General features: G+C 28.0%; 3 protein-coding genes and 5 long non-coding RNA genes across 14 annotated transcripts; 3 read left to right on the forward strand and 5 right to left on the reverse strand.

The window, feature by feature from the left end:
- Window positions 1-5,112: 5,112 nt before the first annotated feature.
- On the reverse strand, window positions 5,113-13,568 carry LOC135121783 (uncharacterized). Of its 2 annotated transcripts, none has more exons than XR_010279119.1 (5): window positions 13,513-13,568; window positions 8,005-8,102; window positions 7,740-7,868; window positions 6,045-6,130; window positions 5,113-5,244 (listed from the first exon to the last, which is right to left on the reverse strand). It is a non-coding gene; the product is annotated as an uncharacterized LOC135121783 (long non-coding RNA). The 2 variants fall into 2 exon arrangements; XR_010279120.1 differs by having other exon boundaries at window positions 6,029-6,130.
- Window positions 13,569-19,330: 5,762 nt separating this feature from the next.
- Window positions 19,331-20,995, reverse strand: LOC135121785 (uncharacterized). Its single transcript, XM_064046065.1, has 10 exons — window positions 20,922-20,995; window positions 20,627-20,752; window positions 20,483-20,563; window positions 20,278-20,430; window positions 20,098-20,208; window positions 19,958-20,029; window positions 19,814-19,893; window positions 19,643-19,751; window positions 19,487-19,588; window positions 19,331-19,425 (listed from the first exon to the last, which is right to left on the reverse strand). The coding sequence occupies exons 1-10, from the start codon at window positions 20,953-20,955 to the stop codon at window positions 19,331-19,333; spliced, it is 963 nt and encodes a 320-aa protein (XP_063902135.1). The 5' UTR covers window positions 20,956-20,995.
- A 121-nt stretch (window positions 20,996-21,116) lies between these two features.
- On the reverse strand, window positions 21,117-21,494 carry LOC135121776 (uncharacterized). The gene is made up of 3 exons (XR_010279114.1): window positions 21,424-21,494; window positions 21,347-21,366; window positions 21,117-21,179 (listed from the first exon to the last, which is right to left on the reverse strand). It is a non-coding gene; the product is annotated as an uncharacterized LOC135121776 (long non-coding RNA).
- Window positions 21,495-29,406: 7,912 nt separating this feature from the next.
- Window positions 29,407-29,964, forward strand: LOC135121768 (uncharacterized). Its single transcript, XR_010279108.1, has 3 exons — window positions 29,407-29,541; window positions 29,692-29,798; window positions 29,908-29,964. It is a non-coding gene; the product is annotated as an uncharacterized LOC135121768 (long non-coding RNA).
- A 141-nt stretch (window positions 29,965-30,105) lies between these two features.
- Window positions 30,106-30,984, forward strand: LOC135121767 (uncharacterized). Its single transcript, XR_010279106.1, has 4 exons — window positions 30,106-30,198; window positions 30,292-30,371; window positions 30,547-30,626; window positions 30,932-30,984. It is a non-coding gene; the product is annotated as an uncharacterized LOC135121767 (long non-coding RNA).
- A 2,620-nt stretch (window positions 30,985-33,604) lies between these two features.
- On the reverse strand, window positions 33,605-38,977 carry LOC135121774 (leucine-rich repeat-containing protein 15-like). Of its 4 annotated transcripts, XM_064046052.1 has the most exons (20): window positions 38,858-38,977; window positions 38,542-38,610; window positions 38,206-38,271; window positions 38,022-38,090; window positions 37,818-37,904; window positions 37,660-37,731; window positions 37,282-37,380; window positions 37,133-37,204; window positions 36,948-37,019; window positions 36,665-36,733; window positions 36,235-36,306; window positions 35,740-35,811; window positions 35,418-35,489; window positions 35,244-35,315; window positions 34,921-34,992; window positions 34,747-34,818; window positions 34,424-34,495; window positions 34,246-34,317; window positions 33,970-34,050; window positions 33,605-33,918 (listed from the first exon to the last, which is right to left on the reverse strand). In XM_064046052.1, the coding sequence occupies exons 1-20, from the start codon at window positions 38,956-38,958 to the stop codon at window positions 33,639-33,641; spliced, it is 1,713 nt and encodes a 570-aa protein (XP_063902122.1). In that variant the 5' UTR covers window positions 38,959-38,977; the 3' UTR covers window positions 33,605-33,638. The 4 variants fall into 4 exon arrangements, with proteins under 4 accessions (XP_063902122.1, XP_063902123.1, XP_063902124.1 ...); XM_064046053.1 differs by lacking the exons at window positions 35,418-35,489; window positions 35,740-35,811; XM_064046054.1 differs by lacking the exons at window positions 34,246-34,317; window positions 34,424-34,495.
- Window positions 38,978-40,147: 1,170 nt separating this feature from the next.
- Window positions 40,148-44,410, forward strand: LOC135121769 (uncharacterized). 3 transcript variants are annotated; one of them, XR_010279111.1, is made up of 5 exons: window positions 40,148-40,707; window positions 42,247-42,508; window positions 43,807-43,922; window positions 44,027-44,155; window positions 44,238-44,410. It is a non-coding gene; the product is annotated as an uncharacterized LOC135121769 (long non-coding RNA). The 3 variants fall into 3 exon arrangements; XR_010279109.1 differs by lacking the exon at window positions 40,148-40,707 and having other exon boundaries at window positions 42,126-42,508; XR_010279110.1 differs by lacking the exon at window positions 40,148-40,707 and having other exon boundaries at window positions 42,126-42,508; window positions 44,030-44,155.
- Window positions 44,411-61,935: 17,525 nt separating this feature from the next.
- On the reverse strand, window positions 61,936-71,075 carry LOC135121786 (uncharacterized; the record flags this gene model as incomplete). The annotated part of the gene is made up of 14 exons (XM_064046066.1): window positions 61,936-62,468; window positions 62,634-62,682; window positions 62,731-62,848; window positions 62,898-63,149; window positions 63,208-63,275; window positions 63,328-63,429; window positions 63,493-63,595; window positions 69,277-69,434; window positions 69,767-69,860; window positions 69,935-70,010; window positions 70,064-70,148; window positions 70,524-70,694; window positions 70,797-70,870; window positions 70,934-71,075. Coding segments are annotated over 14 exons (2,009 nt in total), but the record flags the coding sequence as incomplete, so codon positions are not given.
- Between the last annotated feature and the right edge of the window lie 552 nt (window positions 71,076-71,627).

Here is a 71,627-nt window from a genome sequence, read left to right on the forward strand (position 1 = left end):
TGCTATATTAAAAGTTAAAAATGATTTAGAAAAGAAATTATTGGTAATTGAAGATTTTAAGTCTGATACAAAAAGCTGTATGTTAATAATTATAGTTGGGCTATTAAACATTATAAATTACTTAGAATGTAAACTTAAAAAAGAAAATAAAAGAAATATACGAGTGGAAGCTATTGCACCCAAAGCCGCCCGTGCAATAATAGAAGATAGAATGAAGTTTCGTTTGTAGACCATATAACTTTGCATAAAAGGAAAGAAGACAATTTTAGTTATACTTAAAAAGTATCTGATTTACAAAACACGGGTAAAAGAATTCATTTATAATTAAAATAATATTGCAGGTTTTGTGAAGTAAACGCGACCAATTTTTGAAAATTCTTGCAAAGTTGTTAGAGAAGTAAAGTTTAGTGTTTGCGTTCAGCACCAATAAAGAAAGTTGCTGAAGTTTGCATAATTAAATCTCTTTCTGTTAAAACACTTACAATTTTATTAATTTCTCTTAATTAAATTTTAAAAATACTTGGCGACGGTATGTTGACTTTATGGTTCTCTTGGTTGACATTCAGATTTAATACTGCTTTACCCTTTTAAATAAAGCAACAATGTTTATTAAGAAGTCAAAAGCTAACAAAGGCCAGCACACATTATTTTTTATTAGTAACGCCTTTTGCAATGCCGGCAACTTCAAGCTCAGAATACATAGTTGGTTGTCTTGAATAAAAATAAAAAAAAGTACAAAGTTAGACCAAATAACGTGTTTTTTAGCGTTCAACAAGTTTTAGTTTGGCTTAACTTTATAGTTAATAATTATATTAATAACAATAATATATCGTTTAACAAATGCAAACTTAAAACAAGTAATTTTTTGAAAAAACGAATGTGATTTATAAATCATTTTTGCAATGTTTTCTCGAGCAAGAATATGTATCCCTTATTGCAGGTAGACTTTACAATTTTATTGTAAAGCGTTCGCCTTCGAAGAAGGAAAGTTAAGTCACTTCTTCAAATTACTTATACTATGCGACGCGCTACTATGTTTTACTTCTCAATGACTAGAGAATAGTATTTAATCCCTTAAGAATATGCAATCCTATATTTATGACCTTGTTTAAAGCAGTTTTCTTTTTGACTGGCACGCAGGTGCAAGAAGTATATTTGCTTGATAATAGAATAAACAAATTTATTCTATCAGTCGGGATGGAGGAGCTTTGAAGGACTATGTAGGGAAGTGGCGTTTTTTCTCTGCGATTTCTAAGGTAGCCAAATAATGTAATAATTATATTATATATATAAAAAATCTGCTTGCTACGCCTATTAAAATCCTGAAAACTTTTAAAAATCAACTAAGACATACTGCAAACCTGCTAAAAATGCGAAATGTGAAGAGCTTTGACTACAATTCTAAATTTATCGTGACTGCGTATAATACCAGCAAAGACCTGCCACATCCTATCTATTCGTAAACGCGGCACACTTTTTCATTCCACAATGACGTTATGTTTCCCATGTAAGGAGAACCCCCCTAAGAAAATTCTACTAAATTATGTTTACATTTACCAATTTTACGGCAGCTGTTTTTAAAGTTGACGGCGAATTTTTGGAAAAAGCCTTTAACGACAAAAGCCATACATCCTGTTTGCAAAGGTTAGATATAAATAATAGCCAAAATCGATGTAATTTGATCCTTGCCATCTTATCGACTCGTGAGCGTACGCCTACTCCGCTTAAAGAGGTTGTTAATGCACGCAATTTCTTGCTCTGTGTTTTAGTTTGATTCCAGCAAGAACATTAAATGGCTCAACAACTCTTCCGTCTCGCGGGTTAAATGACCGCCACCCTATTAATATTAAAAACTTCTACCGGTATCTTTTTGCTTTGTTGAATAAGCCTTCGACCGAGTCTGGCAAGAAGGCTTGCTTTACTACTAGAAACTACAAAGTTACTAGTCGCACTGGTGCGCACTGAACGCAAAGATTTTTTGGTTCCCAGGAGAAATAACTAGAGGTCATTTTAAATTGGATCGAAAGCAGGTCGAGAATCGCAATACTTTTTACTGTGTAATGTGGCAAGAGCCACTCTCGTTTTACAAGTAGTCAAATACGTATTGCGAATTCAACCATTTAAGATATAAGCCTCTTTTGAGTAGGCTACGAGTAGTTGTCCAAGCGTGCAACAAAAAAAGCAAATTGCTGTGTGCATTGCTATATACGAACAGCTACTAGACACATTAATCGGCTGCTATTTTCATTTTAAGCATAGGAATTTATAGATTTTAAAATATGCCTAGGTTGGTTGGCTCAATTAAGCACCAAGAAAAGTTATAAAAAAATATATTCTAGCTTAAACATCTGGTCTTAAGAGTGAACCATTTCAATTAATCGTTCTGCTTTTTATTAAGGCCCTCCTTCATCCCAGGTGCTGCATTTTAGTCTTCAGGCTTACAAGGAGGATGTAGGATTAACTTAATAAGAAATAAAAATTATATTAAGTGCATTGTGATAAAAAGAATACAAAAGGAGATAAAAAATGGAAAAGGAAGAGAGCAACCAAGCACCTGCATTACCTTTAGTAAACATAATTGTTCCCGACTTCTTACTTGCTCACGTGGATTTCTTAATATCGTTATTAGTACGATAATATAGTGCGCCTTTGCAGGGCTTGTAGTAAAATCCATTGCTTAGCGGAGATATGGATACGCTTTTCCTTTTTCGTAGGCATTCAAGACTGCGTTTTAAAAAATTAAGTCGCAAACAATTCAACTCATTCCTAAAGAGAGCCCTTGCCCACTAGCCCGCGTTCCAGATTTTTTCTTTTGCTTTATTTCCCAGTGCTGTCATAATTTACGGCGCGTCGACTGCCTAAGTAGGTGAAGCGTGTGCCATATTAAGTTATGCACGTATCACATGGAAGCACATATCATGCTCTTAGTGGCGGGTAAAGCGCTTGCATTGCTGCCCTGCTTTTCGCTCATTTTTAAGCCAGGGTTTATGTGTACTTTCGTCTTCGCTACTAAGACCAACATATTCTTAACTTAGAAACTTAGCGTGTTTCACCAAATTTATCATTTAAGGCTAAGTATGCTCTTTCTAAGAATATTAGATTTAAAACTGCTTCGGAAGGCGATGGAAGTACTCATCGCGAAGCATTAGAATTCGAGTTAATTAGCTCAATCCTAGCACAATAAAGTCATCAGGGATCCGCCGCTTATATATAGTACTAGTAGCCAGCACTATTCAGCCAAACCACAAAAATCCAACCGATCAAGGCGGATCGAATGTGTACTTTACTAATACAATATATCAGTTGATTAGTTGATTTCATGGCAGATATGGAAAATCATAGTGCTAACTAAACATTACTCTTTATGCAGTTCTTACCACGATGGTTTTTCAGTCGAACTTACTCACTCGGGGCGAAGCAGGTTTCCAGTATAACTTAGCTGATATCGATAACGGATTTGATAGTGACTGGATTAACTACGTTAGCTCTATAGACAAACCACGAAGCTTTCTATAGGCAATGCTAGTACTCAGTGTACAATGTACGCCTCGTGAAGCCAATCACGTATTATTATAAGAGAGAAGCTAAAGTAGCGCAGTGCGCCTCTTTAAGACAAAGAGCGCTTGCTTAGTATCGTGTTTAATATACTACCCCATTGCCGGCTCACCAACTAGCAATTATTTAAAAGTATCGCAAAAGGGACTGACGTATTAATTCCGGAGTTTTTATAGACACACAGGCTGCTATTGTCCGCGTTAAGTTAAAGCCACAAATTGCTTATTCGACAAGAAGCAACAATCTTTGTGGGGTGAAGTAGTTGCGGAACTTCCGCAAAACGACAGACTCTCACTGAAAGCCTTAAGCCGGTGCAGTACAAGAAGATTAATAATTGTCCGATTACTATGAGCAATCTAATCGCAGAATTTGCTGGGGGTCGATCGAGCGGTGTCTTTTAATAGCTTATTCCCAAGATCTGAGGTCTAGATTTTAGCTCTTAATAAGAGTGGAGCAACATCGCAGAGTTTGCAAGGAAGGTTCATGGGTTAATGCACTTTCGGCAGTATATTTAGCATCTTGTTACAACATTGAAACTAGATGCCTTTCACCATTAAATTATGTCCTTAAAAGCGACTACATCGAGGTTTTTTATAATTGAATTGTTAAGATGCCAGCACGGGAAAGAGGCGTGGAGTATTCTCCAATTCAGGTTCTTCACTCGACCGCTTCAAGCAGCTTAGCAAATAAAATCGTCACAGAGAATAATGAGAGAATTGCGTTGTAGCTGCGCTTATAAATCAGTAGAGGTCGCCGGGTTGTTGAAAAGTTGTGGTGCAACACTCCGCAATTTTCTCCCTTTAATAAGTTTTAAATAGTTGCACTGTAATTGCAGAACAACAGTCGCGCTTCGCTTAACAACGCAACATTCACGTTATTGCTGTAGCAATTCCAACATTCTTACCGTTGACAATTACAACATAAGTCGCAAATTGCGTAATGAGGTCGACCTAACAACCACCTATAAATATCCTTTACTTATCATTCAAGCAATTGATACGTGGGAAACGGTGGGCTGCGCCACTGGCTCACCTTTAATAGCATTTCGCCGCTAGCGTTGTAGATATTACTGAGCGGTCTGTAATATTGTTAATACTATTTTTGGCACCAGCATTTATTAATTGAGCGTGTCAGTTTCGTATTAATAGAAATAGCAATTTCCTTCTCTCTTTTTTACATGAGGTTACGTGTTGCGGTAAAGAAGGTTAATTATGTATACATATATATTTTCTAATATGTTTATGTAGTATTCCTACCTTAAGTGTATATATAAATTTACGCTTTTTATAAGATGAATCCATATTAGAAAAAAATTACTATTGAACTCGAGACTAATTTTTGTGAATTTCTTTAATTATAAAAGGTAGCACTTGGTTGAACCAATCAGGATTGAAAAGATTAGGAATGACCAATAATTATTTTCTAAATTTGCCATCACTCGAGATAAATTAAATTTAACAATAAAGAAAAATTTGTAGATAAATAAATAAAATATTAAAATTTTTATTAAAGAAAATTAAAATGACAAAAAATAGTTATGCTTTACTATTAACCCTAATGGTTAAAAAGGAACCAATGAAACTAAATATTAAAATTTCTCAATTGTTTTAATGAAATAAATCGCTTTTGCTGAAACGCTCGATTCAATAACGAGTTTGTGCACAATTCTTACAACTCCACCTTCGAGCTCTAAAGTAATAATAGTAATAATAATAATAAATAATAATAGTAATTAATAATAGTTATAATAATTATAAGTGGCACTCTTCGTTTATCAGGTTTACTTTTATATGATACAAAAGCTTTTGTAAATGTTTTTTATACTTTTCGGAAGGTGTTCTTCCTGCAAACTTTTTTAAGAAAAATAATAAACTAAATAAGTTTATATATCAAAATATTAATAACAAATAAAGAAATTAAAAAGTAAATAGTAAAATAGTTTTATTGTATGTTTAACTTTTTTATAGCTTTTATGCTTATTTTTCTAATACTTTTTTATTATTAATAAATCATACTATCTTAATATTTTCTTTCTATAAAACTTTTCTAAAAATAATTAATGTTATTATTTTTAGTTATAAAAAATTTAATTTTTTCTTTTTACTATAAAACTTTTTCGTTTTCTGTTATGTTTATACTTTCCTACTTTTTTAATATTTTTTTTCTATAAAATTTTTCTCATAATATTTATTATTATAATTTTAGTTATAAAAAGTTTAACTTTTTCTTTTTATTATAAAACTTTCTCAATATTTTACTTATATATTTAAACTTTTCTCATTAAACTTATTATAATTATTTTTGGTTTATATATTTCTTGAGTTGTTTGACTTAACTTTTTTTTTTTAAACTTTAACTAATTTTTTAAATAATAATAATAATAGTAATAATAATAATAACAGTAACAATAATAATAATAATAGTAATAATAATAATAACAGTAACAATAACAATAATAATAATAATAATGTACAGGTAATCGAGTCTACCGTTAAACGAAAGGGAATCAATTGAGGAGCAAAGCGGTAAACTTCGTTAAGAAAAAAAAAGAATCACGCCAGGAAGTTTTGGAAAGCTGAAAAAAAGACAAATATAATAATAGTAGTACGTAAAATATTTTTAATAGCATTATATAATATTTACAAAAATAAATAGCAAAAATATAAAAGCGATAAAATTTATACCTATTTATAAAAAATATTCATAAAAATATTAAATAAATATGTAGACATAAAGATAATAGTACTGAATTATATAATGATAATAATAATAATAAAATGAATACAAAAATAGTAGAAACTTTTTTATATAATAAGCACTAGTAAATAAATAGTATTATACTAATATTAACTTTTATTTACTGTAATAATTAAAATGTCCAAAAATTATAACCAAAGATAAATAAATATGAAAATATATAGAAAATAAAAATATATAAAGCAACTTTCTCTGGATTTTAAAAAATATACTTTTTATTAGTATTAAAAAAATATGCAAAATAATAATAAAACGTCAATAGAAAAAATTTAGCGAATTTTTTAAATCAAAAATTTCTACTCATATATAATAATAATTATAATAATAATGATACAATAATAATAATTAATAAAAATTTATTATAGATGTACAAAATAAAAAGTTACTAGAAACTTTTTAATTATAAATAAAATCTTTTCTATAACGATTTTAACATAAACATGAAAAAGAGAAAACAATATAATTATTAATTTATTATATTTCTTATTGGTTACTTTTATTGAGATATAAAATATTAATTATAAATAATAAACATTTATTATTTTTAAACATTAATCTTAATATCTTTTTTGGTCTGTTTTCCAATCAACGCGTCAATAAATTATTTTTCACTTTATTGGTTGCATTAGAAATTTATTCATTTAATAAAGTTTCCGTATATTTTTTATTTTAGAATTTGTTTTTTCAATTATTCTAAATCGGTTGTTTATACTAAAAACTTTTCTTCTGTTTAAACTTTTAATTTAATTTAATTTTCTTTAATACGTATAATATATATATATATATATATAATATTACATAGCTATTTTAGCTTTCATTATGTACTATTGAACGTGAAATTATAAATAATACCTTTATTGCTACTTTCTTAATAAACTTTTGATAGTAATAGTTAACTGACAATACTATTATTAATTTTCGATTGTTAACAATTTATTGATTATATGTAAATTTTCATTCATTATTACTTCTCCGATTGGCCAACTGCTCCGTATTATATTAATCTTATTGGTTGCTTTGATTACTTAAACTGGTTTTTCCAGCATAATTATATTAATAATAAACTTAATAACTACGAAAAGTCCTCCATTGGCTAACGCCGTTAAACAAAGATGGTGAGTAGCTTAGTTCATTTTATATTACTAATACAAAATATATATATTACATATGAAATTTTAATAAAATACTATAGCAATAATAACTTTTTATAAAAAAGTTTAATGCGTTCATTTATATTATATTATTAATTAATAATATAAATAGAATTTTATGTTTAACAAAATTTAAAAAAAATTTCATATTATAAAAATTATCTGTATATTTTTTCAAGGGCAAATAATAAAAAATTAAAAAAAAACAATAAATTTTAGAATTCATTAAAAAATAAGAAAAAAAAGTCATAAATAATTTTGATTGGTTACACGAACCAAGAAATAAGCGATATTGGCAGCCTTTTCCTTTACCGCGTCGTTGGAGGTGCGCTCGACGGAGAAACGGGTGGTCCATTGCAGTCGAACGTCTTTAGCATAACAAAATGCGTAGAGCTCGACAATTTCCTGTAGTTTGTTAAGAAAAAATTATTTTTAAAAAGTTTTTTACTATAAAAAGTAGAAAAAAAAAGTTCAATATTATATAAAACTTTGATCTTTAAAGAAGTATTGAAAATTTATAATAAATAATAACAATAATAACTTGAATATTATTATTTTCATTCTTCTTGTTTAATACTTTTCTTAAACTTCTTTTTAGAGCATTCAACGTGCTCAGGAAAAAAATTGCTCTTCACTTTCCTTTTTTATAATTTTTTTTTTATAAAAATAAATCAAAAATAATACAATAAAAGTGAAAGAAAAATTATTAATAAAGTAAAATTCTAATAGAAAAGTTAAGAAGAAAAAGAAACAGTTATTTTGTAATAAGTTTTTTCATAATTATAAATTTTGTTTTATATTTTATTATTAAAAAATTATATAAATAATAATTTTATAGAAAAAAAAAATCATTTTCTTTTGTAAAAAAATATTTAATAAAATATAAATAAAATTATTCGAGAAAAATAAATTATAAAAAAAGAAATAGAAAATAGTTTTTAAGTTATAAATTTCTTTTATATTTTTATATAAAAAATATGAAATTTATATGTAATAATATAAAAGAAAATTAAATAATAAGGAATTTGTTTTATTTTTTTTCTAATTAAGCAAAATATTAATAAAATTAAATATAATAAAATTTATATGAAAAATAATTTAAAGTAATATAAAATATTACAAAAACTTAATATTAACTTTTTATAAAAAAATATTATAAAAGGAAAAAAAGGTATTATATATTTCTTTATTAAAGAAAATTATTTAAAATATATAAAAATAAAATTTACTTAAAAAAAATACTAAAGAAAAAAAATTTATACAAATAATATTACTCGTAAAAAAAACTTTTAATATGTGTTATTTTAAAAAAAAAAATAGAATATAATATATAATAAAGTTTAATATTTCAAATTAATATTTTAAAAGAAAATAAAAAAATGAAAAAGTTATACTTTTTCATAAGAAAATAGTATAAAACTTATATACATAAAAGAAAAATAAAATATAAAAAATATTTCAAAACTTTTCTAATATAATAAATATAAATAAAAATATTATCTACTGCTAAATAATACGACTATTATAAAAAAAAGTCGCCCGTTTTTATTAAAAGTTTAATAATTATTAAAAAAATATTAAAGAGTTACTAATAAGAATAATAAATATTGAAAATTATAGTAATAAACATAAAGAAGTATAAGTTTTATGTATCAACAATAAGTAAAAAAAGTTTAATATAAAAGTTTAAAAATTATTATAAATAAAAATATTAAGTAAAAAAAAATTATTAAAAATGTTTTAAAAAAGTACTCAACATAGCAATAAGTAAAAAACAATAATAATTATAATAATCTTAATAAAGAAATAAAGTGATTACAAAAAAATTATTAAAAAAAAGTTTTTTACAATTTTCTAAATAAAATAAAAAAATAATGAATAGGAAATAATTATAGAGTTTATTAAAATATTCCTAAAAAAATAAAACAATAATAAAAAATAATTAAAAATATATTTGCTTTTAAGACTTCTATTAAATATTATAAAAACCAAAAACTTCGCACGCCATAAACAATAAAATTATTTTCTAAACTTTCAGTAAAATTTAAAAGGATAATTTCGGATTGGCGTTGAAGATTTTCATTAGTTTTTATAATTAAATTTTCAAAATGTCTGATTTTTTTAAGTTAAGTTAATTAGGAAGTGAATTTAATGAAAAGTTTAAACATTTTTAACGTAAATTTGATGTGAAAAATTTAGAATTTTCAAGTAAATTTTAAGTTTCTTCAAAATTTTCATTAAAAAATAAAAAACCTTCTGATTCGTTTAAATTAATTTTAAAGTAAATTTAATAAAAAGTTTGTGAATTTTTAATGTAAAATAAATTTTTCAATTAATTTTTAAGTAAATTTTATAACTTTTTAATTATTTTTTCTATTTGTTATAATAAATTTATAATAAACTTAATAATAAATATTTATTAATTTTTAAGTACTAAATAAAAAAGTTTTTTTAATTTTTTGTTACAATTAATTTTGCAATAAATTTTAATAACAAATTTTATTAATTTTAAATTCGTTTTTTGATAATTATAAACTTACAAAAAAGTTTAAATTTTTTTTTGGTATTATAAATTTTATAAAAGCTTCAAATATTCTTTAATTATTTCAACTGATAGTTTATAAAATTTTATAAAAACTTCTTGGTTGTAAAAAATTATATTTATATAAAATTTAAAGAGAACATAATATAGTTATCAATACGTCAAGTTATAATAAATTTAATAATAAAGTTTGGTAAGTTTTATTCGTTCTATTAATTTCAAAGTAAATTGTATAAAAGTTTTTAAATTTTTAATTGGTTATAATAAATGTAAAACAAATTTTATACAAATTTTAAAAAAAAATTATATTCGAATAATTATTTTAAATTTAATATTTCGTTTTAACAATTCCAAATAAAATTTTATAAAATTTTTATTTCTTTAAGTTAAAATTTATTTTATAACAAAAAATTTCGTTTTAATAAAATTTTAAGTAAAATCTAATAAACTTGAAAATTTTTCATTCGTTTTTTGTATTATTATTATTTTTATATAAATTAAATATAAATATTATAAAAATTTATAATCCTTTTTTTAATTAAAGTAAATATAAGAATTTCATTTTACATTTTCTATTAAATTTTATAATAAATTTAATATAAAGTTGTTATATATTATAATTCGTTTCAAATAATCACAGAGTAAATAACAATAATAATAATTTCAGTTCTAAATAATTTTAAAGTAGAATTTATACAAGTTTTGAAATGTGAATAATATTAATAATAATTAATATAGTTTTAAGTAATTTTTAAGTAAAATCCAGATGAATTTTTCAAAAAAAAATTGATTATTAAGTAAATACTAATAACAATAATTATAGTTTCAAAACCTTCTTAAGCGTAAATAATAATAACTATATACAAAAAGTTTATTAAAAAGCGTTTTGGAGGAAACAAGCAGTTGAGTTTTTCATTTTTTATAGATTGAAAAAGTGATCCAAAATTTTTAAATTTTTTTTTAAGGAAAAACACAATTTTACAATCTAAAAATATATTAATAAATTAAGATTTTTAAATTTTTTTTTAAAAAGTTTATAAATAATTTCGAGTTTACTTTTCTCAATTACAATTTAAAAAAATTTTTAATTAACTAAATTATTAATTATTTTTTTATAACTTTAACATAATAATAACTTTTATAATTTTTATTATTAAAACTTTTCCCATATTTACTTTTCTTTATTATTCTTATTGCTACAAAATTTTTAAAAAAATATTTTTTATGCATAAAAAAAATTTTTAATAACAAATTATCTATGATATAATTTTATATATAAAAAGTGTATATAAACTTTATTTAAAGTTAATTTTCGTTATTAGTAATTAATAAAATTATAATACAGATTTTTTAATTTGCAAATTTCTATCAATTTCATTATATGAATTTATTTTATTTTCTTATATATTAAAGAAGTTCTAAATATTTAATTTCTAATTGTTATACCAAAAAAAAAGTTTATAAAATTTTCTTTCGTTATGAATTATTATTATAAATTTTATTACAATTTTTTTTAAGCAAATTTTTATTCAGCTTTATAGATTTCTATATTTTAGATACAAAAAAATTTATATAACCTTTAAAAATGTTTCTCGTAATGCTTATTATCATAAATTTATAACAATTATTTTTAATGCAAATTTTAATTTCAACCTTACAAATATTTTCTTAAAAAAAAGTTAAAAAGTTCATAAAAATTTTTTTTCGTAATAATTATTGCATATTCATAATACAAATTTTCATTTAATCAACTTTTATTATAAAAATTATTTATAAAAAAGTTTTAATAATTGTAAATTATTTATATTATATAAAAGAAGTTTATAAATTTTCTAAATTTTCTAATTATAATTAGAAAAATTTATTACAACGTATAAATTTATTTTTTTGAATAAATTTTATTTCTAAATAATTTTTTAATAAAATAAATTAATAAAAGTTTAAAAATATTTTACTTCATTTTTTTTAAAGTTAAAATTTACTTTAATCAACTTTAATTATATAAATTTATTTTATTAATTTTTGTAATATAAAAAGTTTCAAATAAATAATTTCTTATAGTTCAATTTAAATTTTAAAAAGTTTATAGAAACTTTTTTTTAATTTACTTTCCGTTAAGTATTACTAAAAAAATTATCACATTTTACTTAATGCAAATTTTTAACCCTTAAAATTTTTTTAATAATATTAACTGAATAAATTTGTTAATAAAAGTTTTATAGATTTATTTTTATTTCATGATAATTTTTTTTAAATGAAATTTTTATAGTTTATTTTTTAATAAAAACTTTATTTTTTTTATTGATTGATGGTTTTTTAATAGTTGATTATTTGTTAATAAAAATTACGATTTATTAATATTACAAACTACTTAAAGTTTTCAAACAAAATATAAAATTGTTAGTGCTTTATTTTTTTATTAATTGGTGTTTTATTTATTTATTAATTGGCTTTATGCTTATTTTTTTCATAACAACTGAGAAATGATTTATTTCCTCTTAAATTTTTTTGAAATGAAAAACATTTTTTCATTTTTTTAAGCAAAATTTAAATTACGACATTCCCTAACGGCAACTTTTCAGTACTCTCAAAATCAGAAAAAGAAATTCAAATTTATTTCCAGTTGGATGTTGACTGTTTCAATATTGACGCTAAACGCTTAAAAGACTTGAAAAATATTATAAAAAAAAACAAATACAATTGCATTAATTTCTTTTTATTAGAATTTATAAAAAAAACAAAACAACAGAATATAAAAATTATAAGATTTATTTTCTTCAAATTTGTTTAGTAAAATCTTAAAGGCGTTGTCCTATTCAGTTTTATTACTATAATTATTTTATTCCATTGAAATTTATATTTTTATAATTAAGATAAAAACAAAATTGATTACGATTTTGAAAAGTTTCCTTTTTATTATTTAAATGACTAACAAAGATATTATTAAATTAAAAAAAAAAATTTCTAATAAATAATAAATATAACAAAAATCTAATTACGAGAATGATATGATTACTTTAAAGTTTACTAATTCTTTAAAAAAAATTTTCTCCGTAAAAACTAATTTTTTTAATTTAAAAAATAGTTAATCGCGAATATTTAAGACTTTCTCAATTATACTACCAAAATTTTTCTATTCAGTAATTTTTTTTTTAGTAAATAATAAATTTACTAACGAGATTAAATAATTTTTTTTATGGATTTAACAAAAATATTTTCTACTTAAAAAAAATTAATTTTTAAGTATAAAAATCAAATTATTTAAAAGATTAGAAATTTTTTTTACGGAACTTAAAAAAATATATTATATAAATAATTAAAATTAGGTTTATAGAGAATATTTAATTTACTTACGAGTTCATAATATTCTTATATAAGGTGTTTTAAAAAAATATATTCTACTTAATTATAAATAACTTTTTATGAAATACATTTTCTAATAAATTTACTAATTTGAAAAATTTAAAAAATAAAATTTATAGATAATCAATTTTATAAATAATATACTTAAGTGATTAAAATTCTTTTTTGATTGTACTTCACTAACAAAGTTTTCCCTGAACTAATTTTCTCAGCCAAACTTTTCTATAAGTGTATTATTAAAAAAACAAAAATTCAAATGAAATTTAATAACTTGACCACTTCTAGTCCCAAAGAACGCAAGAAACTATTAAACAAAATCACCTTCTATTGGAGAACTTAAAGGTCTTTTTTTCCTAATCGTATAAATTTAAAAATTGTTATATAAGATTTTCTTAATTAAAGTTATTAATATCAGTTGTGAATGTTTTACTTGATAAAGATTTGCAAACCTCTACGTGTATATATATGTGTGTCTATAATATCACTTATAAATAAAAATATAAAAAATTACTGTCACCTTCTGAGTCGCCTTCGCTGAAGGCCTGCTGTTTTTTTAATACATTTAAAAAAAAAAAAAAATTAAAAGTTTTAAGAAGTTAGTTACTCAAGAACGTTTAAAAACACTTTTAGGTGTAAAACGAAATAAGATGTTTGATATTAGGTTTTCCTGGAGAAGTGGAGTAGAAATATAATAATCTTTGAAGTAAAATAAAAAAATATTCAAAGATTGTTTGCAAAAAAAAAACACACACCAACTTTGAATCAGGAGCATTAACCATGACGTACGGAACTTTATTGATTTTTTTTTTTTTATAAATTAATTATTAGTTCAGCACCAAATAATATATAAAAAAATAAAATATCATGTAATAAGAAAATATATATTGGATTTATTTGTTTTAGAAAGTTAAAAAAATATAAAGATGATAAACTCTTTGTAATAAAATATAAAAGTAAAACTAGATAATAATAATAAATGAAATATTTTATTTTTTATATGAAGTAATTTTAATTGTTTACTTATAAAAGCTATGAAAACAACACTAAATAATAATAACAACAAAAATAATAAATCTTTATAAATTTGGTAGTATTGATATAAAATAAAATAAAAAATTAGATTATATTAATAGAAAAGAGAAACTTTATTACTCTTTTCTAATAAAAATTAGAAATGGTAAACTCTTGAATAATAACGGAACTTTTTAATAATATAATAAACTTTATATACATAAATAATAAAGTTAACAATAACAATTTTTTAAAAAAATAAATTTTAGAATATATTAAACAACAAAGATAATTTATTACTCTTTTCTTTAAAAAAATTTATAAATTGTATACTCTCGAGTGAATTATAGAAAGTGCCCAACAATATTTTTAGTAAACTTTATAAAACAATGTGAAGGTTAATAATAATATTTTTTATTTCTAATAAAGTTAAAAAAAATTATATAAATCCTAGAAACTTTTGTCAACGGGAGGCAAGCTCCGCTACTCTGGGAAAGTTTAGCTAAACGGAATTTCTCGAGACGAAAAGTTTTTTAAGGGTTTTATAAAAAGTTTTTTTCAGTTATGGTTTTCTTATAACTTGCGCTAAACTGAAAAAAAGTAATCTTATTTATTAAAAAGGATTTATAAATAAAAAAAAAATTGTAAAACGCTGTTAGAGATGTTAATTCCAAAGTATGCACGATTAGTAAAGAGGTTTTGGTTTTTTGTTTATAGCTTTTTTAACAGTTTTTAAAATATTTATCTACTAAATAAGTTTTTTTGCTATAATTTTTTTGGGTTGTAAGTTAATTATATGCACACTTTTTTAATTTGTAGGGACAAAATATTATGCAGTAAAATTTTTTGGCCGTTTAAAATTTTTTTATTTATTTATAATTAATTTTTTTTACCTATAATACCACAAAAGGATGATTCTGAAATTTTGGTAATATTTTTGTTTAGTAAAAAGGCCACTAATTGCCAATTAGAAAAAAAAATTGAAAATCTAATATTTTTGGTCGACTCTAAAAATCCAATTTTTTTTAACTGTAAACACCACAAAAAGATGGATTGTTTTCTTATAAAAACCTTATATTTACCTAAACTTAATCTAGATTTTGGTCGACTTTAAAAATGATGCAAAAAACGAAAGTTTTTTTTAAAAAAATTTTCATTTGGAACACTTCAAAGTGATAGAAAGTTTTAGTAAAGAAGCGTTTTAAAAATCTTTAATGTCGACTTTAAAAATTCCATTTTTTTTTTTTTTTTTATTAAAAAAAAATTTTTTTTTCTAAGAATTCTATATATTGAAAAACTTTAAAAAGATAAAAACCCAATTAAAAATAAAGCTTTCTTTAGTAAAGCATCACTAAAAGCAGTTAAACATTTATTTTGCCGACTTTTTTTAAAATGTATTTATCATATTATTAAAGAAGTTTCCTTTTAAAAAAAAATTTTTTTATTTGTAACACCCCAAAAATGGTACTTATATATAGATAAAGGTCTTGCAAATTTTGAATTTTGTCAGCTTCGAAATATTATTTCTTCCTTTTATATTATAAGTATCCATAAAATCTTGTTTAATTGTAACACTACTAAAGGATAATATAAAGATAGGAACTTTTTTTTAATAGAAAGATCACTAAGTACAGTTGAATTTGTCGACTTTTCATTTTCGATTTTATTACTAAATAAAAATAAAAGTTTTCTTCAAGAAAACCTTTTTATTTGTAACACTACAAAAATGATACAATACTATAGTAAAGATGAGTACTGTAAATCTTAAATTCTGTCGGCTCTAGAAAATCCTTTTTTTTTTCAATTGAAATTTTGTGCTGTACTCATTAAAAAAAAAGTAACAAATGTGTAAAAAAAAGAAATAGAAACAAAAACTTTTTAGCGAAAGTAGGCTTAAATATTTTCTTTTTTTTTTTTTTTACTTTTTAAAAAAATATTTAAGGACTTTTTTTAGTAGTAAACTACCGAAAAGTGAATTTAAGTTCATAAGATAAATCTTGAAAAGGAAAGACCACTAAAAACAACTAAATATTAAGATCTAAACTATTTTTTTGGCTTTAAAAAAAATATTTAACCTTTTCTAATTTTTAAGAATATTTTTTTAAAAAAACAATCAAATGCAACATTTTCATAAATCTATATATTTAGGCGACCATATTTTTTGTTTTCAATAACTTAAAAAAAAATTAAAAAAATAATGTTTTTAATTTACTGTAAATTAAACGACATTTTTTGTTTACAATAATATTTTCTAAATTATTGATTTCTTTAAAAAAAAATTTGATTGTTTAATTTTTTTTTAAAATAATCTTAAAGGAAAACTAATTTATTTCAAGACAATATCTTGAATAACAATATTTTTTTGTACTGTTAAAAAAATTCAAATATTACTTGTTTTATTTTTTTTAAGATAAAAATTATAAAAGATAATTATTTTACCTTCGGTGTAAAATATTTTGAAAATAAAATATTTGTGTGAGTGCTTTTAAAAAAACCTTTAAAGATAATTTTTAAATTACTTTAAAACAAAATCTTAAGATTATGTTTTTAATTTACTTTATACAATAAATTTTTGGTACCTTAAAAAAAAACTTAACTGTTAATTAACTTAATTTATTTATAAAAAAAAACTTTAAAGATCGTAAATTTACTTGATAATTAAAATCTTGAAAGACAATTTATTTACTTTTACAATAAAAACTTGATTGATAATTTTTTTTATTCAAAATCTTTATTGATAATAATTAATTTACTTTATAAAAAAAAATTTAAATATATTTCTTTGATTTCTTTAACAAATTTTTAAAAAAGAGTTTCTTTATATACTTTAAGGCGGTATATAAATACTCGTTTAAGGTAGTTCTCTTTTTTTAAAAATTTAATTTCTTTATTTAAAACAAATTACAAAAAAATTTAAATTAAAATTTAATCGACTTGAGAGAAAATCTCATTTACTAACATTTACTAATTTCTATAAAAAATTAAAAAAAATATTTCTTTTGATTCAAATTATTTATATTATAATTTTCTACAAAAAATTTAAAAATTTAAATGTTAGCTTTAATAAAGTACTTTTTACAAAATTCTATAAAAAATTTATAAAACAAACTGTATACTGAAAGGTACGTAAAGAACGGTAAGCGTATAATAGGAGAATCTACTAGGAGTTAAGTATACAATAAGAACAGAATATGGCTCTTTGTTATTCAAAGCCAGTATTAAGGTTGAAGATTTCCAGCACTGTTATTATAACTTATAATAAAGATTTATTAAAATACTAAAAAGCTTTATCTACCTTAAAAGAAGCAAACAAAATAAAAAAAATAAAAGAAACAAAAATTAAAATGCTTGAGCTCTCTAAGAGGTTTAGAGCCTGCAATTACAAACTAAGTTTTTGTTACAGGAAGTGCTCAAAGGTTGTAGGCACGAAGTTAGTAAATAGTATGAATAAAAGCGGTGAGAAAGGAGCTAAGCGAAATTCCCTCTGCGAGTAGGCTTAACTTGGCCGCTTAAGCACGGTATGAACATTTCAAGCCAGTTAGATTTGGTCATTATGGCGTGCAGCTTTAATAGAAGGCCTTCTTGCCATAACAAACTCATTCGCGAGGTTTATAAAAACAGTTCCAGTGACTTTACTAAAAATAAAAGGCCAGGGTTGTTCACTCAATCGCTTAAAGAGATTGTTGGTTAGCAAAAAGCCCCTGCTAATCAAAATTGAAGGTTGTGTTTCACGTAAACATCGACCAGCTTTATATGGTCTGCCGTAACTGCTCTTGTACTTACCCAACGTAAATGCTCCTAGTCAACCGACTGAACGATTGAACAGCCGGTAGAGATTCTTTCAGCAACCAATAGCATTTGTTTTAGCATCTTGTATAATGTCGTCAGGACCGTCGCACTCTTTCGCCTGAGAAGCGCTTAAAAAAACGGGATTTTGTCTCTGATAGACATCAATCCTAGAGGATCGCTCTATTTGGCCCAAATAGCATTTAACATTTTTAATGTTATTCCTACAAAAGGCAAATTCACAGGGATTTGCAATAGTAAGCGTAAATTTAAATGTATACTTAAGGTGGATATATAACTCTATATAAATTTGTTAGACAAGATATATATGATAGAGAAATGAGGCTTCCTCCTTATACCTCAGCGTATTCCTTTAATAAATCAAATTAAAAATATTTTTAAGGGGGTTTAACTTCTATATCTTATCTTATCTGACTTGCTTATTTACTATAATATAAAAGTTTCTTAAAATGTTTTACTTTCTCATGTTTAATAATTTATTATATTTCATTTTTCTTTATATTATTCTTATATATGAGTTTATCAAATAGTTTTACATTCTTTATATAACCTTTAATTATTACATTTCGTTTTTTTTAAGTATTAATTTTTTAAAAAATTTTTTGAAAAGTTTTACAAGCTTAAAAGTTTTTTGTAATGGTTATTTATCATTTTTCTTCAAGCAAAAATTTATTAAATAGTGTTATATTCTTATGCTTATTCTGAAATTTAATATTTTTTGTTTTGTATATAGTACTTTTTGTAAAAGTTCATTAATTAATAACTGTACATTCTTATATTTACTTTATAACATTAATTTTCGTTTTTCTATTTACCATATCTTAAATCTAAAGTTTAATAAATGATTTTACATAATTAAACGGTAATCTATTATTTTCCGTTTTCCTTTATACTAATTTTTTAAATAAAAGTTTATTAAAGATCCTAACAACTTATATAGGTTTATTATCAATAAAAATAATTATGTAGAACTGTATAATTAAATATATTATGGCTGGTGATCAGTTGGCCTTATGAAAAACTGTAATAGCTTTACACAACAAAATACAGTTGTTTCTCTACCGAAAAATTATAAAATTTTTAAGATTTCTCAATATTATTTAAAAAAGAAGTTGCTTTATTTTGTGTCTTTCAAATTTCTTTTTTATTCCCCCTCTTTATATTGGCCAAATATTTTGAGCACTTCGAAAAAGTTATTTACACGTTGACTGGCCTCATTAGCAATTCCCGCGGGGGATCCTTGAAACGATAACAAAGTTCTATAACCCAATAATTTTCATAAATTCGCAAAAGCACGTACCGCTTTTGAAAACTTTTGAAGCAATATCGATGAACTTGGGGTCATTTCTACTTTTTCCATTATTAACCCAATTTTTAAGCGCAGTTTTGTATTCCCAGTCACCTATAACGACCATTCTTACTTTTTCCCTAAAGTAGGAAAGCAGATGGTACTTACCTCCTGCGTAATCTTGAACGTTAGAAACGTAGTCGAAGAGACCCAAAATCCACTTCAAATACGGATAACGGTTATCGCAAACCGCACTGGGGTTTAAACATAAATTTTCCTTAAGAAAAAATCAGCGTCACTATAAAAAAAAATGAAATAGATCAATGGAAAATTAGTTACTGGCGGGGTCAACTCAGGAATTTCTCTTAAATAAGTATTTAATTTTCCCAGTGTGCAAACTCCGCTTGTTAGTAAAACGCCTTTAAAAGTAGTTATTGTAAAAATTACTGTAGCATTTTTAAAAGAACCGCTGATAAGAATTACCTCTTCCCCACCAGCAACATCCTTGAACGTGGACCCTTCCTGTGGGACCAGGGCAGCGCCTTTCATTACAATCTCAAATAAATTTTATTTAGTATTATGCGTGGTATAAGGTCGTAATGCTTGCGAAAGTAAAATTGCACCGGCGTACGACCAGCCTGCTGAATTAATTTGCTTGTAGTCTCTACATCGTCCCTCCTTTTTCACGTATGAGATATACTCAGTTATATTATCAATCGAAGTCGAAGATGAATCTGAAACAAAAAATTACGGAGCTCAGTTAAATTTATAAATTATTATAACTTTATATAAAAAAAAAGTACTGCATGTAAGTCCATGTACAACCCATCTCGGCGCAAGTGGCAAATATTTGCGGGGCGCACAGAAAAATCCGGGAGGTGCATCATCCCAGTTAGATAAAACCTTTGCTCTTAGTATCATATCAGGATTGACATTGCACGCCATGTATGCCTCTTCTAAAATTAAATAAACATCGTAGCTGGTCATTGGGATCCAAAAAAAACTTACCGTCTTCTTCGGAACATCCCCTATTTTCATATAATTCGTTACCCTGACCACAAGCAGCTGAGGCCGAATATACAGTTTTATCTAAAAAGTTCATTCAAAATTAATTTAATTTTTTGCTCACTAAATAATAACAAGATTTAGTACTCTTTTGAACTTCATGTGGATGCCCAGCATTGAGTTCCTCACAAGTATTTGCTTTAATCCCCTCTTCCATGGCTTGCGCAAGAAAAGCAGCGATGTGAACTAAGCCGTATTCAATGTTATCATCGCCTGTGTACAATAAATACTCATTGAATAATCATAATCATAGTAATAATAATAATAATAATAATAATAATAATAATAATAATAATAATAATAATAATAATAATAATAATAATAATAATAATAATAATAATAATTAATAATAATAATAATAATAATAATCGCTATTAGGCACCATCCCAGAGTTTGTGTTTACTCATCTTAAACATGATTAAGATGGCATTTAGTAGGTCCTTCCATTGGTATATATTCGAGTGAGCATTCTCTATATAAGAATTACTATATCTGGAAATTAATGAGATAATAATGTAGCAATTTTGCAGTTAAAGTGTTTGTCCAAGAAACCTGAAAATAGAAGCAACTTTATTTTCTTTAATTCTTTTAAGTACCTGCCATAATTTGTTTTCTGGTAAGTCATTTGAATCAAACTCTTCTAAGGTTGAAGCAGTTAATAATTTACTTAAAAACAATAAAACAAGAAAATTTTTTAATTTAAAATTATTAGGTCTCTCAGTTTCTTAACACAAAATTTACTCAATTTAATACCGATATCATGTTATAAAAAAACTTTACAGAATGCAGAATAAATTTATTTATTACCATCCCTCTGCATAAAGCCTCTGTCAAAAATTAATAAAAGTTCCGAAGTTAACAGAAACAATATAATAACTGCAAACCTTTTGGTTACATCTTCCTCGTTGGGTCTAGACTTCCTAACGATTTCTAAAAATAGAATATGTTTTAGATTTGACTTCTCTAAACACACTTAATAACGTTAGGAGTTAAAAATAATTTATCACTTTAGTATCGAAACCTTTAAGAAGATATGATATATTATCTTCATTGAGTGCTGTAAATCTTACGTAAATTTAGGTATACTTATTAATTTATTAAGGAAGAAAGTAAAGTAAAAAGTTGATTGCAACTCTCTTTTTGCATATATCAGATATGTGAAGTTTGGCTAATAAAAAAAAATTTGTACCCAATATTATACAAATATTATAGTTACATAAATGGGTGCCAAAAAAAAGGGAAACTAAATTTAAGTCAAGAACTGGGTTAACAATATCTATAACGTTTAAGAGACCTTTCGTTTTATTTTGACCTTCGCGCGCATCAGCTGGTAAAAAATCTTTTTTTAACCCAGGCGTATCATGATTTTTATCGTAGCGGGCGTTGACATTACATGCTTTTGTCTTTTTAATAGGCTGTAGAACCGAATTCTCCTGAGCATCGTTGCCTTGGTCCTGTGGGGCCTCTTCTAGTAAGAAAAGAATGTGTATCAGTTATTAAGTTACCTTGAAAATAAAGAACTTTTTTTTTAAATAAGAAAACCAAAATAAATTTTAGTCATATAAAACTACTTGGATTTAACAATATCTTTAAAGTTTAATAGTTCTTTTTTTTTTAAACACCTTCGCATTTAGTAGTCTCATCAGCTGAAATTACTATTTTTACCGTACGCGATTTATTATTTTTATCATAGCAAGCATCAACGTCGCATGCTATTGCTTTTTTAGTAGTCTGTGAACCCGATTTCTCCAGAGCATCGTTGCTTTGGCAGGGTGGGGTCTCTTTGAAAAAATGTTTATAAGTTATTAAATAACCTTAAAATTAAAGAACTGTGCTTTTATGACAAAATTTTACTCGACAACAATCATTGTACTTATTTTAATAACAAATTTTCGTCTGTTTAGAATAAACTCTTCTTCTTCAGGGCATGGACCTGTAAGGGCATATTATAATTACTTGGGGGGTTAACTGTTTTGTATTTTCTCATAATTCTTAATTTAACCCTAAAAAATTCTTACCAGGAACATAGTTTGATTTCACAAGGTTAATAAATAGTATTACTATAAGAGTTTTACTGAGAACCAATACTTTCTAGTTGTAACCAAGGAGCTAACGAAGAAAATACTAATGCTTTTTTTCCCTCTGTATAAGTACTAATATCTTAATACTTTGGTTATTTTTTTAGATACTAAGTGAATAGATTATGTACATTATATAAAGTGTTAATTAAAGTTGGTCTTATTTTTATTAATTAAAAAAGCTTTACTTAAGAGTGCAAATGTTGCCATTACTATTATGTAAATTTTTTTTTACATAACGCATTAGTGATGAAAACTATATCTTACATAACTTTTTATTTTTAAGTATGGTAAATAAAAAAGTAACTTAAGAGAGTTATGATTTCTGCCAATCGTGCTTCTTTTACGGTAATACCATTCCTTAATGAATAATTATGTTTAAAAATATAATCGTACTATAAAAATTTTCCTGACTTTCAGATTATAATTTTTAATTTAAAGCTTGAAATTTTTAACTTTAACCCATTATGAGTAGTAGTGAATCAAAGCTTTAAATAAAAAATTTATTTATAGCATTTTGTAAGTTTATTTTCTAGATCAACCCCACAGAAAAGTAGATTTTAAAAAAACCATATTTAGCTAAATTATACCATAAATAGTATTTTTTAAAATAAATAGATTAGGTATTTTCTTAAAAATGTTTTTGGTAATCAATCTAATTCAAGATTATGCAGTTAGGAATTTTAAAGTTCGGTAAGAACTGAGATAACTTTTTAAGTTCATTTTGTTAATTTAAAAACTTTTGCTCCGTACTTCGTGTTATGTAACTCTTAAACTTGTAAATAAAAAGATAGCTGCTTACCTTTAAGACGGTAAAAGCGTTTTGTTTAAGAAAAAAATTGAGATTTTCCATAAACGAAGAACTTGAAAATTCCAATGGAAAGCGGGTATCTTTATATATTTTTTATTTTATGTTCAATTTACACATATTTTTATAGCCACTTGAACAGAGTTTTTGTTAATATGCTGAGCTTTATCAAAAATGAGATTAAACATAATTGTTCAGAAATATATGATTGCTAGTTCTAATGATTTTTTAGCTAAAGGTTGAGATTAACACTATTAAAAAATATTTCGGCAATGTTAGCTTAAAAATTATGCTTTTAGTATTTTCTAAGTTAACCGAGAAAAGTAATAGATTAAGACTATTTAATAAATGATTTTTGGCTTCCAAATGAAACATCTGTTAAAGTAATGGTTCAAAGGTTTAAAGTTTAACAATTTATTGGTTTATAAACTCACTCAAAAGCTTTGACAGAACAAAAAATGTAAGATAAACGGCAGGGCCAGAATTAATCATTCTTAGAAGCTTTAAAATTTTTATTTTTTACTAAAATGTACTACTTCCTCCTGAAAGGATTTTATCATAAAAGATAAATATAAATTTAATAAAATTTAGACCTTAATATATCGGAAGTTTTGTATAATTTTATGGCAAGTCACCCTCCTTTATCTAATAAATAAACTAGAGCAGAAGTACTTTTAAATAAGAACTAAACTGTACTTCGCTTAACTGCGAAAAGTAGAAATTCTCTTTAAATTCATCCACTCCGTATAAAAGCTCATAATTGAAAAAAACATTCCTTTCCTTAACGCTATGAAGTTTATTCGGAATACAAGAGAGTTAGGGCATGAACACTCATTAGTTAGTGTATTAATTTTATTTAATTTATTTTTTTTATTAAAGGTAATAGTACTTTATAGTCGATATTCATTATAATATTTAAAGTAGTACTCAAAGGATCATAAGCAAACCCTCCTTTAAAAAAAATTCCACTTGATAAGTATTTACTGTTTAAAAAAATAAACAATAATTAATAGATAACACTGCCACTTATACTTTAATTAATATTAGAATTAGCATTAATACCTATTATATCAACATTAAAATTTATAATTATTACTATTTAACAAAGAAAAAGGGGTATGCGATCATATCTTGCCTCGTAGAGGAAAGTGTTTAAGCCTTCAGGGAAGAAATACAGGATATGGGCCAAATATAAACCAAATAGCTAGACAAGTAGTATGAGCATGCAATAAGGGCACGTGGTAAAATAACGTATATGTACACGCATTCTTTGGAGTATTGCAGAAACAAGTAAAATTTTTTTGCCATTCTTTGGTTGCCTTCCCATTAGTTTTGTTGAAATAGAAGTCAGCTACTTTAGATGTTACAGACACAATACTTTAAACAAGAAATGTGAATTGGATTGAAAAACAATATTTTGCGCTGAAAATAGTTAAAGTATATTTCTTAACGTCGAAATACATTTTTATCCATGTAAATAATTTAATTAATCTATGTGATGTATATAAATAAATTTTTAACTTCTTTTATTTTCTGTGTGAATACGACTATTGCAATATCTTTAATAATCAATTTGTACCGTTTCATTTAATAACTTAAAGCCAAGCTCACTTAACAACTCCAGCTTTTTTCTGTTAAGGGTAGGATGTTAATACGAGAAGAGTTCTCATTCTCTCGACACTCGTGCAGATTTGCATTTTTTTCACCGCATTAACGTAAAAATTCCGTTTCCTATTTCTTAAAGGTTAAATTATTGCTCTTTTCTGCAGTATATTTAGTTAAACCCTTTTATCTTCATAACACAAGGAGAACTAAAGAAATAATTTCTATTCTATTGAAGCGAATACTGATACTAGGTGTTGTGATGAGGAAAGCTTGGGTTAGCTCCGGCAATGACCCGAGTTAATGAATATCGTTTAAGAGGTTTGCAGTTTGGACAAGAGTTTGCTTCACCCTATAAGGAATTACTAACTCTCCAAGTGACAAACATACTTTCATTCGAGAAAATGGTAAGGTAAAAAATTTTTCTAATCTTTTAAAAAAAAATCATAAGAAGGGCGAGCTTAAAAAATTGAAAGCCTCTGACCACATTTATAGAACATGAGGGCGTAAGATGAAAAAAGTATTCCTTAGACTCTTGGGCCCTTTACTATGAAGGCCAACTTGTATACGTTTCCCGTTAAGTAAGGCTACCCTGCCTGCAGAATACCTGAACTCCACCCTTGGTTTTTCTTCCTATTGAACGGCTGCGTTAACTTTTCCTTTTACTTAATATATTCTAATCCTTAAAGAACGAACTCTCATAAATTCTATAGAACTAGCGACCAAGAAGGAGAGCTAAAAGTGATAAATACACTTTTTCTTCCGAAACGCAGTAAGTCTAGCTGTTATAACCCTTGCGATGCTAAAGTTATTCTGTTTAGTATTATATTTATTATTCCCACATATTCCTGGACGCTGGAACTAGGACAGGTTATCAAGTTTTTATTAATCCTTGTCATTCAAAAAGCTTGCCCCCATCCTTTAAGACTACAATCTTGTATTGGAAATGTTTTAGAAGTGTTTATTTCTATAAAAATTCAGAATTTGTAGAAGAGTCTTTGACAGCCGTCTCGTACAGTTTGACTTTAGAATAGAGCACGCATTCCATCACAAAAAAGCTATTGTAAATTTCTGGCACGTTATTAAAGCTTTACTTAATATTGCATCTATAAATGGTATAATAATTCATATAGAACCGTAAGCGGAAAGTCAGGAATTTTTTTGATTTTATTTTTAGAAAAAAGGAACTACCTAGGATATAACTATTATATCCTTTCTTTTTGAGGTATTTATGTGAATATTTAATTTAATTAAAATTATATTTTATATAATGTGATCTTACTGAGAAGGCCTCAAGTAATTTTTTATGCAAAATTAAGTACTTAACTTTTATTTACCAATCCCAAATTTTACTACATAAATATATGTATTTTTTAGATTTTCTATTTTTTAAAAGCTTATTTTACATTTTCACCTTACACAGTCAGAGTAACTTTCTCTTTTTTTTTCCAAGCTACTTCGTAAAGTTCTATAATGAATAAGAAAACAATTTTATTACTTTCCTTTTCTATTGTACAGTTCCATATTATCGCCCTAATGGGCACCCACAACAAGAATTAATTAAGGTATAAAAGAGAAGCGATTTATAAAGTTTCTTTAGGCATATTCAAAAGATCTTTTGTTTTACCCTGTTCGTCAAATTTATAAACCCCTTTTTTACCGAAACCCCTTTTGGCTTATGTTTTTCGCCGTACAGCTAACCGAGCTTTATATAACGGGAAAGTTTGTGCTCTCCCCTGATCACCAACAGTAATCTAAATCGTAGAGTACATAATATAGACATGTTATCGATGTCTGCCTAATGCACTAAGCTAGAACACAATAACGAGACCGCTACGGAAAGATTGGAAGCTGAGAATGACAATTTTTTTTCTGTTTGTAAAAGTGTGCTTGGAAAACTTTTTTGATCACGTACAATCTTTATTTTTCCTACCTAGCACGTAGTTGCAAAACTGGTTATCTTTACCTGTTAAGTGTAGTAGTAAAATAGTTTATAAACATCTGCTTCATCCTTTTTATTATTCTATTCTTATAAATGCTACATTCAACTTAAAGGATAAGATTTTAACTGACACCCCAATACTTTTCTGTTTTTTTTAAAAAAATGAAGCAGTTAAAACTTTGGATAGCATTTAAGGTCCTTAGAATAACCCTGTCTTTCTTTTTCTAGAATTTTCTGCTTTAGGGTTAAAAATTTTTAGAAGTATTTTTGCCAATGGCCAAATACTTATGAAAATAAAGTTAAAAGCTGATCCGCGTGTGGCTAAGTAATAATTCACCATGAAGTTTTACTTTTTAGCAGGAGTTATCTTTAATCTGCTTGTGCACAATTGAATCTCTGAACATAAATATACTTACTGTTCAAATTATACTTCTCACCGATATTATTTAATGTGTAACCTTAACTTTGTATTTTTCTACACAATCCTTTAAAAGTAAACTAAAGTAGTATATGCATCCAACGCAAATTTTGTCTATTTTTTCTAAAAGTAAATGCTGATAAAGCAAGACGGAGTTTTAGTGTTTTAATCCTACGTTTATCTTTTATGTTAAGTTGTTTATTTTTAGCAGTAAAAATACTTTTTCTATTATAAATTCTATATTTTTATACCGCAGACCTCCTTATATTTGAGCTAATTGACCCCCGTACTTCATTAATATTACTGATAAAAGCTATTAAGCAGTCAGCATAGTTTATAAATTTATTTACTTAATATAATGAGTTAACCACATTTTAGTAACTTGTTTAGTTCTGGCTATGTAGATACTTGACTTCTTTTTTTTTCGTTATAAATTAGAGAATGGAAGATAAAGAGATTTTATATGAAGTTGACTCCTGATTTTTTAAGATAGTTTGAAATTGGTACAACGAGACAGGTTTATTTATAATACACCCACGTCGCGTGCTTAAGTTTTTTTTAACGTCTGCTGCCTTTATGGAGATAACTAAATGAAATCTTTTGCTTATTCGACCGCTTTTAAGATAATTAGCCTCCAATTAAATTTTCGGTACGCGCTTTGCAGTGGCGTACCGAAGCTTAACACTACGGCTATAATTTTAATCTCCACCCCTGGGTATTCTCACAAAAATATTTAAAGTCATAAGTAACATTGTTTTGTTTGTTTCATCTCTGAAGGAGTGAAAGTAAAAGTTGTGTTTCTACTTTTTTTAATTATTTTCTAATTAAAAATTCGGTTTTCCATTTGAGTATAAAATTTTATTATTCCTCTTCAAAGTTAGTTTCATTGAAACCTCACAGTTTGTCAACAGTGAAAAACTATTACTAATGGGAAGTATTTTTACTAATAATATACAGTAGATTTTGGGTGGGACACCACGAGCGCATAATATATATATTTGAGAGAGTAATAGAGGATTTCTTTGTGTATTTAGTATCGCCAAAAGAACAGTCTTTAGATTTAATCTTTCTAGTAATAACAAAGGCGTCTGGGCCACTGCTTGTGAAAAACTAAGGGATATTCCACCTCTACGCAGTAAAAGCCCTTATTAAAACAACTAATAGCAGAGTTTAGTTTTAGTTCATTGAATTACTTTTTTTCCCTTTGTTTTTGCTTAATTGCGCGGTCTATGTTAGCTCTGCGCCCTTGTCTCCTTGCAATAAATTTTAATGCTCTAGTTAGAAAGTTTTATATTAAATTAAATCGCTGGTCCGTCATTTTTACAATTATTTTGAAATAAGAAAACCTCCTTTACCTTTACGATTTACTTTTATTATAAAACACCTTAAGAGAATGGGTTACCAATTATAACTGATAAGAAAAAAAAGTTAAGCTGTCCCTGCAGATAGTCAACTGTTAAAAACTTCAAAGACGAAATAGTTAAGGAAACTAAATAAAAGACCTTAGCTAATTAAAAGATTTTTATTTATAAAGTTTTCAAATACTAAATTAGGCCCTTTTTAAATAGCAAAATTATATATTAGCTCAAAAATTTTTTTTTAGTAACTATCTCGCTTTAGCTTTATGTCGTTCCTTTTTCTCTAGGCTTTTGCTAATATATATATAATTTCTTTCTATAAAGTAAATATTAGCACCACATTGTTTTATTGTAAAATGTTTTTCTCTTAAGTAAATAGTAGCAATGCATCGTTCTTTTACAAAACCCACTTTTTACTTATTAAAACTATTTACTGTGTAAATATTAGTAAATATTAGGACTGTATTATTCTTATAAGAAACTCAATTTTTACTTAGTGATAGCAATATATTGTTTAATTAATTAAGCAATTTTTTCATATGCGTTGCTTAGCATTTTTTAGTCTTGTATTTTTCCTCAGAAGAGTGTTTTAAAAGAATTGCACGTGAAATGCCGGAAAAGGTAGTGTTCAGTTATTGGAAAATTTAAGGAAAACTTTTTTGTTAAGAATATATTTTTGATAAGTATGTTTTCTACTACTGTAAGGGTTGGTTGCGCCTTTAAAGCTGGCTTGTACTTATGCAAAGACGGATTATTAATTATTGCCTTTGAGCATCCACACGCTCCGCTTGATGCAGTAAATATTAACTTTTAATTGTTTTAATTTAACAACTTTTTGATAAACTCTACTTATTATTTATATTTATGTTATCTCTTTTATTAACGTAAATCCTTTTATTTAAAATCAAGTAAAATACTAGTTAGTAAAAAGTTTTTATTTTTATAGATTTGACCAAATGAAGCTTAAAACTGCTGCGAAGAATCCTACAGCAAACTTACCTTTTATTAAAGATGTCGACTTTTACGTTACGCTTTGGAAAACTTATTAAATCTGTTAATTAATTATCTAATTTTTATGTTAACAAGTTTAATTTTTTTAAAAAAATATACTTATTTGGGATAATCAGCTTATATATAGTACTAGTAACTAAAACTATTCTAGAACACCACTCAGATCCGAACGGCACAAAAGACCATCCGATTATGTGATTTCCTAGTACCAGCATAGCCACGAGGTTTAGTTATTTACCCAAACTTTTGTGGCTTTCAGGTAGCAATGGAATTGCAATAGTGCTAGAAATTTTTATTTTTTAAAAGCTTATAAGTTGAATATATATAAACTTTATAAATTTAGTTAGACTTTCTTGGCAAAGTTGAATGAGAGCTTTGCTACGTAGAACAACTGCTTTGCCAGTAATGGATCTTCAAAATCAATTTGTTAACTTGTGTTACGGTAGTATAATAATTATAAATTATTTATTAAACTTAATTTCTTTAAATCTTTATTTAGTTTATAAAAAAATTTTACACTGCTTGTTTTCTTCAGAGGCGATTTAGAAGGATGTCAAGAAAAAGCTAAAGACTATATTACAAGGCGACCGTGCATGTTAAAAAATTTAAAAATTGGTTTTCTGTCTTTTAATTTGAATTCTTAACTTTCAATGCGTACAAATTTTAATCTATAAAATTAAATTTTTTTTCTTTTATTTTTTAATTTTTTATTAATTATTATATAAAATTAAATTTTTAATGTTTATCATTTTTAAAGTATATTTTGTTATTTAATTATTAATTTTTATAGTAAACCGGGCGTTGCTGATTTTCCTTGTCATGTTAGGTCCACGAAAAACTTGCTGAAGAAATTATAGAGTTCAGTGTTTAGTTAAGCCCTTTTTTATATTTTGTTACTTATTTATGTAATCTTTTAAAGCAAAGTCGCTTAATAACAAATTGCTCTACATTAAAAATCTGTTCTTTATTATATTGGGTTCCAAAAATAAATAATATGTCTTTGCAAATTACTATTTTTGGGGCTTTGAAACTAAATTAGGCAAGTTAATAATTGGGTGAATTTAATAGTTATTTGGCCCCTTTGTTATTAACTTTTACAAATTTATTTTTGGCTCTTTAAAAAACGAATTTAACAAATAAGTTAACCTATACTTAATAGTCTTTACTATTTTTAGGTTTTCCAAATAGCAAATTCCATGACAATAATTCGGTCCTCTTTATTTATTTGGTCATTTATCTTGTGGTATTTGCAATTATTATTTTTTTTATTCGAAAAACTTATTGTACCTTGTTAGTAATTTGAACCTTTTTACTTAGTTGCTGTCTATAATAAGTATATGACTTTGCCAAATGCTGTGATTTTATAATTAAAAAATACCGATCTACATTAATAGTTTGCTCCTCTTTACTAAATGGTATAATAAAGGATATTTTTCTCTGTTCTTGCAATATACTATTGTTTTGGTATGCAAAAAACAAATCCCATTAAATCTTCATATTTTATTTGTATAATAAAAGTTATTTTGGTTTGTTTTTTGGTTCTGAAAAACAAATTTTACCGTTTTAATAATTGGTTTTTTTTATTAATAGAGTACACAGTTATTTGGCCTATTACTTAATAGTTTTTGCGAATTAGATTTTTTCAAAGCAAACTGCACTGTTGAAATAGTGTGCTTGTCCCTCATTTTTTTTCTTACTCTCAAAAATAATAAAATGTATCCGTTTAAATAATTTTGGCTCAATTCTTACTTATTTGATGTTAAAAAAAAATTCTATGGGTTCAATACTCAACATAGCTAAATTGGCAGCATTTTTATTTATTTGGCATATTAAAAACCTTTGACCTTTTCTGGGTCACTTTTATTTTGACTACAATTTTTTTCAATGCTAACAATCGCTTAATTTATTTTGGTTTGTATATAAATTGGTTACTCTAAAAAATGTTGTTTGCTTTAATACAATTTTTTATCAAATAATTAGTTTTTGGGACCCATTTACCGCAAATTTCTGTCAAAAATGTTCAAATTCACAAAACAATTACTAATTCATAATTACTTTTTTGGCACACATTTTTAATATTAAAAAATATTTATTATCTTTCTATTGCCGCTCTAACATTTAAGTTAATCTACATTTTTCCGTTTCCAATCAAAAATATTCTTTATATTATTAATTAGTACTTAATAACTCCACTTTCGTTGTTTTTGTTTAAATTTTACTTAATTAAAATGTTTTCTTTTCAAATTTCAAATTTTGGTTTTACGTTAAATTTATAATATTTTTACGCCTTTCTTTTTCTACAAGTTCACTTGCTTTAATAAAGTTCTCTTTTTATATTATATTTTTACAGATAATCATAAGGGATTATCTTCTCGTTATCATGAAATTCGTCACTTACCGCAATTCAAATCTTGTTTTGAAAGTCAAGGTTACAAGCTCCTGATAAATTCTTCAGCAGCGGCTTTTCATTGAAAAGTCCGATATATAAAAAATAAAAAAATAAAGTTTTCTATAAATATTTTTCAGCTTTCAGAAATTTCAAATTTTGTATTCGTTGCGCATAGCTAATGGCGTGTTAAGTACTTAATAAGAATTAAAATACTATCAAGTTTAGCTATAATTATCTTTTTAGAAAAAAACTCAACTCTAAAAATATTAAAAGGCCGAGTTTTTTAATATGAATAAACTTGCTATCAAGGCTAAATCGTTATTGTAGCGTGAGCAAAAAACTTGTACCGCTAGAGGGCTACCCGAACATTTTATGCTACGAAGAATTCAAAAGTAGAGTTTGTGCTAAAAAGTATAGACAAATATAATATATTAACCGATCACAGGCACGTTACCCATTTAGGCTCCGTAAATGAGTTGTTCGTTCCACGCCGGTTATACTTAGAGCTTCTTTTTGTATTCTCTAAAGCGTTGATGACTGAGAAAAAGAGGTCTATTTATTGTCCCGTAACAGAGGGGTGTATATACCTTCGGATTAGAAATAAAAATTGTAGGACAAGCGTAAACTCGTGCCCTGGAACTAGCATAATGTGATTCTCAAGTGTTTACCAATAAAAAAGAGGTTTAAACTAAATTCGTTAAAATTAATAAAAAGAACCCTTAAGGTATATGCAATTTGTTGCTAAAAGATTCCTCTTTAGTAGCATTTGTGTCTTTCAAAATTAATTAATATTTAATTTATTTTCTAAGAGGGTTACCTTTCCACAAATTAGAATTTTTTATGCCCAAAAAAGTAACAATACTAACAGTTTCACTAAAGACTGGCCACCAAGTAGCTTACTCCCTGCGTTGGCATAATCACCGAAAATATAACGCCTCCCAGCTTACAAAAAATTCGCAATTTCTGCAAATCTTGTTCCCTCATACCATTTAGTATTCGAAAAAACCACTCCACTACACAAAAGCCAATAATTGCAAGTCGAGGACTATGGTACCCTGACATTAAAAAACTTGAGATCCGACTTAAAAACTTTTTTTTTAATACTCCAGTACCCGAAACTTTTACACGCGTGGTGTTCATTTCTGTACGATAAACTAAGTTGTACTAAAAGTAGAAGACTTATCCAAGCCCAGGCTCAGTACTATTGTCTCTATTTTTTTTGAGACATCTCCCCTTCTATCAACAAAGCTTCCCTAGATCTTAAGCAAATAAAGTTGTCATAAATTAATTCTAATCGTAAACTATAAAAATTTTAAGTTTAATTTTAAGTTAAAGTTATTTTTTTAAGTATTTGATTTTATCTTTATGATTTGAAAGTATTGAACGTTGAAAATTTATTTACATTCGACGGCAAGATACTTGTATTATACCTAAAAACGATTTTTTTTGGATCAAAGAGGAAAGGAAAGTTATTTGGATTTTATTGAAAAATTTTAGTACAGACCCAAAAAAGAGATCAAAAGACAGAGCGCGAGGACACCAACTTGTACGCAAATAGGCACCGCAACGCCAGCATTTGATATTTCACCCTCTCCCGACTGGCCTCGTAAACCAGGCGTTAGGCCTTCATTCTCTCGCGAATTGTCTTTTAAAAAAGTTTTAAAACTCTGGACAGTCCCCGTCTCAAGCGTGCAGAAATCATCAGTGAACTTTAAGAGATTTCTATAATCCGAACGTGCTTTACAACTGAAGGATTTCCCAAGTTGTAATTTTCTATAAAGGACAGTTGTAGTCTAATATTATTTGTTATATAAAAATTATTACATGAAGTTTGGACTTATAGCAGGAAAAGCCTTGGGTCCGATGTCAGTTATAGCGTTATCACCCACTCCATTATTAATTTTTCTAAGCAGGACATTAATGCAATAAAAATTAAATGTAACTACAAATGAAGAACGGTACAAAAAAAGCGTAGAATAGCGAAACTTTACTTTACTAGACTTTATGAAAAAAAATATAATTAACATAGCATACGTCTAACTTTAAACTAAATTTACTTTTTAAAATATATAGCGAACAGACAGGTAGGCATCAACTTACAAGAAAGTCAAGTCTTTTAGTTCAGAAAACAAATCGGATGGAATATAATAGATACTATTATAATCAAGGCGTCTACAGAATAAGGAAAGCATAAGCTCAAAAAAAAAAAAAAGGTAGCTGTGAAAACATAATGTATCCAAGTACACACAATGGTTATAAGGGCTGGATGCAAACTTACAAGTGCTTAAGGTTCTTAAGGTCCTTAAACAAATCCTTCTCGAGGGAGACTAAAAGATTTTTACTCAAATCTCTATATAAAAATTGCTTTGTAAATAATTATGGTAATGCAAACGCTAAAAGTTATTAAGAAATTTAGCATATAAGTTTATATGACGCATTGATAGTCCAAGTAAATGCTACTCATATCCCTATAACCCGCCCTAAGAACTTTATAAAAATATACACAGGGTACCATTCCATTTTTACACCTAATCCGTAACAAAAATTACTTATAAAATTTGTATAGTGCCCAAAACAGATAAGTATTCCAGGTCAACTTACAAGAAAGTCAAGGCTTTTAGTCCAGAAAACAAGTTGGGTGGGATATCATGAATATGATTACCATTAAGACATCTATAGACCAAAAAAACCATAAGCTCAAAAAAAAAAGGTAGCTGTGAAAACATAATGTATCCAAGTACACACAATGGTTATAAGGGCTGGATGCAAACTTACAAGTGCTTAAGGTTCTTAAGGTCCTTAAACAAATCCTTCTCGAGGGAGACTAAAAGATTTTTACTCAAATCTCTATATAAAAATTGCTTTGTAAATAATTATGGTAATGCAAACGCTAAAAGTTATTAAGAAATTTAGCATATAAGTTTATATGACGCATTGATAGTCCAAGTAAATGCTACTCATATCCCTATAACCCGCCCTAAGAACTTTATAAAAATATACACAGGGTACCATTCCATTTTTACACCTAATCCGTAACAAAAATTACTTATAAAATTTGTATAGTGCCCAAAACAGATAAGTATTCCAGGTCAACTTACAAGAAAGTCAAGGCTTTTAGTCCAGAAAACAAGTTGGGTGGGATATCATGAATATGATTACCATTAAGACATCTATAGACCAAAAAAACCATAAGCTCAAAAAAAAAAGGTAGCTGTGAAAACATAATGTATCCAAGTACACACAATGGTTATAAGGGCTGGATGCAAACTTACAAGTGCTTAAGGTTCTTAAGGTCCTTAAACAAATCCTTCTCGAGGGAGACTAAAAAATTTTCACTCAAATCTCTATATAAAAATGCTTTGTAAATAATTATAGTAATGCAAACGCTAAAAGTTATTAAGAAATTTAGCATATAAGTTTATATGACGCATTGATAGTCCAAGTAAATGCTACTCATATCCCTATAACCCGCCCTAAGAACTTTATAAAAATATACACAGGGTACCATTCCATTTTTACACCTAATCCGTAACAAAAATTACTTATAAAATTTGTATAGTGCCCAAAACAGATAAGTATTCCGGGTCAACTTACAAGAAAGTCAAGGCCTTTAGTTCAGAAAACAAGTTGGGTGGGATATCACTCAAGCGATTACGATCAAGACGTCTATAGGATAAAGAAAGCATAAAAAGCTATGAATGTGTGGAGAGATAGCAGAGAAACAAGTAATTGCTATTTAAGTCTCCATTATTCAAAAAAAAACGCCATAATGACAACCACTTTAATGTAACTTTCAAGGGTAATTAAAAATTATAGTATATAGGCAGTTTATAATCTTAGTTGTTTATTAATACAAGGAATATGACACGGAAAAAGATAAATAACGTCTCTTTATAATTTTTGTCACACTTGCTTCTTTAAATAATTGACAAATATTGCCCCAAGCGCTGCCGCATGTTCCTTATATAAACGAGATGCGTGCGGCAGTGACTTTCAGTTGTAGCGACGTTGCAATTTAAAAAAAAAATTTTTACTTGTAAAATTTTTACATAACCATAAAATGGCAAGGAAAAAATTTTCACAACTTACAGAAATTCAAGCTTGTTATGTGGCCCAAGCCTACTCAAATCCAACACGGAGAGAAGATTTTTACTCAAATCCCTTTTAAAAATAAAATTATAATAGATGGTTAGGCATATATCTCAACTTTCAATACTCAGAGTTCTTCTGGTGTGCATAACCACTAACGCTACGAGCTTTATAAACATAGCGTTGCTTACCCATCCAAACGGACGCAGCACCAAAAGTATTAATACTTTACTAATATTTTAATAAATCGCGCCTTTACAATTCTTTAATTAATAAAAAAAAATTTGTAACACAAGAGTAAGAGTTATACGAGACAAACCAATTTTAAATGACTATAAGCAAAGAAAAGTACTTGTTAATTTAATTAATATTTAAAAAGGCGACCTAAAAAATCTAAGCCAACCAAGGAATTTACGGACAAAAAACTTACAATTTTTTTAACTCGGCCATAATATCAAACGCTCCTCTAATTGAGCGAATATCATTACCGTTGAGATTCCTATTCAGTATTAACCCGTGAATATAATAAACAACGAATAACTTTTTGACACCAGGCGACGACGTGCGCGTAGTTCATCATTTAGTTTGTAAAAAAAAATTAATTTTTTATAAATAAACTGTGGACCATTACAAGCTATAACTGAAGTAATACTAAGCTAATATTGGTAGTGGAAAGTACAGCGTTAGTTTTGTTAAAAAAATTTTTAACTTACAGGTACGAAAGCATCTCAAGCCCAACAAAGTACTGACGGTCCACTGTAGTAAGCTGGTTCCCCTGTAACTCCCTTCAAATAAAAAGCGAAAAAAAGTTAACCAGTTTTATATAGTAACAGTTATTCAACTAATTTCTACCATCAATTAAAAAGACTTATAAAGGTAAATATTATATTTGACTTACAATGTTAATAAACTGGTTAAACCAGCAAATACCTCGTTATCAACACTTCTTATACTGTTGTGAGCAAGGTTCCTATATTAAAGAACTTAGAATATGAATCCGGTTATTATATTAATATTTTAATAATATTTGGAAAAAAAATTGCCTACAAATAGGTAAGTTTGGCAAGTTTTCCGCCATACAGCTCCTCGTTAGGTATTGATGGACTAACCAACTCGATTTTAGTAAGTTTGTTGCTGTCTAAGCTCCTATTGAATAAATATTGTAATTAAATTAAACAATTAAGCTTTAAAAAAGTGAATAAAAGCCTGTTGATCAAAAAACTTAAAAAACTTTTATTATATTGTAGTGATACAAGTAATACTCAAAGGAGCTTAAGTTAATCCCTTTTTTAACTATAAAACTTACTTCTATAGTTAAATTTTTTAGCTACGTAAGTAAAATAACTAGAATTAGGCTGCAATCATAATTTAAGATTTCATTGCCTTTTACCACCCGCATATAACCTCATAAATTATTTAACTTACAGTGAAACTAGATTTGATAAGCCTGAAAATGCAGAATCCTCAATCGAACTTATCTTATTTCGGGATAGATTTCTATTTATATAATGATCAAGTTTATCCATTAGGAAAGTTTACGTTACATATAAAAGATATATTTTAAAATATAACCAGTAACTTACAGATACAAAAGTTTGCCTCCTTCGAAGAGACCATCTTTTTCGAAGAGGCCATCTGCAATGACAGTTAACTCGTTGTCTTGTAACATTCTGTTAATTATTTAAAGAACAGGAATTTAACATTAACTTGTTTCGTTTAATTGGTTTGAAAAAAGGCTTATACATTCAAAATAACTAAAAGTAATGTTTTTCTTTAACAAGACTTACAGCTGCGATACACTAACAAATCCCTGCGATGTATCGTCAGGAGAAGAAATCTTATTATGAGAATAATCTCTACAATTAATAGGTAATTAAAAACCAGTGAGGAAAAACAATCAGCATGCAACGAAATATTCAACTAAACAGAATATTACTTTTTCAGGTACTATAATAAACAAGGAGAACTTACAAGGATGTAACTTTCTCATACGAGAAATTGCCTTCTTGCGGACTTACCTTATTTCCCTGTGAGTTTCTATTAAAACAAAATTAAATAATCTGGCAATTTTAAAGCTGTAAACATAGAAATATCAAATGTTGTAGAGAAGTGCTCTAACGAACGTAAGAAAAAATATGAGTATATAAATCACACGAAAGAATATGACTATAATGATTTCTTACTTCTGCATTTGTTAACTTTGATGTATATAACACACACAAAATTACAAGAACATTTAAGGGGTAAGTTGAAGACTATTACTCGCTTTAACTGCAAAAATTGCTAGAATAAAAAGGAAGGACTTACATAAAAGTTAAGTTAAGCTCGATTTCTTTACTTGAAGGAAACTTAGGGAGTGAGCAAGACTGGATAACTCTATTTTTTTAAGGGAGCATTAAAGTTATACACTAACGTAGTCAAAGACATGTAAAATTTTGATTTACGAAAAAAATTTCTAATATAGAGAGCGCAATGAGTGTATTAAATATTTTTAAGTTTTAATCAACGTATAACTATAATGAAGCAAAAGCATTATGTCTATTAAAAAGTTATAAATTAAACGACGAAAGCTGCTTTTTCTTTAGCAGTTTAATTATGATGATAATATTCAATAAACCCTTACAATTCTTTTTCTTTTTCTCTCCAAGTTTTTACGCAACTCTGGGGAGACGAAACCTTCACCAACAAAAAGAAAAGGGAGAACCCCAGGAAAAGAAAACACATCACAGCCAAGAGGTCTAAAGCAAGCCACTCTAAAGAAAAGGGTCGGGGTCTACCTCTCTATATATTTATACCTGCTACTAACTGGAAATTAACTAAACCGCAATTTGCTCCACTTTTTTTTTAAAGTTCACTGGCTCTACTGAAGATGTATAAGTAACATCACGCAACAAAGCGTTTTTTCATAATTTTAAGATCGTAAACTTTCGTTCTGCCACATTTAGGGCTATAATTTAAAAAAGTGAGCAAGTGTTTTATAAAAATACAGGTATTTAAGCCGAAGACTTATAATATTCCATAAAAAAATAATTAAGAATAAACTTAAGTTGAGGCACTGCGTGGCTTTGATTTTTTAGGTCACTGAGGTTAATTTAAGTAGGTTAATTAGTCTTATGCAAGTTAGCATCGGTATGAAAAATCATTAACTTCTTAAAGCAGCCTTTCAGTTTTTTATTATTATTATGCGCATGGAAATACATAAAAAGTATTAAAACTTTACATTTTATTAGTACGCTCCAGCTTTACTTTAGACCACCCTTGTATACTCGCATATAAATCGTGAGTTAATTAAAACTGATTTTCTATTTCATTAAAATTATTTCTTGATTATTCCACTCTATTTATTAGTTCGAGAATCTTCTAGCTTATACTGGATGCCACACCTAAAAATGAATGAATATTATGTTTCACTTATGATAATTTTTTTTTAAATGACTAATAGCTATCTGTTTTAGAAGATAGCAACAAGAAAAATTTGTTTTTACCAATTAAGTTTTATTGGCAAATGAAGAATATAATAAATATTGTTAACTCATTTCTAAAGAGAAATAAATCCCTAGTTACCTTCTCCTAAACTAAGTGTTCCATTATTGGCGTGGGAAAAATCTATGGATATGTACGCATAGATTATAGCATACTGCACAATAGATAATCGGGCAACTTAAAAATGCGAGTAAAAAATCATAGTTTATAGATGTACCAATTATAAAAATAAAAAAAACCTCAAAGAAAACTTAGCTAAGTGCGTGAAAAACAAAATCCTCGGTTGGTATGGACTTTTTAACCACAAACTGAAAAAATAACTTAGCATAGCGCGTGAGGACTTATTTAGCCACATTAACCTGATTTTTATATAACTTCAAAAATTTATAGATATTTTAGCTAATAATAAGTTTTTTTTATTTAAGTTATTGTTTTTTTATATGTTCCCTTCTACCTCCGAATATTTGCAGTTTTGCGAAACGGCCCCTATCAAGTCCAGGGTTGGTTTACAAATATGGTAACTGGCTATATCTTTTTTTTGGCGTATTTTTTATAAATCTGGTTGATACCAAAGTAAATGATCGAAGTTTCATATTAGTAACAATAATGTCGGGTCCCTTAATCTTTAATAGCTCTTTATTTACAGGTGTAGATTTAGTATAAACAGTTTACAATTTAATTTTAAATTATGCGGTCAAATATATTAAAGACTGCTTACCAAGATGTAAATAAAATGGGAATTAGACTATGCAACCTACTAGGGCTCCGCAATACGGAGCCTGGGTTTTAAAATTTTAGTATTATAATTACACAGAAAAAGAATAGAGAGCAATTTTTTTTCTTTCAGCGGAAGAGTGCTCAAAGAAAAAGGTTATGCTTTATATGGATTTTATAAAGTTCGCCTTTCCTCTCATGTTGCAATACATATATAATAATATGTATATTAATATACCACTTAAGTAATCACTTCCTCTAAGCCAAGAGTTTAAGGTAACTTTAAAATTTTTTTTTGCCTATGAACATTTCACTTCACTGATAATTTAAATTTCTAGCCAAAATTATTATATTTTTTGTGTTTTTATTGTCGGAAATTTTTATACCCTTTTAGGCCTTGCTAAAGGGGTAGCAGCAAGACGGGAATAAAAAGTTTACTGTTTTAGGATTTGTTTTTTGATTTCTTTAATTTACTACTATATTGGTTTTAACTAGTATACTATCTTTTTTAATATAAACTCCTTGAGATTTTTTACCTTGAGGATTAGTTAAAAGCAGGACAGAAATAAAAAGTTTTCTATTAGTTGTTAAATCTTGTGGCTCCTCGAATGCACTACTATTAGTTCACTTTTACAGTTATAATAACACCTTTTTACAATATAAACTGCTGGAAGAGATTTATATTATACTCTAAAGACAACGAAAAAATGATAAGCATACCTTAAAGTAATTTAGTAATTTACAGTTATAGCGGGCAGAGTTTTCAATACAAATATGAATATCTAATTAAAGAGAAAAATAACAAATTTTGTGAGGGGTCTTGTTTCAAAGTTAGCTTTCCTAATAGGGAATATAACTAAGTCTTTAACGTATTTAATAATATTTGAGTTTAGAAGGTCTTGTTTTTTATGAATATGAAGGTGAACCACTGGTGCCCGCTAAAGGGGTTATATTTAGTACTCCCTATTTTTAGTAGTTGATATCATGATATTTTGCGGTAATAAACTTGTAAAACGTGCACTTCTTATATAGATGGTCTTAGAAAGATTTAACTTTTTTTTTCAGTAAATTTACAAATATTATAGGCATATCCTAATGACCACAGGCAACGTAAGGTAAATAACAGAAGATTAATTTAGACAAAATTTAAATTTGCCTTAAATTCTTGTATGCAAAGGAAGTCAAGTCTATAGTAAGACCTTTATGTAGCATGATCCCATTGTACGGCTTGCATATGAATAGGATTCTGCTCATAAGAAAACCCCTTTTTAGAATGTTTACTGTCTCATCTCGATTTGTGCGAAACTTTTATTGGCTTTGTGAATAGGAGATCGATTTCCCTTTTTTGCAACTCAACTTAACCGAATAGCGGTCAACCGCTCCACTCCTAAAAAAAGGCCAACAAACTTTAGAGAAGAATATATAACTATATTAGTATAGTAATTATTTTATAAAGTGTATTCAAAGTAAAAAAGAAAAAAAAAATAGAATTTTTAATTTATATGTTTTATAGAATAAGCATTGAAAGTAAAAAACTTTTATTTCATAGTCTATACATTTATTTTAAGTGTTTGTACTTACCTTTAGAAATCTTTACTTTTGTCGTATAAAAAATATTCTAAAGATAAATTGTTGTTAACAAATTAAACCTGAATTAGTATAATGTAAAAGTTTTTTTTATTTAATTATTAAATAAATAAATGAATAGATGAATTGTATTATTATTCTAATATAATTGCTTTTGTTTACTGTTCTTTTATTATTAATATGAATGTTATATATACTAATTTTTTAATAAAAAACTACTAAATAAAGAAGGAAAAGTGCAATGCTATTATTGGTGCTCCCGTTGCTGGAATGAACAGGTTTTGTGTTATTATTATTATTAAGCTTCATAAATCTTTTATAATATACCTAATTTCGTTTATTTTATTTATATCATTATTGTTATGAAAAAGTATATAATTGAATATTATATATTTATGTATGTTATATTATTTTTTTAACATAAGCGCTGTAAGGGCGACAGTTCACTTAGGATCCAATCTTGGCTATACTTCTTACGGAGTTCAAATGGGTTAAATATTTAAAGAAATGTAGTTTTTAAATAAATATTAAATTATTATAAGTTAAGAAAAAAATGAAAAGTACGTAAATAAATAAAAATATTAAGCTAAAGAATAACAACGATATTAAATAATTCTCAAGGTTTAATAATGTGAACAGAGAATAGTAAAAATAGTATAAACTATAAAAATGAAAGTATTGAGATTTATAATAATAATTAATATATGTAAAAGTAATATATATCTTATAAAAGTGATTATAAATAATAAATTTTTTTTATCAAATGTTTCGTGACTTTCGATAATTACAACAAATGAAAGAACAATAAGAATATTACAACGTATTGAGAGTTGTAATAGTAATTAAAAGTAAATATATAAATAAAGAGTTATAAATTAAATAATATATTGAAGAAAAGAGTAATTTTAAAAGAAAAATTTATAAAGAATAAGGAAGGACGACCAAAAAAACTATAACTAATAGAAATAAATTATATAATTATAATTTTTAAGAAAAATAAAAAATAATAGCAGTATAATTAATACCTTAACGTTATATTAGGAAGAATTAAATAAAATATTATGTAAGGATAAGTAATAAGATGTAATACTAACTTTAATAATAATTAATAAAATAATACTAAAAATAATTATTATTTATTTTATAAGTATTGGGTATACTAATAATAAATATCTGGCAAAGAAAGAGATAATGGAATATATAAATAAGGATAACAATTGTATTCATTTTACAAGCATATGCTTGTTTATAAAAAAAATTCAATAAGTAAATTATACTTATAATAATATTAAACGAAGAGAAAAAATAAGTATAAGCAGTGAATTTTATAAGAATATATATACATAAACTGTTGTATGCAAAATAATTATATTCTTAATAAGTATTATAAATATGTTACTATGTATTATTATTTATTAATGACAAATAAATTAATAATAAATATTAGAATATACTGAACTTTATAAAGTTAAGATAAATGAACAAGTAAAAAAAAGTAAATATAAGTAAAATAGTAATAGAGATATATTTTTTTAAATAAAATAGCTATTAAAAATAATGAAGGTTAAAAAAGGAACTATTAAAAGTTTGTATTATCTGAAATTATAAACGTGTAAGTAAAGTAAACAATAGCTGATTATAGTAAATTTTTATAGTAAAAATAAAAAGATAGAAGTAGCTACTAATTGTAATAATAAGTAAATAAAAGATAGTAAATATGAGCCCAAAGGGTACATAAAAATAAATATAAAAAACTAGCAAATAAATAAGTAAAGGTATTTATTCTAGATATTAAAGGCATTCAAAAACTATAGTATAATATTTACTTCTTTTAACGATTTGCGGTTTTGTAAGCGAGGAAGTTTTAAGCTAGACTTTGAGTGTTGACAATTGGAGACTTTTAGGTAAGTTTTCATTAGTTTTCTTTTTATAATAAAAAATCTTTAAAAGAAAACTTGAGAGTATTATATTTATCAACAGCAAATTTACAAAAAATACATATTCAAAGCAGGGCTCAATTAGGAACCAACCGCGGAAGGCCAAAAAACTTTCAGTAAATTGCTAAAGTTAATTAAAAATCGTAAAATTGTGTCTTTGCTGGTCGTTGGTGAACTTGAAGCGCTTACTTCCATTTGGGGTAATGTATTATTATTAATGCATTCGTTATCATATTTTATAATAATTAATTATAATCATTAATATAAATTATTAATATTTAGAAAGCTCAACAAGAAAACCATCCAGAATTGAAGATACCTATAGTGATTGTACCAGCGACCGTAAGCAATATCGTTCCTGCTTTTTTGGAGGGAGCAGGGTTTACACTTTTATTAGCAGTGTCACTAGCCTTTTTTCGTTCTTTCTTTATATTTTTTAAACCTTTGCTTATTTATTGCTGACATATGAGTTAAGAAAGTATGTAATTTCGCGAACGCCCAGTAAAATATTCTATATAAAAAATAGTTGGAGTGGAGCAGCGCAGAGTTCTTATTTTCTGCACATGGTGTAATTTCCCAGTGACCTGCATATTGCGTTTGGTAGCGTCGCTAGACAAATTATTAAATATATATATATATGACATAAGTTGTAATGGTAAACAACGCCCTGATATATCAGCCTTAAAGAGGGGTTAAAAATTTACAAAAGTTTAAGAATTGTAAATCTAGACTAACAAATTTTTAACAAATGGGTGTATTAAAGAAAATATAGTAATATAATATAGATAGATTGGTATAAAATTTAATGGATATCCAGGATTATTAGTTAGTGTAGGTTAAAAGTTGAAATCTCCTGGGACGTACTTAATATTTTTTTTCATGCACGTGCTCGTGTGCGACTAACGAGTACGCGTTGGGCTTCATTTCGAGCATGCAACAATTGCATAAACCCGTCTTTAAAGTATTTTGTCTAGATTTTTTGTAACAGTAGTGATGCCCGTTATCGGGCGAACTAAAATGCTTGAAAGTATTGGCGAAAAATACGTGTGTGGCGTGAATGAATTTATTTTGTCATTTGCTAAAGTTCATTGCAGCGCAATTCCTTCTTAAACTTTATAAAAGCGGTATCAAACCGTAAATGTTATACATTATCGCGTTTTAAATATTTCGTAACACTTTGCTGATTAAACTAATAAAGATACTATGTATAAAATTAAACTAGTAAGCAAATGTTTTATCATTTTTCAGAATATCTGAAACACTTAGAACTCTTATCTCTACTTTCACCACCTTTTTGTACCGCAGTCAGGTCGTCAGATTTTAGACTTTTCACTCAAAATAGTTGATTTTATATATTTACTGCTACGAGTACAATATTTAGCAATTGTTGTAACTAATAAAACGAAGGTAGTTAATCTTTAGTTACTTAAATTTAAAGCTATATACGTTTTTTTAGGTGTGACTCCTGTTACAGCTATATCACTCTGTTATTTTTTCATTAAAAGGGCAACCCCTCGTTTTTAACCTTTGAGTTGTAATAACACATAATTCAAATATCTTCTAGACGTAACCCATCGCAAAGTTTATTTATTTACTTGGATGAAAAATGAAGGTTCCTTGATCTAAAAAATAAGGAATTTAAAGTTTTAATAACACATTTTTTTTTGTTGCCCGAGAATAATTTTTAATTTACTGATAACACAGAAAGAAGAGAGACCATTAAAAAAAAAACACATTTTGAGGCGCTTAAAAATAGTCAAGCGGAAGGAACAAGGCATATATAAATAAAGAACGTTTAGGGCAAGTTACTGAGAATAGAAGTTAATATCATAACTTTCCACTTCTAACCCTCACCACATATTTCGTCCCCAAGCAGTACAGTTGATGCACTTCTTTAAGATACAAATGCCTTTAATATTGTTTTATATTTTTATTGCTGTGGTGTTTTGAAGGAAGAGCTTAAAAGCCTCATTAAAGTCTAAAAAACCAAGTTAGAAAACGTCAAAACACCTTATATAATCAATATATTACTAAACACGTAACGAACCGCGCCCTGAGTGCAGACTATAAATAGCGTACTCCAGAGGTTATAGTTAAAAAGTAAGCCCAAGTCAAACCAAAAATAATGCCCGAAGGATTTTATTTGTGTGCGCAACCAAATTTACCTTTTGGTGGACGGGACCTTCATCAGCGGCTGCGCTTAGTATTATAGGGTCTTTGCAAGGAACTTATTATTTGGTATAGATAAGAGTTCCAACTTTAAAATTAGTGCTCATAGAAATTTCATTGTGCAAAAATTCTTATTGCTTAAGTTGTTGATAATTTCCTTTTTCAGTTTCTTCGATCTTAGAATACTTGCGGCTTCGCAAAAACTTTTGCAGGTTGAACCCTTGAAAAGTCCAGGATTGGCTATGAGCCTTTTCTATTTTTTTCTCTAATCTTTTTTAGGAACTTTGATGTGTTCAATGAGTTTGAATTATTAAAAATACTTTTACAACACATTATTTGATTTGGTTGTAATGGTTTACTCACCCATTAACTGTTGTCTATAGATATATCATTAATGTTAATATTCACGCTATGCAGCTCTCATATGTTCCAATAAGTTAAGGTTATTATGATGATGTTTATAACATCAATGATTGTGTAAAATGTGTTGATAATTGTAGTTGCTAAAGTTGGACATCTCTTGTATTGTTTCAGTGAACTCCAACAATGAAAACATTGAAAGAAATTGAGGATTAAAATAGAAAATTAATTAGTTTTTTTAGCAAAAAATCCCTTCAATAGTTTGAGGAGACGTTTTGGGAGGTACTGAGGGTAGTTTAAGGCGTATTGTTGGTTAAAAAAACCCCCTTTTTCAATAACTTCACAGATTCTCTTTTGTTCTCTAATGCGGTCTCGATCCCTTTTGGTTGGATTGCTTATCTTATTTGACGTCTAGGCAATTCATTCGGATTACAGGGGTTATAAAGATGTTTTTCGAGCTTGTGGAGGCGCTTCAAGTAATATTTTTTAACGTTATTCGTCGGATTAAACCTTTGAGTTCAGAAAGCGAATGTGTCGTGTATACAGCAGGGTATAAATATAAGTTTACTTGCTTATTATTTGTCCTGCAACAGACTTTGCTGTCTGAAAAGAATGATAATAATGACAGAGGCTTTTTTGACTTAAGTTAGCGTAGGGTTTTTCACCTTTTAATTAAGTAAAATTAGCGGTGGCAAGATAATGTGTAGTAACAATTTTCACTAACCAAAAATGGCACAAGTATGCGAGAGCAGGTGTTATAAAACAAATTTGGAAACTAAGTTGCTAGAATCTTGGTATGTCATAAAATACAGCATATATTTAAAAGGGGCTCAAATGATAATATAAAATTTTTCAAAGGGTTCTTTAAAGTGGATAGAAAAGTTGCCGAGTTTAATATAATAATGTTTAAATTTCGGGTTTGATACTGGTCCTTAATTTATAAATTAATTGAGGGTATTATAAAGGCTTTGCTTTTTTATAAGAGAGGAAAAACTAATTTTGCTCCATTAGTAACTGCACTAAAAGATTTCCGTCTTATTAATAAACGATTTAATAATTTTATAGGAACTTGATTTGAGAGTTTTTATTATTTTTTTACTTTAAACTTACGTTTCCTTATCCAAGTTTTCAAGTTATTTGTGATCGAGCCGCATGTTATAGTATATACTAGGGAACAAGACTGCTATAATACTATCCTTTACTGGAAAGCTATCACATATGAAAACTTAGTCCTGCGCAATCAGTTGAACTAGTCATCCAAGCAAGCAGTCAGACTTAGTTATAATTGAGACCGAACTGCCCCAAATTCAGCCAAAACAGGCCAGCTCGGAAAGCACCTTTCATAATGTTAAAAGATACAATTCTAGTTCAATACTAAAAGATAATACTATACCTTAGCCAGTTTAAAGCTAGCAGGATAGAATTTAGAATCGATCCTAGTAGTATTCTTTTATATTACTCATAAGAGTAACACTTAGCTCACAGATCCTATTCGACCTGAACAGCCATACACTGACACAAGAGTACGCCGCAAGCTTTCTGCAGCGCCATCACTTAATGACGCAGTTATTACTCTGAGTTAGTTAAAGACTACACCCAGCCTAAGGATCGGGCTACCCTTCGTTTCAGACTAAAAAGGCTCGGGGGGCGATCATTCTAGTAATTTAAAGCTAATTTGATAAACAGTAGATTAGTTACAAGGGAAAATTTAGGATGTAGACTTTTTCAAGACAAACATATTTCTTCAAGTCCTGAAAAGCCCACAAGAATTGGACCTTCCAAAGATCTAATTGGCTCTCCTGTTTTTCCATTTAAGAGCGAATCTTTCGAACCGCGCGGACTTGTGACTGTTAGACCAGTCCATTCCCACCTACTACTTACCAAGGTACAAGCTGACTCTGTTCACATTAATTCTTTGCAAGACAACCATAATTAGAACCTAAACTTGGATCTTTTTTAAATAGAGATAAATTGTAGCCTATATCTCTTTTCAGTTAAAGTCAAAAAGCCTTTGTTCCTAGAAGGTTATTAAAGATAATTTGGGACTCCAGAGACTCCGTTCCATTTGTTATCTACCCTTGAAAGACAATTCGATCCTCTTGACGTCATCGAGTGAAGTGTCACCAGAGATTAAAAGGAGAGTCAAACGCCGAATTTTAGAATTTTTTTAGACTGCTTTTCCATAGCGACCTAAAGACGTAGTGATGAATCCTTGCTTCAATTCTTTAAGGTGGGAGTGGGGACAGAGTTAAGCATTAGCATGGTACTATTAAAATACATAGAATCCAAAACCAGTTTACACTAATTTCAATGATGATATGATCGCCCGTACAGGTAGCCTCAAAGTTGCGGTATCTTCCTGAGGTTTGCTCTGAAGAGATAAAAGTCAAGTAAAAGTCGATTCTCTACAGTAATTCATTCAAGAGGTTCTTATTCCATTGCAGTCAGAACAGATAATAACACTAACTAATAAGTTTATTCCAATAATAGTACACGACCATAGTTGTCAGTTAAAGTCTGAACCACACATACCCTTCGAGATACGAGAGATAGGTCGACCTCAACGATTTTTAATTATTTTAATAAATAGTACTTTTGAACCAAGAGTAAAACATTTTAGCACTCTCCTGTATCAAGTTCAACCCTAAACCTAGAGCTCAGCTAACTAAGACACCATAATCACAATTCATCTCCTAAAATTCCTATCTATAATATTTCAGAACCAAATTACAACTAGTATGTCAGCATCTGGCGATGCCACTAGCACTTTTTAGTATTATTCATTATGTCAGTCATTTATTCTAAGCTTTCAGAACCACTTACTGACTAGAAAATAAAATGTACACCATAATTTAGCAAATCTCGCCAATATATAATCGTCAGGGCGAAGGGAGCTGCTTAATTACCTGTAAATATAAACAATTTCTGCAGGCGGCCCACCGTATATAGTATGCCTAAGTATTAAGAATGAGAATGAATGCTACACACGCTAATTACCACAACTCGATCCAATTTTTACTGTAAATCACTGACTTCTAATAAGAAAAATTAAGCCAAGTCAGGTCAAAGTTTATTTTCTAGCTCAAGATCTCAATGAAAGCCCTCCTGGGGCCCTACCCTAGAATTCAAGAAAACAAAGAGTTAGATTGAATTCAAGTTGTAGCGAATAGTTAAGATAACACCAATTAATCGCCAAATAAGCTTTAGGTCGTTAACCAGCAAGGTGAATAATGGTTTCTATTTTAGGTGGAGTAAGTTAAAAAAAAAATTGAACGGCGCAATCTCTCGATAGATACGGCTATAACACCCTTTACTAATGAGGACCCCCAGAGACCGTTAATTCTACAGGGGCAAGTGTTATTTTTTTGTTACTAGCCTAAAGTCGTAACGGTGGTTACCACCATGCTAATACCAACGTGCAGTTAGTGAACACCACACGTAAAAGTAACCAGTTTTAGAATATTTTTTACACAGTTTAAAAAGATCAGCTTTTCTGCCTTTACACTCGCTCCTGCGCTTGTACAAGCTTCCCTTATACAAGAAATATATTCCATAAGAGCCGGCGCCTCGGGTTCATCAACACTTTAAGTATTCGAGAATGGGGATTGATATTTCAAAAACATTACCTTCATAATCATTATCCTCTTGGTACAGAAGGATGTCTTCTGAGTTTTGCTCTTCGAAAAGAATGTTTTTGTCCTGCAGCTGAGATGTTAGTGAAAGTTGAGCTCTCTCTTCTTCGCCACTTGGGGCATTTAGAGATCTCGTCGAAAAAACATTAATTTCTCGGTCAAACAAAACCGCAATCAACTTTTGAAAAATTGACCTCTCTCGAGTAGAAAATATGATTATATTACCTACTACGAAGCGTAAAGGGGAGAAACTTGCCAACTTTAACTTTATCTAACGGTGCTAAAACTCTCCCTGTGCTACTCCAAAGGAATCGTTTTTACCCCTGTCTTTGTGGAAATACAGCATTGGGGGTTTTAGTTAACAAGATTCAAAATAATCAAGATGTTTGGTAATCAGGCTATTAAAAAGACCAGTCTAAAGTTAGCATATGAATTAATGTATGGAAACCACTAAAGTTAGAATATTTTCATGAAGAAAGTAGTAAAATTAGTATTGGGGTTTAGATGGCAAACCAATGAAGTAAGAAGCTAATTCGACTCCGGCCGGTACGAGAATATAAGGATAATATTTTTGAGAACTCTGCAAAGAAGATCATTGAGGCTCAAATTTAAGAATAATGTTGGTTTACCTACTATGCGTCTCAAATTTTCGATCTTTAGTGGGTTGTATTTCTAAACCCTGCCTACTTAAATCCAAGAAGTTACTGAGACAGAAATAAATGCAGTTTGTCTACTACAAAATTTAAGTCTTTTAAGGCTACGATCAAGTTACCGAATGATGTAATTTTAAAGCTTTCAATATTAAAAGTAATATACATGGAAGGTCCCAAACAAAAGCTTAAAGAAGTTTTTATAGAAAAAATTGATGTTGAAAGGAAAATTAGTATGAAGTGGAATACTTGTGCCTGATAATAGTTTATGTATAAGAAACTTTATTTAAGATTACGTGAAACCATCATACCGGAATCGGAGTAGACGCCGTAGCTCAGCGGTTAAGAGCATTGGGTGCGGATACTAAAGGCCGTGGGTCTCGATTTCCACCAATGCGGCACTCTTTTTTTCGGTCTTTGATGGTTATGTTTCTAAAACTCGCCCTCATAAATTCTAATATATTTAGAATAAGGTAGGGCGCACACTGAGGGTTTAGAGTTTCTGTAAAATTATTGGCCTTACCCTGGTTGGAATGAGTAACTCCTCCTTTATTAATAATAAAGGGTTTATCAGTCACTTTTTGCGAGTTTAAGTAGGTTTTGTAATTTACCATATCAAATTATCAGACATGTTAAAAGATCGTAACGCCATATCTTAAAAAGTTTAATTTCTAAAATACATCAAGCGCACCTTAAAGTAAGTAGTACAGTCTCTTGCAGTTGTATGCAATAATTTTATTAATTAAAAAAAAACTAAAATAACTTTTAGAGTAGAGTAAAAAGGGTGCATAAATTATATGCTGACCACAATACGCTCTTACCCATTAAATTTTTAAAACATAAAAGTAACTGTGATGAGATATTAAATGGTGTATACGATTAGTAAAACTATATAAAAATTGAATAACAGTTTTTAATCTTTTAAAAATATGCTATTTACATTTATCACCCTGCTTTATCCTTTTTAGGGATACCCTGTTATCTTATTGCTTGTAGTATTTTACTGAAAATTTTTCTAATATTTACTTTTTCTACAAATGTTCCGTTTATAGGTCGCAGAGCTTTTTATAAATAAATTCATGGGGGTTAAACCTGATAAGTGGGTACGCTGTCTGACAGCTATCTTGATTTGTTTTCATGAGAAGCACACAAGTAGTATAATAAATTTTTACTTAAAATTATTTCTAAATATAAACAAGAAGTAATTTTATTAATACCTTTTAAAAAAAACATTGACTCTTTTACTTATATTTAAAAACAAAAATTATTGCTAAAAGTAGTTAGTATAAAGTATAGTAACCTCATTTTCTTTTAAGTCTCCATGTTTTCAAAAATCATTTTAACATTCTGAATTATGTAAGCTATTTCCGCAAGTGCGTATAAAACTAAGCAGAATAGTTAGATTTTATCAATTACGTTCAAAAATGCAAATTTGGCAAGTTTAAAAAGGAACTAGAAGAAACTATTGCATTTATAAATTTCTTTAACCGCTAATTTAATATAAAGGATTTAAGTTATAGATATATATGCATATATTTACTTCAAGAAAATAAAAAAAAAATCTATTTCTTTTAAAACGGGGTGTTATCTCGCCAATAAGAAATCTCTTTTCACTTAGTGCTTGCTTAGCCAGAAATAGTTACTTTTCATGATCATTTTACAGTGCAGTTCAACGCTTGGCTTACCTTAAAAAGAAATTTATCATGAAATTAGTATTCCTGTTAAGCTTTCTTTTGTCGTGGTCTAACATTAAAAAATTTGCGCAAACTGCCGATTCTTAATAGTATTTTTTTTAAGTTTTTTTAAGCTATTTTTTTTATAATAACGTTAGCTTATGTTATTGTGAATATTAATTAAGTATCAAAGTGAAAGCAATTTTTTTTATTTAGTGAAGCAGAAGAAGTTCTTAGATATTATTAAATTGATCGTCTATTGGTTATTTGCAAATTTATAAAGCCCTACGAATGTGTTGGGTCAACTGACGTTAGTTTGTTGGAGGTTAACTTCCTGTGTGTTGATTGACGATTTTTAAAAGATTTGACCTCGAAGATGTAAAGACTACTTTTTGTAACCGAAGGCGAACTTCTTTAAGGCGAACAGTCTTTTTCTCCCTTGCGCAGTATTATTAAAACGTAGGTATCATATTCTATAGTTTTACAATTTAATAACCAAATAATAATTTTTTTAATACAGATTAATAATATTAATTTTTAACTATGTAATTTGTTATATAGTTATTTCAAAACGTAAGGATCAAGAGAAAAAGGAAAGGCATCATCCGGCTCGTTCCCTAAACGCTCCAAGTTTGTCTCATCTTTGAATGTTAATAATTTATCTATGAACAACCACTTTTTAAAAACCTCTTTTTCTTCAAAGACTGAAATTAAGTACTAAAAACTTATTAAGAATAATAACTCGCTCCATATTTATTTGAATTTATCTTCAATTTAAATCGTTTTTCAAAATATCACAGTAACGTTAAAAACTTTGTCCCCAGCGAAATCTCTTAAGTTGTATATTTTTTGGATATGGCCTACTTGAACACCCTCCACGTCAAACATAAGCACTTAAAGGGAAACCGTTCAGAATATCTTAAAAGTTTCACTTACATGCTGGAAAGTCCTTGCAAAGACTTCATACATATACAAAATGTTTTTCTATCAAGGGTGGGTAGCCCAGTCTCTTGTGGGATTGTATCTTAGAAGCTCTTTACAAAATACTACAACTTCGCTGGCCCAATCAAGAAAGCCCGGAACTGTACCTACTTTGGACATTTTTTAGAGATTGTTTTTTTTTTTTGGGTTGTAGTTAATAAGCAATAAAAGTTAAGTTACTAGCCAATCGATCATATTCTAAAGAGTAGATTTGTACCCTTTTTTAACTTTAATCTGTGTTACCTTTACCTTTTGGATTAGCCGTATATCCTCCTCTCCGCTGACAGTAGGGTGTCAGAAATAAAGATTTGCTACTATATTAAGTAATTTTTAGTTCAGTGAAATAGAAAGATCAAATGTAGTTTGCTATATAGGTTCATAAAAGTTTAATACCTACATGACTCTAGATATTATAGTTTAATTAAGTCGTAAAAGAAGGACTTACAACTCTTTTTTAAACCCTTTCTATTGGAAAGCTTATGGATCCCTGACTTTAATAAGAAACGAACCAGTCCTTTTTTTTTTTGAAAGAATTTATTCTATCAACATTAAGGTTTTTTAAGGTTTAGCTAAATAAATCTATGGAGCCACCAATATAATTTTTTAAGTAATTTTTTAAAAGTGCTTGTGTTTAAAATGGCCTTGTCGTTCTCAATTTTGCTTAAATTGCTCGTTAAACTAAATGTAACGTAGTCATTTTTAAAATAATTAAATAAAAAGAAAACATTAGAGCCCTAGATAAATAAATGTTTGTAAGAGTATCTATTAATTACCATAGCACAAGATTTATTCTCAGCTATAGTAGTGAGTATAAACAAAGGATTACCATTCTCATATAACCTGCAACGCCCCACTAGGAATTGTTAATTGTAGACCAGAGGTAAACCAGTAGGGCACCATAACAGAATGCAGTAATGTTGCCCTAACATGTGTACCTTTAAACAGCGTACTCGCTTGATATTAAGATCTGTCGGCGAACTGCAAAGTAAATCAGTAACAAAGTCGTACTTCTTTATGTTTCAATGTAGATGTTACGGTTAAGTCATAGGGACTATGGAAGGCAAAGTTTAAAACCACCAATACATGAATTTCATAATATAGCCCTCTCTCTGTGGAGGCCCCACCCTCATTTACTATTTGCACACCATAGTAAAAAAAATGGATTACAGCGCTCTTGAAGTTTTTCTTTCAACGCTATCCCATAATCTGATTTTCAAATGGCTATAGACTGCGAGGGTGCGCGACCTTTCGGAAGTACGCTCTTGAGCCTGTACCCTTTTTTTGTATTTAAAACCTTTTTCCTACTCTAGTCAGTCCATCCATCCACCATTACAGTTTCCTGCTCCAGTAAAAAGCCATTATCGCCAAAACTTTGGCTAATAATTTTTATTTTCCATAATAGTTAATTTATGAGAGTTATATAATTCCGCGAAAAAAAGACTGGATTAGTAGTCTACTTGATAACCGATCTGCATCTAAATACGGCTTAGGATTTTTTTTATAAACATTTACGCATTAAAAACCGGTAACAAAGAAAAAAAAAAATTACATAACTTCAATAGCTTTTGCAAAACTCGTATATATATTTTTTTTTGTTGATTTTTGCGTGAAATTTCTCTTGATTATGAAATCTAATATTCTATTGTTGATCCTAGAAATCACATTTAATAACTTTTTATTTTTTAAAAATAAAATTATAAGCGTATTTTAAAATAACACGGATAGAAAACAATGGGATGAGGAGAGGGGGAGGGCGCAGTGGATGTTCCAATTCTGAAGATCGTAAGGTTCTCTGACGGTAAAAAGAGCTCAAAGGTAAACTTAAAAGAGTTGAAATAACTATTAAAGAGAAAAAAAACAAAAAGTAAACTAATTAACTTTTAGCAAAAATAGTTGACAGAGCTAAGATCCTAAGGCAAGAGTGGAGCTAATGCATAGCCGTGCACATGCGGAAATAGGGCATATGAAAAGACTGTAGAACAGAAATAGGAGCTTGGATATTGGATGTAGAAGCAAAGGTGACTTGAAGAGAAAACATGCAACAGGCGCTTTATATAAAAAAGGTAAACATTATCAGTTCCCTCGCCCTAAAGTTAGAAGTCTTAAATATCTGTTTATCCGCTAAAAACGCAAAACCATATAATCATCATGCATTGATCGCATTGAACATAAAAAAATGGAAATGATGATAGGGGTGCACGCTGGATTGAATACGAAATTAAGGACTTAATTCAATTGGATAAAATTTTGGGGTAGATTCTAGCAAGTTGTAGTTCAATAAGGTATGATTACCACAACCAAGGTTTTTTATATTTCTATAACTAAGTGTACAACACTCAACCCTCCTAGCAACAGTGATGGTTGCAATGAAGAACTTAAAAGCCTCATTGATCCATATCTGACAGCACAAGGCCGGAGATAGCATATGCAACTACCATGCTAGGAAGGTTTCTACCAACTAGTGACGGGTGGGGAGGGGGGATATATGAAAACTGCTAAAAGAGCTTTAACATATGTTTAAAAATTTTCTTTTGAGCTTTTAGGCTCTTTATTTATGTACACGCTCTCTAGACGTTAAGCTTCGAATAAGCTATCCTATAGATCGTTTCTGACAAAGCTCTGGTCTGTCCTATAGTCCCAAAACAATATGTTAAAACTTGTCCTTCAGACAACAAAGCTAAGACTTCTTTACAGCCCTATAGCTTGAAAAGACGTCACACACAAAAGAACAAAAATCTCATTGCTTGTTGAGATTAATATATATGTATATAAATATATCGCAATTTTACACATAATTTTAATAAATTAAACCTACCAGTTGGAATTAAAACTAAAACGCAAAGTGCATACCCTTAATTGTGTGGTTTATTTATTTAACTGCGCCCTGTACGTGGATCATAGCAACGACAATTTTACCAAACAAGTCCTATAAAACTTATAAAAAATAATTTTTTCAGTCGATACATGTTATTCTAAATGTTACTGTGACTCTTCTTGGGTCGATAATATTGAGTTTCGTACAGCAACGGGTTATATAATTTTTTTTTACGATAATCCAATACAGGGGATTTAAAATTGATAGAAGCTCTATAGATAAGTCTGTTTGTGAAGCTGAGTATTTTGCTCTTAGTAACGCATAGCCAATACTATAGCCATTGAATTTATTTTAATAGAACATTTCCCTGCTGCGCCTATTACAGTAGAAATTAATACAGCTGACGAGGCTGTAATAAATATATTATTAGAAGTGCGAAATCACCATCGAAAAGATTGTGTCATAGTGATATTGCATACCACTACGTTAAAGAGTCTGTAGAGCGAAGAAACTATAAAGTAAAACATATCTCTGAAATAATCACGGCTGAGATTTTCACCAAGCTATTCTCCTTCTAAAGACACGTATACTTTTTTTTTAAAACAACTATATAAACTTTATGAGGGCAATACAAGGTTATAAAATGTGTTGAAATTAAGGGAGACTTAAAGTATTTTATTAAAAAAAGGTATACAACCAACAATGATTTATGAAGCAACCTAGGTAGTTTAGATTATTTAATGATATTAAACTTTAAAGAATACACAAGAACGGCATTTGTTAAGGTAGTTATCTCTCTGTGTCTCTTTATTTTTTTTTTTATTACGCGTTCCGATCAACGGTTAAATTTATTATCACAACCCATAACGGGCTGTAGGTATCAATTTACATCTGCAAGGCAATGGACAGATAAAAGATTTGGTTTATTCACTTTTAACCAAATTAAAAACCATACCAAATTTGTATTAGAGTTGGCTACAAACTGGAGCATAACGGGTAAGGATATAGTCTTGGGTCAAAAGACCTTAATGAAGCTGTTATTATAGAGGTTTTCTATATTAAGGCTTTCTAAACTGGGCTATCGATTTGAACCGAGGAAAATAGTTGGGTTCCAATATGACTTTGTTTTCTTCGTGAGTTTTCCAGCTGGTAGAGCTATTATAAAGGAAAAAGATCACATAAATTTTTTTATTGGATGCGCTGATAATAGCTCTGTTACCTTTACTCATCAATTCGTGTAAGCTAGGCTAATACTTAGAGGGCATCATAGAAATTTTATTAAAAGTATTTATAAGTGATAAGACGGCTGTTGGCATTCATTGGCAAATTTTGTTATAAACGTAAATGATTAGTTTAATAATAATAAAAAGATACTGAGAAAAGGATGTAACCCCCTTCGCAAACAAGGGAGTACTTAAAAAGAAAGTAGGTTACGGCGGTCTCATGTTTTTTGGAGCTGACAACTAATGTCTTTAACTGCTTTAGAGAACCCTCTTTGGATATTTCGTGGCCTTAAACGTTAGAAACTCGAAGCTGTTATTTTTAAGCGCATTGTAGAGGGTAAATATCATTCCAAGAGCATTTTCCAGAGATCCTACTTCTTAAAGAGGGTTTTAATTAGCATCTCTGCCTTTATTAAAGGGCAGCAGTTTTTTAAAAGAGATAAAATATTGGAACTTTAATAATTTTGAGAAAGAAGCTACACTTCCATCACTTTTTATGCTCTATTTTTCATGATTGTCAAAGAGGCATTTCCACACATCTGGGCACCAAAGTATGGGAAAAGTTATTTAGGGTGACCCAAATTAAAATATAGTTGTTATCAAGGATACTTTTATGGAACAGGTAGTTATGTAAGGTACCTAATTAAAATATATATATAATTATCAAGTTATGTGCATAAAATTTTTGAAGAACGGGTCATATATAACATTATTTGTCAGCACTGTAAGTTTGTGTCTGATAGATGAAATAGATGCATTTGGTCACTTGTGTTTCTGCTAGAACTATAATAAAAAGTTAGTTCCTAAAAGGGTGAAATTTTAAATTATGGACTTATGAAGGTTACTTTTTAAGGAAAAGTTAATAATGTAAGGCAAGTAGGTAAAATTTTTATATTAGTTACTCTAAAAAGTAAGTATTAATAATTTTTATAAATTTTTAAAAATAGTAATAAATATAGGTTTATATACCACAGGAATTGTTAACTATCTTATTTGATCTTTAGGTTGCTTTATGAACTTTTCATATCTAAACTCTCTTAATTACAGTTGGCTAAAGCAGTTTACATTTTTAGCAAAAATACTAACACATTTTTATCGTAGTTTCATCTCGTTTCAGTTAGTAGAAGTACTGCTCTTTGAAGTTTATCAATTCCATTCGTTTCACCATAATAAATACCACGAGCGTGCAGAATATTCAACTAAACTTTTAGTAATGCTATTAATAACAGTATTGCCATGCCATCTCTTGCAAAACTATAGTAAACCAAAAAAAAGGTAATTAACGCATCTAAAGTATTAGGTAAAATATGTAGTAATAAAGTGTTCAAAGTATAGTATTTTTTATTAGGTATCCCATACGTAACATCCTACCAATTTTTTCTTTAAAAGTAGTTCACAGTTACTACATGATACTTCATTCTATATATGTTCCGTTAACACTCTTACGTGGTTCTGCATTTCTACAGATTGTTCATAGTAGCTTTGCCGGTAGCAATTTCGATCATTTTTTTGGTCAAGAGGTGAGGAGAATTTCCATCAACTATAACAGTAACTCGGCTACTCAATAATGTGAATGACTTTCTTGTAAGGTTGGATTTATTTGATATTACATTCATTGTTTACTCCATTTAATGTTACTTTTTTTCTAAAATTTTAAAAGTTCCCTGTTTTTTTCTGTTGCTTTAGCCTCATTATAAGGATTACTAGCTTGAAATGACTGAAACAGAAATCGCAAAGTCCATAAAACAGTATATTTTCTTCCATCAGTTAATGCATTTTTCTTCGCTCAAAACATTTAAAAGTCCCCTCAAATCACTGCAGTCCTATTCAACTATTAGCCTTTTTCACTCATCTTTATCAAATTTATCGATTTTACAAATACTCTGATTCATAATGAATGCTACTATTATAACACTGCAGAAACCTCTCATGGTTATGTCTTTGCATCGTTATTTAAAATTAAATATCTTGCTTTAATTAGTTTTTCAAAATCTCTGCTTTCTAAAATCATTAGGGCCTATATCCATGGCCATGCGAGAGCGGTAAGACAATCTATTGCACTCTGAGACAATTAAATATTGTAATGTAAAATTGTTCCTAATCTCATTTTCAAACAGGCTTCGGCATTTTTAAAGTAGTGAAATATTTACTGTACCTAGCCTTTAAATTAGTTAACATTGTTTATTAGAAATGTTTCAACACTGCGTTAAATTCTTTAATTTTTTTCTCAAGTCATTGCCGTCTTATAGGCTGTCATTTATAAAAACCAATTTTAATAAATTCTTCTACCTCGACAACGTACGTATTCCAAAAAGGGTGTAGCCTTCAACTTCTCAAGCTTTAGAAGCTTTAGTTACAAATAGATTTTTCAAATGATTTCTATTTGAACGCGTAAATTCACCAATTCAAGTCTTCTATAACCTGTTTAAATCAAAGCTTAAATTATTAAACTGAACTTAAACGTCAGTTACTTTAAGCACTTCCTTTCAAATCATTAATTCCCCTCAAGGGCAGTTAATTCAATTTTTTCTTTTGTAATTTATAAACTATTCCCGAGAAATTAAATTATTTGCTTTGTCAGATAAACCCCTCAACCTCAATATTACAAAAGCTCTTTAAGCCAAATTTCTTTAGCATTACTAATATATACCTCATATTCTTCATTCCAAATGGAATCTTTAATTTTTTTCGGTACTTCGTAACTTACGACCTCACATTTAGTAAGGTTACTTATAAAAGAACCTTAAAATATACACTGCGGATTATATCATATCGATAGAGGCCCAAATACCCTTATCAGTGTACCATAATATACCATTTTATTAAACAATTTTGTTACTAACTCTCACCATATAATTTACGGGGGACTATAAATTCAAATCCTATAATTTAAATTTTCCAAAAACTAATATACTATCACCGATTTCGTCATTTTAAAATTTATAGTTTACAAAGGACACTCGAATAATACTATTTCAAAGAAGAGGATTATTTGTAATACAAAACCTAATGAGGTATCATTGTGTCGATTAATGCCTCTATCAACACTATGAACTGACTTTAATTATAATTGATAAGACTTTACTGCATCAGATAGGAAAATAATTCGAGTGTGTAAAAAAATTAAATTGTATTAAAGTAAATTTTTTTAACTAAGCTTTGGTGGTCAATAGCTTCTCACAGACGTTGAAATGTTTTCTTTAAGTTCATCAGTGAATTTTAAAAGATTGACAAAGTTTAAAAGGTTTTAATCTTAGTCAAATTTATTATATACATAAAGGGAATAAAGAAAAAAAACCATGTAGTTAAATGTTGATAGAAATTTACGTATGACTAAAACTTTTTCGTTTCTTCAGTTAAAGATTTTTCAGAAGTCTGTAGTTATTTTGCTTAAAGTATATCATTGATGAGTTTCAAATAATTTAAATAATGAACAGTATCTCTTAAAGTTGGATACTTTTTACCGTAGTCAGAAATACTCGTTGAAAAATGAGCTTTTATATTTAGGTGGCTAACAATTATTGCGTCCAAAAAACTTAAATAATTAGTGACTAAAAGTCGTTGTCGAACGGCGTATTTTATGACTTTATAGCCTATTTGTTTTATTTAAATATATCTTTATACTATAAGGAGTCGCTATTCAATATAATTCTTATCCTACGGGGGCTTAATAATAGTGTAATTTTAGAATAATAGCTTAAGTTAGAATTTGCTGAGAATGGATAATATGACTCAAAGGAAGGCACAATCTTTTCGGACCTTTTAACTTTCAAAAATATTTGACCAAGTTACTATAACTGAACTAAAGAATGTTTATATGTACATCTAACTAAAAAGGTTCCATATGCAACTAGGAAATAACAAATGATATAATACGGCAAATTTCAATTTAGTGTTTCACTCAAAATTAACAAAAAAAATAGGTTAAATAATTGGTGATAATAAAAAAAGGATAAACTTCGGAGACTAACAGAAATATTACCACTACACGAGAATTAATTAAAAATATAAGAACTGCATGTATGGTGCTTCTATTTAACCAGGTTGAAAACTAGTGAAGAGGATCTTGCGTAATTGTTCTAAAACTAAAATAAAATTTCTGGCTAGTGACTAAAATTGTATAGACTGACGAAAAAAAGTTGGTGCCAAATAAAAAAAGTAATAAATTTATGACGAGAAATTCAAATATTTCTTTAACACATTGAGGGGCGTCACACCTTGGTAAACACATATGAACCTACAACTCGCTAGTAGGCTGGAGGTGACTAAGATAACATTATATAACTGGAAGTAAAAAGGTCAATGGAAACTACGACAATTCCAATCGCTGCTTTAAAAATTTAATATACATTAGTTATACTCATAATTTTTTAAAACTAAGTAAAAAAAATTACGCTTTGATAAAGCTTAAAAAGTTAGTTATTAACAACAAAAATATTATTTTAAAAACGAACCCCGTACAGTTTATTTTAAAAACGCTATATACAGTACCACTATTCAAGCACTATAATGCAAGTTAACAGCATTATTGTGGCAATAGTTATTAAAGTCCTCGGACAGATAGCCGAAGACTGTTTAGCTTTAGCATCAAGATTCGGAAAAACCTTAGATGACGTAATGTCAGTATTCATGTTCAAGAGCACAGTATTTTGAACGCTATTTTTTGAGGAAGTGGAAGTTTTATCGATTTTTGATGACTCCATAGAAGCTCCAACTCCTGGATGTACTGTGGCGCTACCACTACTTGTTGCAGGCTCCTTAGTAGTAAACTCAATCTCTGGTGAAATCTTAGGCATTACATTATCACCCGGGGTCGTAGCTCTGTTACTGCTTTTCTCTGTAGAGGAAGTAGTCCCAACACTACCCGCTACAGGCGGTTCAACTTTAACTATAATTTTCGCTGTAACCTCGCGCTTTACAGGCGGTATAACTCTAACCTCAACTTTTGCTCTCCCCGGAGAGATTACATTAACATTGGTTTTTTTATCAAAATTAAAAAATTCTCCATAACTGTGTTTACGAATAATAATAGATTACTAATAAGCTAAATAGTTAATTACATAAAATAACTATATCCACGAAAATGATTTACATTAATATATCATATCAATAAAAAAAAAAAAATTCCAAGTTCATTAACTGAACTAGAAAAAATTAATAAGGACGGCAATAAACCTTAATGCATTCCCAAATATATGTCCATCCTTATAAAGTTTACTATTAGCTAAAACAAGTTTTAATAAAGTAATGATAAAAAATATATATAAAGTACATTTCAAACAAGGTATTTTTTTCCAAATTTTCTTAAGATCATCCTTCTTACTAGAAGAAAACTCCAAGAGGTTCTCTGGAAGATGATAAGGACTCATAACATAAGTCGATGTATCATGCTATATTTAAGTTCAATTGGGGCCTTTTTAAATATATATATAAATTTACAGTTAATCCAAGACTATGACCTATTTCATGTGCCAATATCAACGTTTGAGAATAGAAAGGTTTGGATTCTTCATTCTTAAAGTTTACAAATAAGACGTTCTGATAAACTAATTCTCCGTTATCTATGGTATGTTCATGGGAACATATAGCCCCTAAAACGGATCTCCCCCTGCAACCCTGAAGTTCAAGTAATGTAAACAAGATGGCAAGGTCATACTGAGAATAGTTTTCAGTGCCAAATTTTCTTAAGATCTAAAAATAAACCAATTCGTCACGTAACCAAATAAACAGTAAAATTAACGTTATTAACCTGGGCCCCGCTTAAAGTAGGAATGGTTGCCGGATTGACGGGCCCAGGGGACATGTATATTTCATAATCTGAAAATTAACTTAAAAACTTCAAAAGCCACTGCAAATGTATGCTACTTACCACCGGTAAATGTTAATATTTCCCTAGGGTCATTAAATACGTTTTGTTTAGCATAAAAACTACTAACAGCTCGTAAAAGCCTATCCATTTTTGCTACGGTTCCTAGTTCATTTGTGTTAGTCTTATTAAAATAACTCACTGATAAATATTCCTCAAGTTACGCACTGTCGATATTATCTCCATTAGCAGAAAAGACCGTGTGATCCGCGACTAGATGAAAATTAAAAAAATATTGTTTTTCTGGCAATACTTGAGGGCTATGCTTAGACTAAAATAGAATAATATTTATAAGGAGATGTGCAATTATAACACAAATTCGAAAAATTCCGTTTCTAATATAGTAGTGTGGCTTCAAAATATTACAATAAAAGGTTATATTACATACAATACTAAATTTACGTTATTATTTCCTTTATAGACAATATGAGTATAATGTCCACTATCTTCTGAAGATTTCTCACAACTTTCAATAACATACATCTCATTTTCTATGAATACAAAGGCCTGAAAAGTAGTAATTAATAAAGATTCAAATAAACTTAAACAAACGGGATTATATTAACCTCAAAAGTCCCGTTAATAACGTGGCCGTAAAAAAAGGATGTCCTATCTACACATTATATTAGTAAAGATATATTGTATGGATATTATAAGTGTATACCTTCTGCAAACCCCACATAAGACTTTAGCATATAATTAATTGTATATGTTTTTTTATCCTCCCGTAAAGTGAGAGTCAAATTTTTAACAATTTGCTTTATTGTAAAAGCCACTAAAAACAATTAAACAGAACTATACTACTAATTAAAAAATTTTACCTGGAATAGAAGGAAATAAAAGAGTCTCATATTGTAAAGTTTCGATATCCTGGTTAGAGTTAAATGAGTTTACAAATTCTGTGTAATCTCTTTTGAAGTAAGTATATTCATTACGCGATGAACAAGGAGCTGTGTATAAATCTTTAATAAAAGATAAAATTAAAAGCAGAAATTCTAAATAAAAAGTAGTAGCATAAATGTTCGCCATAATTTTATATAAAGGCAACTCACACACATTCTTTATAGATTCTCGTGGTACCCTTTAAAAAACAAAAAAAAAATTAATTGGTTCACATCACATTTTTAGAAATTTTTTTTCTGGTATTTTACATGCTTAAATCACACGCATTTTATTCCTTGAATTCCAAGCATGGAGATAGAATTATTGTTTTTTTTCACGTGTTAGAGCTCGACACAAGAAATAAATTATTTCCTTCCCCATTAGCATGGTGGTAGAGAATGATATGAGCACGTGGAATGAATCGTTTGTTTGGAATCCAGGAACATCTTAATTTTACGTTAGTAAATATGGGCAAGTTTTATAAAATTTATAATAGTAGATAGCTGACTATTTACTATTAAAAATTATAATAATAATAATAATAATAATAATAATAATAATAATAATAATAATAATAATAATAATAATAATAATAATAATAATAAAGGACTTTTATGCCTCGAGCTATGATAGGATAGCAAAATAATTAGGGTAGTTATAATTTCTACTAATTAAAATCGGTTTTATAGCTCAAGACTTTGAGGGCAGGTTTATAAATAAAGTTTTTGGATACCTAGTTGGTAGAAACTAGGTTTTTAGTGCTCTAGGATAAAGTTTATATAAATAGGACACTTTTATTAATTTTTTATAAAATGCAGGAAAAAGTTACCAGTTTTATTTAAAATTCCTGGTTCAGTAATGATTCTGTACTAATATAATAATTTAAGATATATATTAAATAAATTTAGTTTAATTATTTTTCGTAGATAAATCCTTTTTCTTTTCTTCTCTTAGCTTTCAAATATATAAGAGGAATTTTTTAACGCCTTAAAAACTCCAATAAGGGATTTTTATTTTTGTCAAAACAAACAACTTATGCAATAGGTTAATATAATATATTACTTTCGTTATATATTTACTTCAAATTTACGTTTTATTAAACTTCCTAAAAACTGCTTTTTTTTTTTAATTTTTATGTAAATCACTATTAAAAAATATATTAACATGTTTTTTTTACTTTTATTTTTAATTACTTCACATACTCTTAGCTTCAGAATTTCAAATAAAAAGAATTTTTGTAAATCTAACGAATTTAAAGTAACCTTTACTAGGTTTCTAATAATAGTATTTAATGCTATTTTAATCAAAGTTCTATGAAGGAAATTAAGCTAGTGTTGATTTTACGGACCTTAAGTCCCTAAAACTAGTATATTATATTAAAAGTCATATAATATAGTAGATTGTATAGTATAAAATGTAAGATATTATTATATAGAGATGAAGACGTAAATACGGTAATAATTAACTAGGCTAGTGCAAACTACTATTGAAACAAAAGAACGACGGACGCGAACCATTTTACACATTTGCCGTTATGCCCTCAAGGGTAACGCTCTGGTGGATGCGCTTGTAATAAAACGTTAAGGAAAGGAACTTTCTTGTTAAGTTTTTAATTAATTTTATTAAGAGAGAATTTATCCTTAACCATAACAAAAAATAAATACAAAAGGACAAGTATTAGTTTATCAAAATTGCAACTGAATGTAGAAAAATTTACTGAAAAGTAGTAATTACAATGTTACATTATGGAAAGGGTCTGTTTTATTAAAAAAAAAAGCAAAAGTTTTACAATGTAAACAATGTTATGTCCATTTGTCTATCATCCCTAATTGAATTATAATTTTTTTCTTTTTATTTATCTAGCAGGGACATTAGTAACATTTTTTACTTATAGAAAGTGCAAAGTAAGCAAATCAATATGTAATTTGTTCACCATTAGAGTAAAAAAAAAAAATCGATGTTACGCGTGCACTTCCGCATTAACCCAATACAAAATTTTAAATATTGGGTTAGCGTAAAATTTATGTAACTAAGTATATGATTTGTTACTACTATAGAGTGAGGGCTTAGGGTTAGCGTGAGTATATAAAGGCCACATGAAGGACACTGGTCTATTTTTTCCTTTCTCTCTTCTAGATCTAGGTCACTCATTGTGTGCAGATTGGACTTTTCCTACAAGGATACTTTAGTAAACAAGAGGTAATTTTCTTAGTGTAATGTAACATTTATTTTTTTTAAAAAAGTTACTTGTTATAATATAGTGTTAACGAGGTTTATTACCTTAAAGTGCGAACATCCTTAGAAAAATTTTCTCTAACTTTATTATGTAACTGGATTAAACTTGCTACTCTTTCAAAAAATTGTACACCAACAATAATTTTATGTCTTAACTGTTAGTTGACCATTAAGCTTAAATATCATAAATATTCATGGCAGAAGTATGCACTGACAAAATAATTAGATTAAGTATACATCGCATTAAAATCTGAAGAGGTTAGGTATAGCATGGTTTATTAGAATTTAGGAGGTTAAATACGCGGTCATCAAAGACCGAAAAAGAGAGTTGGGTCAGTGGGGACCCACGACCTTGAGTTATGCACGTCAATGCTCTTAACTACTCAGTCAGGACGACTCCCGAAATGATGTTTGTAGGTATTTAACCTGTTAGAGGCCCCATAACCTAAGCTCCCCAAGTACTAACACAGCAAAAATAAGGCACACTGGATTCACGTAAACAGTTTGGTAGGGTATTGACTTTTTAAAGGGGCTCGAGTGCTTAATTTACTGTTCTCAAATTATCCGAAGACCTGAGCAAAATAACTTTTTATTAAGATGAACTAGCATTTTTTAAAAGTAAATAGGCACTACATTTTATCCTAGCTTGTGGGGCTTTAAACCTGAGCTAAAAATCTAAGGTGTTGTCCATGATCTTTAAACTAAGGACAGTGCAACTGTGGTCGAATGGTAGGAGATCATAAAAGGAACTTTCTACTTTAGTGGAACAAGGTAGTCAGTTTCATAGTTATTCAGTTTTATGTCTTTGGTATACATCAGGGTAATAATGATGGGTTAGATACCATAAAGTTAATAACATTAACACCAAGAAATTGATCTGATTCAGTGTGAAAAACGTTGCGTACTCTAGCTAATTAGCCCAACTCTATGCTACCAACTAAACTATTGTGCTAGCTAAAGAAAGTCTTAAAGTTTATTGTAAGGTAATATGAACTTTAGTAACTATTGGTTCTAGTTTTATAGTAGAGCTGATGTATCTGAGATTAGTATTTGTACTGGTAGTATCAAACTTAGTTCAGATTTAAACCTAGGGATCGCCTCTTTACTCAAGAAATTATTTGAATAACACAACGAATTTTCTAGTGGTTAAGTAAACTAAGAAATTAGAATTTAAAAGCAATTTTGCAATTATCTAACCAGCGCACTAGATTTGATACCTTAACTAAAAAGGTCGACTTGAGATAACTTTTATATAAATGGCAAGACTATGGCTAGCTTAGCCCAAATGGTTACAGTTGATAAGTATAACATCAATAGTTTGATGAAAAATTAATTCTATGACTAAAGGGATAGTATGCATGGTCAACTCTGGCGATGTACTAGAAAGCATGTTTTTCAAGAAAATAAACCTCGTTTTAGACTAATGGAGTGGAGCATCATAAAACCCTTTGAGGTTAAGTTTTAGTCATGCAACTTGACTTCTCTTCTTGGGTGTTGATATAGTTTTTATAATTTAGAGGCGTACAGTAATTGTTTGTAAAGATATTAAAGATGTTTAAGGGTAAATTTTAATAATTCTTTATTGCTATAATTTTCTATATAAATTTAAATCGGAGATCCTTCACGGGAACTTCCTTCCCTCATATTAAGTAAAGATTTCATATCAGCGCTTAGGCCTTTATAAAAGGAAGTGAAACTGTTAAATGAAATAAATTAAAACTTTATTAATGATATATAATTTCTTTTTAGTCTCCAAATTAACTTTAGTAAGATATACCAGTGCATAACATACGGACATTTCCTAATATAGCACTCTTATGACAAATATGCAACGCCATTCACTTTATTTATAAAAAATTTAGTTTATAAAAAAGTGCAAAGTTTCAATAAATTGTTTTTTAAAATAATTAAAATGTATATTTAACTTTTATCTTAATATCCACAGTTATATTAACATTAAAAACTAATATACTTTTCTTTTAAAATTTCGTTGGCCATAAATTGGTTGTCTATAAAATCGAGCGAATCGTAAATACCGTACCTTAGTCAAAAAACCTTGATAACATTAAGTACCTGCTAATGTGTTATCATAAAATATTTCATCTTCAATATTTAAAGTTCTGTAATCTTCAATATTTTCCATATAATTAGCTTTATGAGGAGCAATCATCTCGTCAAGTTTTTTCTGAATATGAAAAAAGCCTTCTATAAAGATTTAAAAAAAAAATACATTATTATCAATAGTTTTACAAACTTCTATTAATGAGTAACATGTCTCGTTGAAGTTTTTGTAAGGACTGAGTTCTTTAAGCTTATTGCTTTCATAAAATGAAATCATTAAATGTGGTTATACATCTTTTGTGTTAAGCTACAACGATAACTTGTTCTATATAAGCAATTTAAGCATATCTCGGGTTAAAATATTATAACCACCATAAAAAAATAAAGAGCACTTCTCCTGAAAACATTTTTTTACTAAACATACAATCATTTTGACTTAAACTATGCAGTTTATCAACCACTAAGACTTACTCCTTTAACTTTTTAAGAAAGCTTTGTGAATAATTTTAGTTAGTTCCTGAGACATGCTTAAATAACTTTGCTTATAAATAGGTCACCAGCCACGTGATTAGAGTGTGTATCCGCATTAATCTCATAGGCGTGGCGAGCTTCCCCATTCTCCCAGACGGTTTTAAATTTTTCGAAGGGGAATATGCTTGTCTTAAAATAAATAGATTTATTTAGTCAGCATTTTTACAATTTTTTAATATAAGAAGTTAGTTTATATAATTTATATATATACATGGGTAAAGAAATTGTTAAAGATAAGAGTACCGCGTTAAAAATTTGTGCGACTTCCTCTTGTTCACAATATTTATTATAAATATCCCACCAGCGCTGTACGAACGTTGTAAGGCTTGAGTCCATATCACTTCTCGGTAAAACTGTCCGACCTGTTTCATCACGAGCCCAAAGCCAGGGCTTCGAAGGGCCTAATAATTATAAAATTTTAATGTAGTACATAAGGCTAATGTAAAACTACCTTATAAGTAAATGATTTATGTGTTAAAATTATTACTTGCTTATGACTGACTAATAGCAATATTTAATTAAAAAATAAAGTGGTTTGAGATTTATTAATTATTACAATTTATAACACCTCCTGTTATGTATATTTTCAACCGTTTAATTTTGAAATCTTTTTTTTTTATTGTAAAATTGATTTCTTTAATTTATATAGCTTTAGTATTTAAAATTTGTTGATTAAATGCCATTAGTAATTTATCTAAAAGGAAACAAAGGGTTCTATAATAATAAAATTTACCAATAAAATGGATAACTTTTATTTGATGACCATAATATTTATAGGCAGGAAGATAAGAATACCCCGTGCTTATGTTGAAGTTGTAGGTAAAGGGCTAATAGTTTTTGAAAGATTTTAATTGATAGGGGCTGGCTTCCTGAATTATATATCTGTAATAAATTTTAATACCAGATGCTTTTTAATATCTGCAGTAGCCCAGTCATTGAAAAACATATTTAGTAATCCTTGATCACCACCATCGAAACTAAATATGGTCAAAAAACACCTTAGTAAATAAGTAATCAATTTAATATTAACCTTCTATTCATTTTCGCAAATGTAATTAGTTGTGATAATTGTTTCTTGGAAGGAAGGAAAACAAAAACCCCAGAGTTGAAACAATCTTTTTAGTTGATTATTATTAATAAACTCATTAATAAATATTAATTAAGAGTGAAATTAAAGTTTTTTAACTTGTAAAAAAGCAACTCCTTTACAATATACTTTATCTATTTGGGTGGGTATTCTGATATTTATCGTAGAAATAGGTATATTAATGGCGTTTTCATATTATATATTGGTTAAACTTCTATTTTAGTCATTGATAAATATACTTCTAGTGTTACTGCAACAGCCGTTACTATACATCCTAATCACAACTTTAAAATGTTTCCACATGGAATTGGTAAAATTTTATAATTTATAACTTATTTTTTAATATTTAGAAGTTAATTTGCAAAAATTTACGAGATCTTGTATTAAAAACTTATAATAATACCTGGCCATCCCACGTCTGGAGCCGCACTTAATTCTTCCCTTTGAAATATATCGTCAACATTTGAAATTACCAGGGTATCAGCATCCATAAAGCAACATTTTCGAAATTGTGTTAATCCCCAAGCGAGTATTTTTGTTAAAGTAACACCCAATTCAGGACGTTGTAGTATAGCTAAAAATATTTACGGTACCATATCATAAATTGTGATATTATAATAATTTAATTTAAATAATAGTTAAGAATTTTAATCTTTTTTACAAATATTTTAAGTACCCAAATTAGCTGCGTCGTTACTATTTAATTCATTTACCGTAAATACAAAGTCGAACACTGTTCGCAGTCGTTCACTAATTGTATAAAATGTTAGAATTAATAAAATTGAAAAACTGCATATAATAAATAAAGCTAACACGACAGCCCGAGAAATTTTGTCAGTAACAATTACTGACAGCATTCTGCTTGTTTTTACTTCCTTTAAAGAAAGAGCGAGTATTAAGGCTCCTACACCATACTGATTATTCGTTACCAGTGTCACAAAAGATTCGTCTGTAACTGTATTGTAAATTAGTTAAGATTAAATCAGTAATGGACTTCTTATATAAGTCATGTGAAATAAAAAAGCGCATTTGCATGAACCTTTAAGACATGAGTCCATTGCTAACTATGCTAACTATAATGCACTAATTAGAAGTAGAATTATAATAACAGATTTGTTTTTAATTATGAAATAACCTAATGTAGGTTTTACTTACTAATAAACTAAATAATTAATTTGTTACTGAGAGGACAGCCGACTCCTAGCCCAAAATCAGGGATCCAAGCTTTTCACCAATTATGTAAAAACTTTAACATATTTGGAAAGGAGTGAATTCATAAAATATTTATATAGAAATCCATATCCGTCCAACGAAATTTACTATTAAATTGTATTTAATTAAAATAGATTCAACTATTCTATCCTAACCAAAAATGAAAAGATTTATTTAGTAGGTTGCAAACACTGAAGCAGCGAGATTGCCTATAGGATTTCCGTATAATTGTGGTATTAATAGTCATAATATTAAGAAAAAGGGACTTTTCAGGTCGCCCTAGGGTAGGGTTTGT

The sequence above is a fragment of the Zophobas morio genome, unplaced genomic scaffold (assembly GCF_036711695.1).
Source record: "Zophobas morio isolate AGI-343-1 ecotype UQ-CSIRO unplaced genomic scaffold, CSIRO_AGI_Zmor_V1 ptg000701l, whole genome shotgun sequence".
In the NCBI taxonomy this organism is placed as follows: domain Eukaryota; kingdom Metazoa; phylum Arthropoda; class Insecta; order Coleoptera; family Tenebrionidae; genus Zophobas; species Zophobas morio.

What these genes read in the sequence shown, in the direction of transcription:
- LOC135121774 (XM_064046052.1), bottom strand. Translation starts at nt 38,958, where the DNA reads ATGTGTTTTCTTTTCCTGGGGTTCTCCCTTTTCTTTTTGTTGGTGAAG. An exon ending in GGAGGCAAACTTTTGTATCT is followed by an intron (nt 37,732 to 37,817) that starts GTAAGTTACTGG and finishes TTATATAAATAG; the next exon opens with AAATCTATCCCGAAATAAGA. An exon ending in CATAACAAGCTTGAATTTCT is followed by an intron (nt 35,812 to 36,234) that starts GTAAGTTGTGAA and finishes TTTATCCTATAG; the next exon opens with ACGTCTTGATCGTAATCGCT.
- LOC135121785 (XM_064046065.1), bottom strand. Translation starts at nt 20,955, where the DNA reads ATGTTTAAGATGAGTAAACACAAACTCTGGGATG. An exon ending in ATGTTGCTGGTGGGGAAGAG is followed by an intron (nt 19,894 to 19,957) that starts GTAATTCTTATC and finishes CTACTTTTAAAG; the next exon opens with GCGTTTTACTAACAAGCGGA. An exon ending in TTCAAAAGTTTTCAAAAGCG is followed by an intron (nt 19,426 to 19,486) that starts GTACGTGCTTTT and finishes TATCGTTTCAAG; the next exon opens with GATCCCCCGCGGGAATTGCT.